This window comes from Trachypithecus francoisi, unplaced genomic scaffold (assembly GCF_009764315.1).
Source record: "Trachypithecus francoisi isolate TF-2019V2 unplaced genomic scaffold, Tfra_2.0 Lachesis_group5, whole genome shotgun sequence".
Classification (NCBI taxonomy): domain Eukaryota; kingdom Metazoa; phylum Chordata; class Mammalia; order Primates; family Cercopithecidae; genus Trachypithecus; species Trachypithecus francoisi.
Window position 1 is genome coordinate 92,896,710 of NW_022681470.1, and position 70,293 is coordinate 92,967,002.

The 70,293-nt window shown below is 48.8% G+C and overlaps 1 protein-coding gene and 1 non-coding gene across 4 annotated transcripts; one reads left to right on the forward strand and one right to left on the reverse strand.

Annotated features, from left to right (window-relative positions):
- Positions 1–2,058: 2,058 nt before the first annotated feature.
- Positions 2,059–46,772, forward strand: IQGAP3 (IQ motif containing GTPase activating protein 3). 3 transcript variants are annotated; one of them, XM_033200687.1, is made up of 38 exons: positions 2,059–2,148; positions 5,398–5,485; positions 8,302–8,458; positions 8,744–8,821; positions 10,162–10,238; positions 11,016–11,083; positions 11,174–11,287; positions 11,528–11,706; positions 12,174–12,252; positions 12,838–13,001; positions 13,816–13,903; positions 15,934–16,097; positions 18,214–18,371; positions 20,481–20,602; positions 20,707–20,870; positions 22,194–22,284; positions 23,783–23,950; positions 24,044–24,183; positions 24,288–24,458; positions 28,326–28,409; positions 28,571–28,642; positions 28,744–28,813; positions 31,860–32,068; positions 32,785–32,937; positions 33,238–33,401; positions 33,742–33,966; positions 35,132–35,272; positions 37,193–37,277; positions 37,677–37,909; positions 38,269–38,401; positions 38,535–38,637; positions 39,265–39,391; positions 41,117–41,204; positions 42,057–42,269; positions 43,284–43,450; positions 43,756–43,857; positions 44,311–44,419; positions 45,757–46,772. In XM_033200687.1, exons 1-38 carry the CDS (start codon positions 2,112–2,114, stop codon positions 45,868–45,870), a joined length of 4,899 nt encoding a protein of 1,632 aa, XP_033056578.1. In that variant the 5' UTR covers positions 2,059–2,111; the 3' UTR covers positions 45,871–46,772. The 3 variants fall into 3 exon arrangements, with proteins under 3 accessions (XP_033056578.1, XP_033056579.1, XP_033056580.1); XM_033200688.1 differs by having other exon boundaries at positions 24,047–24,183; XM_033200689.1 differs by lacking the exons at positions 43,756–43,857; positions 44,311–44,419 and having other exon boundaries at positions 45,757–45,930.
- LOC117077110 lies at positions 42,940–43,039 on the reverse strand. Its single transcript, XR_004434689.1, has one exon. It is a non-coding gene; the product is annotated as a small nucleolar RNA U13 (small nucleolar RNA).
- Positions 46,773–70,293: the final 23,521 nt, after the last annotated feature.

Consider the following 70,293-nt stretch of genomic DNA (forward strand, 5'->3'; position numbering starts at 1 on the left):
TACTTTTCCCAGTTTTGTCTCAGCCCTTGAGTCTCCTCTGTTCCTCTGAAGGCTTTAGGTATGGATTTCTGTTTTCTGTTCTTTCACATTCTCCTCTCCTACCTGCCCAAGCTATAAGCCTAGGCGGCTTGGTTGCTTGGATGGAGTGTGGGGAAAGGGTAAAAGGAGAAATACAAGATGGGGAAACCTATCAGATAATATTTTTTCAGCATAGTTGTTGGTGTATAATTATTTTTTATTAGTTCAGGCTCTTTTTTTTTTTTTTTTTTGAGATGGAGTCTTACTCTGTCGCCCAGGCTGGAGTGCAATGGCACAGTCTCAGCTCACTGCAACCTCTGCCTCCCAGGTTCAAGCAATTCTCCTGCCTCAGCCTCCCGAGTAGCTGGGATTACAGGCATACACCACCATGCCTGGCTAATATTTGTATTTTTACTAGAGATGGGGTTTTGCCATGTTGGCCTGCCTGGTCTCGAACTCCTGACCTCAGGTAATCCACCCGCCTTGGCCTCCCAAAGTGCTGGGATTACAGGCGTAAGCCACCACACCCAGCCTAGTTGAGGCTCTTATTATCTCTCTTCTGTGCTACTGCAGTAGCCTTCCAACTGGTCTTTGTCCCTAGCCTCACCCCCTTCCAATCCCCTGCTACAAGATGGCTCTTTTTAAAAGACAAATCTGACGGGCGCGGTGGCTCAAGCCTGTCATCCCAGCACTTTGGGAGGCCGAGACGGGCGGATCACGAGGTCAGGAGATCGAGACCATCCTGGCTAACACCGTGAAACCCCGTCTCTACTAAAAAATACAAAAAAACTAGCCGGGCGAGGTGGCGGGCGCCTGTAGTCACAGCTACTCCGGAGGCTGAGGCAGGAGAATGGCGTAAACCCGGGAGACGGAGCTTGTAGTGAGCTGAGATCCGGCCACTGCACTCCAGCCTGGGCGACAGAGCGAGACTCCGTCTCAAAAAAAAAAAAAAATAAAAGACAAATCTGGCTCTGACCTATGTCTAAAGTGTTCCTTGGCTGGTGACTGTTCACCAGACCCCATGCCAGGGCCCTAGCATGGTGCCCAAGGTGCTACCGGACCTGGCCCTGTGCCTCCAGGATCCCTTCTGGCCTCTCCCTGGCTGAGGTTTGTTCTCCTCTAAAACTGAACCGAGTATAAGTTCCCGAACTCGCCTTCTTGTTCTTGCACATGCTGTTTCCACTGATTGCACTGCCTCTCTTCTTCAATCTGATGAATTCTCTTTCACTTCTCAACCCAAATCAGCTGTCACCTCCACTAGGACGTCTTCCCTGTCATTCGCTGCTCTTTTTTTTTTTTTTTGAGATGGAGTCTCGCTCTGTCGCCCAGTCTGGAGTGCAGTGGCTGGATCTCAGCTCACTGCAAGCTCCGCCTCTCAGGTTTAGACCATTCTCCTGCCTCAGCCTCCCGAGTAGCTGGGACTACAGGCACCCGCCACCTCGCCCGGCTAGTTTTTTGTATTTTTTAGTAGAGACGGGGTTTCACCGTGTTAGCCAGGATGGTCTTGATCTCCTGACCTCGTGATCCGCCCGTCTCGGCCTCCCAAAGTGCTGGGATGACAGGCTTGAGCCACGGTGCCCGGCCTCGCTGCTCTTAATCACAGCAATGACCCCCTCCCTCTGTGCATCACAGACCTCTAATTTATTTGACTGTATGTCTATCACTTGTGTCAGAACAGCAAACTTTTTTAGAGCATTCACTGCGCTTATACATCTCTGCATTCGCATCACCTAGCTTAGTCATAGCGCCAAGTAGGCCCACAAGTTAGCCGGACTCGGGAACACATAGGAAGCAGAGTAGGGGTTAATGGGAATACTAGTTGGAGACAAAGGCAGGGGCAGCAGCTAGAGTAAGACTGTTTAGCAGAAAAGGAGCCTGGGAGGAACAAGGCGAGGAACTGCTGTAAGGGGAACGGTACTGCCCCGGCCTGGTGTGCCTCTTCTCCCAGCACGTGGGCGGCCCCGCTCCGCGGCCTGGAACTACAAATCCCAGGATTCTCAGCGGTGTGGACAGGAAGTGTCCTGTCCGGCCGTGGCGACGGTGACGGGCGGCGGCCCAACGGCGGGAGATTCAAACCTGGAAAAAGGAGGAACATGGAGAGGAGAGCAGCGGTCCCAGGGCGGGCAGCGTGTGAGTGCGGGAAGGGTCTGGGAAGGGTCTGGGAAGGGTCTCGCAGTGGTGCCGCTGGTCGGGGGCTTGGCTGTCCTGGGAGAGATTGGGGCGTGTGTCGGGCGTGGAGCCTGAGGGGCGAGGGCGGTGGGACTGCTCAGTGGGACGGGAGTCCTCAGCCCGGGCGCCGCGGGCCAGAGTGGAACTGTGAGCGGCGCATTGTCCCCCGAATAATGTGCTTTAAAGCTTACAAAGAATTTTCTCCCTATTTCCAAGTTCTGGGGTTCCGGAGTCGGGAGAATGTAGGTGGTCCTAATGGCTCCTTAAAATTCAGCAGTTACTGCTGGCTACCATACTTGTCCAGCGCTGCCACGAGACAAGATGCCTTAAGGGATCTGGGGGACTCTTGGGCTTTGAGATGCCGCTTTCAGACAATGCCTGTCAAACAGGGGGCTGAAATTACCCGGGCAGCTTGTTTGAAATGCAGATTCCTGGGTCCTGTCCCAGAGCTTCAGTTCCAGAAGGTCTGGTTTGGGGCCCATAATCTGCATTTATAACAAGCACTGCTGTGCTTCTTCCCTGACCCCAGGTGATTGTGAGGAAGGTAGTCCCTGGGCCACATTTTCAAAAACACTGTTTTAGAGAGAGACTGGAGTTGGAAGGACGGAAGGGGCAGAAAGGTTCTATCTGATTTTCTGAATGAAAGGCAAAACCTGCTCCTTCTTCCACCCCTCCCTTCCTCTCTATTAGGATTCAAAAAGCAAAGTCCATGTCCAGTCTTCTGTTAAAGGAAAACTAGTTCCAGACCTGAGAAGGACAGGAAAACCGTTTTTTGGTTTTTTATTTTTTTGAGACAGCGTGTGTATGTACAAAATCCCTCCCATCGCCCACAGTCCTCAGTTCATAACTCTGAGGTGATGTCATTCACTTACTGGTTTATTTTCCATGCTTAACAACCAACACTTGTTCCCTGTACACCCTGTTGGAGGAACTGATGGCTTTCCTGTGGTTGGCCAGTGTTTTCAAATATGTATTTGGAGGGGTGTGTGCGTGTGTGCTCGTGCATGTGTTTTAATTTACTTAACTGCTCATTCAAATAAGCCCTGCCCTTGCCTGAATCATTGCAGAATATGCAATATAAGGAAATAGGATAAAAACCGGGAATGACATAAAGTACTGAGTCGAAGACAGATTGGCCAAGCTCTGCCTTTTTTCAAGCCCTCTGAGTTTATTTTCTTACTGTGTGTGTAGTTTTCTCTTACTCTTTCTGTTTGATTTTGTATCGTGTTTCTCAAGGGAAATAGAGAGAGGGGAGAGAAAGGAGAAGGATTAAGGGAGGCTAAACTAAGGTAAATTATGATTGCTGTCTCACTTGAGGGATTTGCTATTCTTGGATTTGGAATCAGTACTCTGTATTTTATTTAGCTTGAAGATTCTTTTCCTCCTTGGGTGACCTATACCAAAAAGGATAGTGAAGGTACCTTTGTGATCTTTTAAAATTTTCTTTGTCCTTCCATTTAATCTCAAGTGAGTGGCATGTTTCCCTCTGTTGGACTGCCTTTCTCCATGTTCTGCCTATTTATTCCTTAAGATCTAGTTCATATCTAGAATCCTTTGCTTCCTCTGCTGCTTCCATAGATTTTATTCATGGGCCATAATCATACTTATCACATTAGATTAATTTATTTAGATGTTTTTCTCTTCTAATAATAATAATCTTTGGGCGCTGTGGTTTATGCCTGTAATCCCAGCACTTTGGGAGGCCAAGGTGGGAGGATCACTTGAGCCCAGGAGTTCAAGACCAGCCTGGGCAACATGGTGAGACCCAGTCTCAACAAAAAATACAAGAATTAGCCAGACATGGTGGTGCCCTGTTTCAAAAACAAACCCACCAGTAACTCTATTGTCCAGGCTGGAGTGCAGTGGCACGATCATGGTTCACTGCAGCCTAGGAGTCCTGGGCTCAGGTGATCCTCCCACCTCAGCCCTGCCCTGAGTAGCTGGGACTACAGGTGTGCACCATCACTCCAGGCTAATTTTTGCATTTTTTGTCGAGACGGGGTCTCAACATGTTGCCCAGGCTGGTCTCAAACTCCTGGGCTTAAGTGATCCACCTGCCTCAGCGTCCAGAAATGCTGGGATTATAGGCATGAGCCACCATGCAGGCCTTTATCTCTGCATTTCTTAAGAGTAGGGGGTCCGGGCGCGGTGGCTCAAGCCTGTAATCCCAGCACTTTGGGAGGCCGAGACGAGCGGATCACAAGGTCAGGAGATCGAGACCATCCTGGCTAACCCGGTGAAACCCCGTCTCTACTAAAAAATATAAAAAACTAGCCAGGCGAGGTGGCGGGCGCTTGTAGTCCCAGCTACTCGGGAGGCTGAGGCAGGAGAATGGCGTAAACCCGGGAGGCGGAGCTTGCAGTGAGCTGAGATCCAGCCACTGCACTCCAGCCTGGGCGACAGAGCGAGACTCCATCTCAAAAAAAAAAAAAAAAGAGTAGGAGTCTGCTAGTCCAGTGCCTGGCATAAAGGAGGTATTGATGAATGAATAAATGAGTGAATGATGAATCCTGGTTGGTTCTATTACCTAACCTCTGAGAGAATAACCAACAAGGATGACACAGGTCCAGTTCTTGGAGAACTCAGTCTAATTAGGGATAAGAAAAGGAGTTAAGTTTAAAGCCAAGGAAGGCTCTGGATGTCTCAGCTGGGAGGCACTGAGGGAAGTTCCATTAGTAGACTTGAGGAGGAAGAGGACAGGAAGATGGCTACAGAGGAAAGGGAAGTAATGCCTCCAGCACAGGAGGCTGCCTATTAAAGGGTATCCTGGGAAGAGAAGGAGGGACACATGGGAGGTGCTTCAGGTCTCTGAGCAGGGTTGCCTAAACAAGTCCGTTGAGAAGACGCTTGGGCCGGCCACGGTGGCTCATGCCTGTAATCTCAGCACTTTGGGTGGCGGAGGCAGGCGGATCATGAGGTCAGGAGATTGAGACCATCCTGGCTAACACGGTGAAACCCCGTCTCTACTAAAAATACAAAAAAGTAGCCGGGCCTGGTGGTGGACGCCTGTAGTCCCAGCTACTCAGGAGGCTGAGGCAGGAGAATGGCCTGAACCTGGGAGGCGGAGCTTGCAGTGAGCCGAGATCGCGCACTGCACTCCAGCCTGGGCAACAGAGTAAGACTCTGTCTCAAAAAAAAAAAAAAAGACACTTCAATGCTAAGACCCCTGTAATGCTGTCTTCATTGACCTTATCCTGTTTAATTCCTCAGATGAACGCCTCACAGCTGAGGAGATGGATGAGCAGAGGCGGCAGAACGTTGCCTATCAGTACTTGTGCCGGCTGGAGGAGGCCAAGCGGTGAGCAGAGTCCAGGAAGATGGACTCTTTTCTGCTCTCCCTTTCTACCACCCCACCCTAGGCATCTGCTCCCAAAGCAAATGCAACAGATGGAGAGTCTGTCCTGTGGGAAAGGGCGAGTTGAAATAACTTTTTAATTTTTTTTTTTGAAGCAAATCCCAGTCACATCCTTTTACCCCCTATAAACTGCAATATGTATCTCCAAAATATGTGGACGTTCGCTTATCCAACTAAATTATTTAAATCCTTGGAAGATCAATACCCAGCCCATTTTCAAATTTTCCTGCTCGTCTTAAAAAAAAAAAAAGAAATCTGTTTTTACAGTTATCTTATTAAAATAAGGATCCAAAAAGTTCACTAATTATATCTGCTTGTATGTCTTCTTTAATCCAGAGCAGCCCATCTCCTTTTTTCAGTTCATTATATTATTGACTTGCTGAAGAAAACCGGGTCATTTTTCCTAAAGACTATCCTACATTTTGTCTCTATTTCTTTTCTTTCTTTCCTTTTGTTTTTTAGAGATGATTGTCTACTTGCTTTCTTATGTCATTCAGCTTGTTCCTCTGTACCCTGTATTTCCTATAAATGAATGTTGGCTTAATTAGATTTAGGTTCAACATTTTTGACAAGCAACATGGCGAAATCCCATCTCTGCAAAAAATACAAATACTAGTCAAGCATGGTGGCATGTGCCCATAGTCCCAGCTACTTGGAGGGCTGAGGAAGGAGGATTGCTTGAATCTGGGAGGTCGAGGAGGCAAGTGAGCCAAGATTGCGCCACTGCACTCCATCCTGGGTGACAAAGTGAGACTGTGTCTCCAAAAACAAACAGGAAAGCCTGGATGGGCGCTGTGGCTCACGCCTGTAATCCCAGCACTTTGGGAGGCCGAGGCGGGCAAATCACCTGGGGCCAGGAGTTTGAGACCAGCCTGGCTGACATGGTGAAATCCTGTCTCTACAAAAAAATACAAAAAATTAGCTGGGCGCGGTGGTGCATGCCTGTAATCCCAGCTACTCAGGAGGCTGAGGCAGAAGAATCACTTGAACTTAGGAGGCAGAGGTTGCTGTGGGCCGAGATCGTGTCGCCGCACTCCAGCCTGAGTGAAAGAGTGAGACTCTGTCTCAAAAAAACAAAACAAAAAAAAACCATTTTTGACAAGAAGTCTTCATTAGTGTTGGTGGGTTTTTTTCCCCCCCCATTCAGATCCTTTTACCCCCTATATACTGTAATATATATATATAAAATATGTGATATTTAACATATATAAGATATGTGTTCCATATCACATCTTATAGAAAGTATACAATGTCTGCTTGTTTCACTTTTAGTGATGCTAAATCTGGGAGTTTAGGTGAAACCAACCTGATTTACACGCCATAAAATTTCCCATTAACTTTTCATCTAATGCCTTCATTCATTGTTGGTCTACATCAGAATTTATTATTTTATCAAGGGTGTAAAATGACTATTTTCTAGTTCTGTCATTTCTTCCATATTTACTAGCTGAAATCCTAAAGAACATTCCCTCATCATCTTAGGACTATTTGGTTACTCTAAAAGTCAATCTGTATAGGAAAAACAGGATACATACTTAATTTTTTTGCTTTTAATCAATAGGATACTTTTAATTTTCTTAAAGGAAGTCAATAGGATGGGCCAATCAGGAAAAATCAGGTGTCTAAGGCAGGGAAGACATGGAACAACGTATTAACTGGCTCTCTTTTTGGAAACAGGTACTTTCCAATTAGACCCCAATATGTAGGGAAGTTTAGAGATTCCATCTGAGAAGACTTTAATCTCTCCCTCATACAACCACCAGTAATAATAACACTTTACATTTATATTCAAAGTGTTTTCACATTCATTAGCTCATTTGATCCTGGCAGCTGCACACTGAAGGAAATACAGGTGGCATTATCCTCATTTTGAATATTGTGCAACTGAGGCTCACAGAGGTGAAGTAGGAGAGATGGTTGGAAAGCAGGCCTTCATACTCCAAGAGCTGTGGTCTTTCTGTTCCTTTGTGCTACTCCCCTTCCATCAGCCCCACTACCCTCATCATCATCAAAGCTGGGTTATGAGCCATGTAGATCATTCAGGCAGACATGACCTTTCTGCACCCAGGTTCTCGGAGAACAATCCAGAATGAAAGAAGTGAGCACATTCTGTTTGGTTTAACAGTTAAAGATGTAACTAGGGCCAGGTGCGGTGGCTCATGCCTGTAGTCCCAGCACTTTGGGAGGCCGAGGCGGGTGGATCACTTGAGGTCGGGAGTTTGAGACCAGTCCAACACGGAGAAACCCCGTCTCTACTAAAAATACAAAATTAGCCGGGTGTGGTGGCATGTGCCTGTAATCCCAACTACTCGGGAGGCTGAGGCAGGAGAATCACTTGAACCCAGGAGGTGGAGGTTGCAGTGAGCTGAGATCACGCCACTGCACTCCAGCCTGGGCAACAAGAGCAAGACGCCATCTCAAAAAAAAAAAAAAAGAAAGAAAAAAAGATGTAACTAGACTGAGTGAGAAGCTATGTAACAGTTAAGCCTCATTGAAGATGGACAGGTTCAGGATCTGTCAAGGAAGATTTGCTGGGTGGGTGGGGCTGAGGGTTGGCCAATCCAGATATTTGGGGCAGCCTGGGAGAAGGTGGGAACAGGCAGGCAATGGGCAGAGAGGGGAGCTGGAGGTAGGGCAGGAACAGGAAGCAGAGGAGGGTCAGGGGCCACTTAAAAGGAGGGAGAGAGGGAAGTTCCTGTTGTTCGAATAAATCACTGTGGTCTGCCAGAGTTTGTGAGAAGGTGCTCTCATGTTCGTAGCTGGATGGAGGCCTGCCTGAAGGAGGAGCTTCCTTCCCCGGTGGAGCTGGAGGAGAGCCTTCGCAATGGAGTGCTGCTGGCCAAGCTGGGCCACTGTTTTGCACCCTCCGTGGTTCCCTTGAAGAAGATCTATGATGTGGAGCAGCTGCGGTACCAGGTGGGAGGATTGGACTCCACCTTCTACCTACTTCCCCTCAAACGATCCCTTCTCCTCAAAGCTGTGAGGGTACAGTGACCATATAACTTATTGTCCAAATCTGGATAAAAGGGAGTGTTATTAATCTATGTTTTTCTGTGCTGGTAAGGATGGAAAATTCACAAGATGCGGTCCTCTGATTCCCCTCTGCCCATCTCTCCTGAATCTTTAAGTTGTAGTCTGGGCTCTACCCATAGAGAGTGCTGAGAACTGTGGAAATAGATTTTCTTTTTCCTTCCCTTTCAGGCAACTGGCTTACATTTCCGTCACACAGACAACATCAACTTTTGGCTGTCTGCAATAGCCCACATTGGTCTGCCTTCGGTAATACTGGGCCTGAAGATTGGTATTCATCTTTACTCCTTACCAGCCACCCCCTACAATCCCATGCTTTATCTCCCTGAACCCTTTAGCCCTATTTCCATGTGTCTTCTAAACTAATCTAAGAGAACAGTTCCTTGCAGCTGTGTGTCTTTGAATCAGGTTATCTTTTCTCTGCCTCCCCTTCCCTGTGAATGAAAGGAGGTGAAGTTTCCCTGGCCTGAGTGTCACAGTTCCCATTATGCAGTGAGAGGTGCAGGAGGGCCTGCTATGTCATGCTCGTATTGGCCAGCCCTGTCTCCACCAAATTTCACAGTGTGAAGCAAGGGTATACACATCCCTAGGTGGTAGACTTTGAGTTAGAAGCCTAGGTCCAAAACCCCAACTGGACACATGATTTCACTCTTTGAACCTCAATTTGTTATTTGTCTGTAAAATGGGGATAGTGAGCCCTGCCTTGTCTACCTTACAATGTTGTCAGGAGGATCACATGGTCTGTGTGAACTCCCTTTGTGAATTGTGAAGAGCTATACAAATGAAGGCATGATAATATTCTACAATGTATGGTTTTTTTCTGCTTTGTATTTCTTCACTGTAGAAAGGAACTATAATACAGGAAACAGCAGTAAAGAAAGACACTTTGATGGGCGGCAGAAGCAATAGATGTCATGTGTCTTCAGTGGGACTGGAATACTCTAAGTCTCTAAATTTGGTCTTTTATTGTGAATCTAAATGTAACCAAGATATATTGAGGTTAGGCCTCATTACAATTGTCAGGTGGCATTGAGAAGCCATACCTGGTGCCACTCGGTTCTTAGAAAGTCTCTCATTGATCAGAAGCCACTGGCTTGGAGACAGGGATAACAGCCTGACACTTTTGTGGTCCTTGGCAATATATGCCTCATGGGGCCCTCCATGGGAGTAGGCCAGCTCTCCAGCATACCACCTCTTTGGCAAGGGTCTGAGGTGAGGCATGCAGGCTCACTGTAGACATCTGGAAGACAGCTGGGGGCTTGTTTTTGTTGTTGTTGTTGTTGTTATTTTTGGAGGATATGGCTTATATTCTGTAGCCTTGATAGCCTTATCTGGTGTTTGGTTAATCCAGGGCACCCTAGGACTATGTGTCTGTGACTGAGTCTTGGCTTAGTATGCATCTCCAGTGCCTTTCTTTTATACCAGGCTGACTTGAAATGGTTGGGGGAGACTGACCTAGATACCCCAGGTAACAAGGGAGCGCACACCTCAGGTTGGAGAGGAAGACCCATGCCTCGGCACCCCCCCCCTCCATATTTGGTGCTGCTTAAAGGTTCCCAATGGCAGTAACTGACTGGTTTCTCTTCTAGACCTTCTTCCCAGAGACCACGGACATCTATGACAAAAAGAACATGCCCCGGGTAGTCTACTGCATCCATGCTCTCAGGTGAGAAACCTCAAATTTTATCATCCAGGTTCCTCTAGGTGGATGCAACCAACAATCAGCAGCAACAAACTCAGCGAGAAGGATGAAGGGTAGAGCACAGGGAGCCCTGCTCAGGAGAGTGAGCTTTCAGATTTTCAGAGTTGTGTTTAGATTTGTGTGCATGTCTGTGGCACATTTATGTATGGCCTGTGTGGGTGAAGGGGAAGGGCAAGCAGGGTACCAGAGGCAGGAAGGTAGCAGGGTAGGGCCTTCAGTGTGTAACTGGGCATAAAGGAATCAGAACAGGACCTATTGAGAGCAACATAGGCAAGCCACTTAGCGTGGATGGTGTAGGCTCTTTGATCCTGCTTCCAGCCAGCCATCAGCAACCAGTTGGCTAAATCACAGCAAGTGACTGACCGGTTCCTTGTGTTTCTCTTTCTGACTTCATTTCCCATGTCCCTTTGTGCCCCTGTGCCTTAGCTCAGCAGGTATCTGCTTGCTGTACCCTTCCTGTCCTCTGTCTCCGTTGAGTGACCTGCTACTGCAATGTGGCCTTATCTGTGAAGCCTTCCTAATCCCCTCAGACCCCCAACACCATCTTATTTACCTTCTGCAGCACTTTCCTTGGGCTGATTTATGGTCATATTTCTTTATGTGGGTTGGGGATAACTTGAGGGCAGGTGCTGAGTGGTCTTCATCTCTAGGTCCCCATAGTATCTCCTTCAAACCCATCGTGGGCAGAGTGTCAAAATGAATAGGCTCCAGTGCCTTCCAATGCCTTCCATTTTTTCCTAGTCTATTCCTCTTCCGGCTGGGATTGGCCCCTCAGATACATGATCTATATGGGAAAGTGAAATTCACAGGTAAGCCCAGCTCCTTCCCCTACCACCGCATCCTGGGCAGGGTCTTGGGGGTTCTGGACCTGATGAAGGGCACCTGTGGCATCATTGCAGCTGAGGAACTCAGCAACATGGCATCTGAACTGGCCAAATATGGCCTCCAGCTGCCTGCCTTCAGCAAGATCGGGGGTATCCTGGCCAATGAGCTATCGGTGGATGAGGCTGCAGGTAAGGACTAGGCTCTGCCCTGCCAGGAGTAGAGTCAGTGGGTATGGGAGGGCTCCAAGCCTCATAGCCATTGGATGGATTCTGGCCAGCTCTCATCCACAGATAGGGCCATAAGGCTACCTGGTTTGCCTGGCCCCTGAGGGTGGGAAAAAGGATGACGTTAGAGTGGCCTGCTACTGGTTGCGCTCCAGTCTGGGGTTCACTCTGGCCTCCTGACCTTGTTTCCATGCCCCCTCCCAGTCCATGCAGCTGTTCTTGCCATCAATGAAGCAGTGGAGCGAGGGGTGGTGGAGGACACCCTGGCTGCCTTGCAGAATCCCAGTGCTCTTCTGGAGAATCTCCGAGAGCCTCTGGCAGCCATCTACCAGGAGATGCTGGCCCAGGCCAAGATGGAGAAGGCAGCCAATGCCAGGAACCATGTAAGGAGTAGTCTTGGGTTGCAGGGACCGAAAAGTTGAGTGGCTGGAAAGTCTTGAGTGAAACCAGGACTCCTGTCTGTCATGTCTCTAGGATCCAAAATTGCTTCTTAGAGAAACCATAACTTGTCAGTGATTTTAGAGAACTAGGAAAGGAACTTGGAAGAATGATGAGAATTCAGAAAAGAAGACTGGAGAAGAGGTTCTTGGGGGATGATCTTCAGGGAAGCCTGAGAAGGGCACTGGAATGTAGAACAGAATGAGATTGGACTGGAGGTTCCAAAGGTTGGTTTGGCTTAAATGTGTCAGTGGAAGGTGTTTAGACCCCACAGTTTTCTGAATTCTGAGCAGACTGACCTTTGGCCTTGGGAAGATCCCCAGAAGAAGCAATAAGTGTAGCCAGGGAGGGAAGAGCAGGACAAGAAGATTGAATTGGTTTCGCAGATTCCCTCTCAATGGAGTTTTTGCAGGATGAAAGAGAAAGCCAGGACATCTATGACCACTACCTAACTCAGGCTGAAATCCAGGGCAATATCAACCATGTCAACGGTAAGAGAGAGCAGGCAGGAGTGGTTTGGGGGTGCCCTCAGGGTAAGCCCCTGCACTGGGAGGTTGGGGGATAGCTTTTCTCAAGCCAGAAAGCCCTGTGGTCTCACTTGGGCCAACTCTTGCCTCTGGGAAAGATCAGAGTCCAAGGAGTATGTGCACTGCTTTCTGGCCATCAGTGTCTAGAGAAGTAGTTTGTGTCCGGGAAGTTTCTTTCTGACTGGAGAACCACAGAGAGGAGCAGCTCTTGATGCTGGGGGGAAGTTGAACTGGGGTCCTTCGAGAGGAGCAGTGTGGATAATACATGAGGGAGGGGGATCTGGGTAGGAGCTGTGTGAAGGCTCAGGATGGGTAGGCATTTGCCTGTTTGGGTGAGGATATCCCTGGGGTTTGGGGTGGTGAAGTGAGAAGGCTGTGAAGACCAAGCTGAAGAATTTGGGCTGAACCAAATGGGCCCAGGAACCAAGGGGGAAAGGGTGGGGGTAACTCCAGGCAGGCAAGAAGAGGGCAGATTCCTGGGGCTGGACTAGGGGATTATGAGAGGTGGCTTTCTCACACTGTCTGTTATGGAGTCTCTTTTTTTTTCAGTCCATGGGGCTCTAGAAGTTGTTGATGACGCCCTGGAAAGACAGGGCCCTGAAGCCTTGCTCAAGGCCCTTCAAGACCCTGCCCTGGCCCTGCGAGGGGTGAGGAGAGACTTTGCTGTCTGGTACCTGGAGCAATTGAGCTCAGACAGAGAGCAGAAGGCACAGGTTAGCTTCTGTCTATTACCTACCACCCCCTCTATGTGACTGTAGAATGGGAGAGGGCCTCTTACTCAGGGATCACCACTGTTGGTCCTTTGTATTCTGTAAGTGCTGACTGCATGTTTAAATGGTTAAATCACCCCAAGGCCTAGTAGACCAGACTGATCAGCTTCTGTCCCTGAGAGTCCCCCAGACCAGGAGGAACCCAAGGACAGTCCCATAGGCAGTAATGTGCTCCCCCACTGCTGAACTGGTGCCTCCACTTAGCAATCTTGTTTTTAATGCAGTTGACTTTTCCGCCGACACTATTTGTGTTGTCTGTGTTGTTATTTTACATGCTTGCTGAGCAAGAAAGTTTAAAGATGAGTTAATAGGGCTGGGCACCATGGCTCACGCCTGTAATCCCAGCACTTTGGGGGGCTGATGCAGGTGGATCACTTGAGGTCAAGTCTTTGAGACCAGCTTGGTCAATATGGTAAACCTGTCTCTACTGAAAATACAAAAATTAGCCTGTGTAGTGGTGGGTGCCTGTAATCCCTGCTACTCGGGAGGCTGAGGCAGAGAATCACTTGAACCCAGGAGGCGGAGGTTGCAGTGATTCGAGATTGTGCCACTGCACTCCAGCCTGGGCGACAGAGCAAGACTCCGTCTCAAAAAAAAAAAAAAAAAGGTTAGTAAGGATGAGTGAGCCAGCCTAAAGGGGAGAGGTAGGATTGAGGTTAGGTGGCTGGGTAGACCTGGGAGCTCATGCTGGCAGCTTGTAAAGCATGGTCTTGGCCCCAGAAGGGCTCCATTCTACTGTATCTCTTCCCTCTCTTAGGAGCTGGGCCTGGTGGAGCTTCTGGAAAAGGAGGAAGTCCAGGCTGGTGTGGCTGCAGCCAACACAAAGGGTGACCAGGAACAAGCCAGTAAGTCATCTCCAGGTCTGAGGCCTGCTCTGTGCATATCTCTGGCTCTTAGAAGAGTATCCCACCTCTTTGATGGCTTCTGTGTTGGGCAGTGCACACTGCTGCTGCTTCCAGCCTGGCTAGGGACTTCTCCCCTCACATAATCTGCTGTATTCCTGCTGCCTGGGGGGACACTACAGATAAGTTCATTAAGAACTTAGAGATAATGACATGCCAATACTGCACTGGGTTGGTCTCCTGGGGCAGGCAGTTTTCTTCCAGGTAGTTTACCTATAATTTTGAGTTTCAACCTGCTTGAATTCCTTTGGCTTCTGAAATGTAGTAATTTTCCAGAATATGAGCAAGAAGCTCATCTTCTAACTCTGTTTCCCTTAAAAACATTATATACAAATTATAATTCTTTTTTGTTTGTTTTTGCTTTTGTTTGAGACAGAGGCTCACTCTACTGCCCAGACTGGAGTGTAGTGTGGCACAATCTCAGCTCACTGCAACCTCCACCTCCTGGGTTCAAATGATTCTCTTGCCTCAGCCTCCTGAGTAGCTGGATTGACAGGCATCTGCCACCACGGCAGGCTAATTTTTGTATTTTTAGTAGAGGTGGGGTTCTTTGTGTTGGCCAGCTGGGTCTCAAACTCATGGCCTCAACTGATCTGCCTACCTTGGCCTCCCAAAGTGCTGGAATTACAGGCATGAGTCACTGGGCCTGGCCACAAATATAATTATTTATTACAAGAATGCGAGTTTGTAATTGTCTTCCTCCAAGAGATCTATCTGCACTGCAAGTATGAAGAGAAACAGTGCTGAGGCAAAATGCAGTAGCCTGTGGACACTAGACCTATTACAGTTGCTTGCCTTAGTCTGAACTTGCTGTCAGGTTTAGAGGTTGCTCAGTAACCATTTACCTTCGTCTAACAGAGCTTTCCAACATTCACTAGGTTTCAGTAGCCCCCAGGCCATTCCTGACTGGCTGCTTTCCTAATCTGCTCAGTTCATTCCCGATTGCTGATTGCCGCTGCCAGAGTAATCTCTGAAGCACAGATCTGATCTTATCTCCCTTGTTGAACATCTTCAGACCTTCATGGGTTCCTGCATTATTTAGCCCACACTTTAGTCCTGTCTGTTTGTCCTGGCAGATAAGACCTTTCCAGAGTTCTTCGCCAGCTCTTCTGTTCACATTCCACCCAGTTCAGCCTAGCAAACTGTCTATTCTCCCCAGATTGCCCTCCAGCCTTTCCCATCACCCACCTCTGGTCCTTTGGGTTACATTTCTCCCGCATTCTCAGCTGTTGATAAGCAGGTGAAAACATTCTCCAGAGCTGTCTCCAAGGCTTCCTCCTCTGTGAAGTCTTCCTGCTCTCCCAGCCAGAATCCCTCCTCCCCTGCTCTGCCATAGCATTGTGTGGGGGTGGGGGGAGGTGGACTTCTAACATGTCATTGACAGCAGTGCACTGTAGGTACTTTGGTATCCTTAGCTCTTCCCAGTGGATTGTGCTCTCTTTGATGCCAGTGCCCCTATCTGCTTGGCATTTTATTAGCCACGGAGTTTGTAAACTCAGACTATGTTGAGGCACCACAGCCCCTTTTAAGCTTACTGCTGCCCTTTGCAGCAAACGGCTCCGCCTTGGAACTGGTTCCTTATTTCTCTGTGCTATCATCAAGCCTTGGTCCCTAGAGCCCCCTGACTAACCTCATCTTAGTTACGCTCCATAGCCACCTGTCAATCTTGTGCTCACCACCTTAGGAACTCACCCTCTGCCATGACAGCCACTCTGTGTTACATGCTGAGCTACTCAATTTCAAGGCCTGACAAATTGCTTCTTACAGAGCCTCTTCTTAAAGGGACCCAGCCCCTTTTCTTCCTGAACATTTAGAAAGGCATTTTAAACCTAGCAGAAAACCTCACAGGTTTTTGAGAGCAGTTACAAAGCAATTTCCCTACCAAGATGCCCCGGCAGAGCGTAGTTGGTCAGGAGAGTGGAGATGCCACTGAATGCCCAGCCTATACAACCTGTTGCTCTCCTCCCTTACAGTGCTCCATGCTGTGCAGCAGATCAACAAAGCCATCCGGAGGGGAGTGGTGGCTGACACTGTGAAGGAGCTGATGTGCCCTGAGGCCCAGCTGCCTCCAGTGTACCCTGTTGCGTCAGCTGTGTACCAGCAGGAGCTGGCAGTGCTCCAAAGGCAGCAGCAGGGGGTAAGCCCCAGAAATGTGGGTCTAGCTCTGCGGCCCCCAAGTAGCTGGAGGGATCAGGACAGGCAGCCCAGGCCACCCTCTTGTGAGTGCAATATGAGATGCTGGCACGAGATTAGGATGGGGAAAGAGCTATCATCCCTGCCTTACTGAGCATATTTTAATAGCCATTACCTTGAGCAAACACTGCTTTACATACTCACTTAATCCTTAAAAAGATCCTATGAGGGAGGCATTCTGTTTTAGAGATGGGGAAACTGAGATGCAGAGGTTAAGTCACTTGCCCAACACAGCTGTGAGTGCCAGTGCTGGGAGTGGATGCAGGGGCCCATGCTTTGAACCACTTCGCTGTCCCACCTCGTCCCAGTCCATACCTCTTCGCTGATAGTGAAGCGACAGGGCCCTCACTTAGGGACTTTCAGTCTGTCGGAGGAGTTAGAATACACTTGAGGGTCCAAAGAGAGACACAGGGAGGGAAGAGCAGATGACATAGGTGGAAGAAGTCTTCAGACCAAGGAAATGGAGGAAGCAGAGCTGGAAAAGCTTCCTGGAAGAGAATCAATAGAGAACTACACCCACAGCAGGTGTTTATAGAGCGTCTACTCCCAGCATGACTTGGATACAGGCACAGCCCTCAGGAAAGGCATAGTTCAACATAGGAATGACTATGTACAAGGAAGCATAAAATAAGTACTAAGAAGTAAAGCATTGTGACTAAAGTTGTGGACTTTTGAGCTGGGCTGCATGAGTTCAAATCTGGCTCTGCTAGTTCTTAGCTATGTGACATTGGGCAAGTTAATTACTTTCTCTGCTGCTCAATTTCTTTGAATATAAAATGTGAACAATAATATGTTTACTTCAGGCTATAGGATTAAATGAGGTAACATATTTGCTTAGAGAAGAACCTGGAAAGTAAGCTTTAGCTATTAATATTATTGTTGTTGATGTTCACAACATTCTGTTAGGAGAAGATAGGAAGGGGGCTGGACATGGGGGTTCACGCCTATAATACCGGCACTTTGGGAGGTCCAGGCAGGCAGATCACTTGAGACCAGGAGTTCAAGACCAGCCTGGCCAACATGGTGAAACCCCGTCTCTACTAAAAATACAAAAATTAGCCAGGTGTGGTGATGGCACATGCCTGTAATCCCAGCTACTTCAGAGGCTGAGGCTCAGAGATCTCTTGAACCTGGGAGAGCCAAGATTGCGTCACTGCACTCCAACCTGGGCCACAGAGCGAGACTCTATCGCAAAAGAAAAAGAGAAAATAGGAAGGGTGCTCTAGACAGAGGGCACAGCATAAGCAGATGTTTGAAAAGGAGAAGAAGGCAGGGCAGGGAAATGGGGCCAGGGCTTTTTGGGTGTGTGGTGCAGTGCAGTGTGGAGGCGAACACTCCATTTTCATCTCTGTATACCCAGAGCCTAGTACAGTTCAATTTTTTTAAATTTTATTTTAAGACAGGGTCTGACTCTGTCACCCAGGCTAGAGTGCACTGGCGTGATCTCGGCTCATTGCAACCTCCACCTCCTGGGTTTAAGCGATCCTCCTGCCTCAGTCTCCTGAGTAGCTGGGACAACAGGTACGCACCACCATGCTCAGCTAATTTTTGTATTTTTAGTAGAGACAAGATTTTGCCATGTAGGCCAGGCTGGTCTCAAACTCCTGAGCTCAAGCGATCTGCCCACCTTGGCCTCCAAAGTGCTAGGATTACAGACGTGAACCACTGCACCCGGCTAATACAGTTCTTGATGTGCAGTAGGGACCAATGGGAGCTGGTAGAGCTTACTTGTTAAGTGTGGGCTTTGAAATCAGGCAGCTCATTTTGACTTACATTATTGGTTGTGGGCTCATCTGTGAAATGGGGATATTAATGGTACTATGGTTCTATTGTCGGCTTATTATGAAAATTAAATGATAATGTATGTGAAGTACTTATAATTGAGCACATAGTAAGTATTCTCAAGCATTTCGTATGATGATTATTAGTGAATGAATCAGGCCACTGGGGTTTTGGGATAGAGACTCTGGGATATTTGAGAACCTTATGGGCAGGATGGTGAATAGGCCTTTAGACCTTTCACCTGCCCACTTAGGAATTGGCCCTCCCACCCATTGTAGGAGCTTGGCCAGGAGGAGCTCTTCGTGGCTGTGGAGATGCTCTCAGCTGTGGTCCTGATTAACCGGGCCCTGGAGGCCCAGGATGCCAGTGGCTTCTGGAGCAGCCTGGTGAACCCTGCCACAGGCCTGGCAGAGGTGGAAGGAGAAAATGGCCAGCGGTGAGAAAGGCTTAGCCACACGTTGGGAGTGAGGGATGGGGGAATGCAGCCAAGACTCAGCAGTCTTCTGTTGGAGACTTGCCTTGTGCATGATGTCCCATTCTTGGGCCCAGGCCCACCCTCTGGGTCTGTTCACAGTTCCTTCGCCTGTGTTTCTTCCTGGGAGTGGATGGGGTCACAGTCATTCCTCTTTTCTTCGTTGATTCATTCTTTCCTAGCAGATGTTTGAGTACTGACCCATGTGCCAGATATTACTCTAGGTGCTGGGGAAACACCAGTGAACAAAACACTTTCTCCTCTTGTCTAACTTACATGCTAGTAGAGGGAGACAGATGATTAGAAAAGAAGATGAGGTGGCCCGGAGCAGAGACTCATGCCTGTAATCCCAGCACTTTGGGAGGCCGAGACAGGAGGATCACCTGAGGTCGGGAGTTTGAGACCAGCCTGACCAACATGGAGAAACCCGATCTCTATTAAAAATACAAAATTAGCTGGGCGTGGTAGCACATGCCTGTAATCCTAGCTACTCTGGAAGCTGAGGTAGGAGAATCACTTGAACCCGGGAGGCAGAGGTTGTGTTGAGCCGAGATTGCACCATTGCACTCCAGCCTGGGCAACAGGAGCGACACTCCGTCTCAAAAAAAAAAAAAAAAAAAGAAAGAAGGAAAAGAAAAGAAGAAGAGGCATAGAGAAAAATAAAATAAAATAGGGCAAAGTGGGTAACGGGTAGAGACATAGTAGGGACAGTTTTTTTGTTTTACATAATGTAGTTATGCAAAGCCTCTTTGCTGAGGAGGTCATTTTGAAAGAGACCTAAAGGGCATAAATGATTGCCATGAGTCTATCTGGGGCAGAGGCCTTGAGAAAGCAATGTGCATGGTGTGTTCAAAGAACACCAGGAAGCCAGTGTAGTGGAGTGAAGCGAGGAAGAAAGAGGAGTGGGAGATGAAGACCAAGTAGCCAAGGCCTGACCATGTAGGACTCTGGTTTTTACTCTGAGTGAGGAAGGAAGCCATGGGAGGTTTTGAGCCAGGAGGGAGTTGATCTGACCTATTTCGTTTCTTTTTTTATTTTTAGAGACAGGGTCTTGCTCTGTCACCCAGGCTGGAGTGCAGAGGTGCAATCACAGCTCAGGGTCTTGCTCTGTCACCCAGGCTGGAGTGTAGTGATGCAATCACGGCTCACTGCATCCTTGAACTCCTGGCTCAAGTGATCCTCCCGACTCAGCCTCCCAAGTAGCTAGGACTATAGGCACATGCCACCATGCCTGGCTAATTTTTTAATTTTTTTGTAGAGATAGGATCTCTCTGTGTTGCCCAGGCTGATCTTGAACTCCTGGGCTCAAACTATCCTCCCATCTTGGCCTCCTAAAGTGTTGGGATTACAGTTGTGAGCCACCATGCCCAGCAATCTGATCTACTTAACAGGATCTTTCTGGCTGCTGTGTTGAGAATTGACTGCAGGGGTACAAGGGGAAAGCAGGGAGACCTGTTAGACAGCTATGGGAGTAATCTAGGCAAGAGATGATGGGGGCTTGGCCTTGAGTGGTAGTGGAGATGGGGAAAAGGAGTCAGATTTTGGATACATTTTGAAAGCAAACTGACAGGATTTGGTCATATAATAGACATGGGGTATAAGAGAGAATGGAATTAGGTATGACTCCAGGATTTGGGGCAAGATGGGAGAGATGGTGGGACACTCAGGTTAAGGAGGGGAATCAGTTCAGATGTGGGCTGTTGGGTTTGAGGTGCTTATTAGACATTCACTTGGAAATCACAAGATGCTGGCTGGGATAAATGAATGGGCTGGAGATGTGCTTTCAGGAGCATATGGTGTTAAAGTCATGGGTGAGATTGGGTGAGATCACCTACAGTGTGAGTATGGAGAGAGAAAAGGTCTGGAGACTGAAGACTGGGATGCTTCCATGTTTAGATGTCAGGGAGGAACCAGCAGGGGTGTCTCAGAAAGAACAGCCTGTGAGGCAAGAAGAGAACTAAAAGAGTGTGGTGTCCTGGAGGTCAAGTGAGGAAAATCGTTCAACTCTTTCCCCTGACTTCTGGCTGATGATTTACGTGCTACTCACCTCTCTGCCCTTCACCTCGCTGCCAGTTACTTCGATGCCCTGCTGAAATTGCGACAGGAGCGTGGGATGGGTGAGGACTTCCTGAGCTGGAATGACCTGCAGGCCACTGTGAGCCAGGTCAATGCACAGGCCCAAGAAGAGACTGACCGTGAGTATAGTCTGGAGCTGGGTGGAGATGGCCCAACTTAGGCAGTCCTGTCCCTTAGCCGTAAGTCTAGGAGCCCCCCACACACCTAGATCTCTGTTTCTTAGGGGTCCTTGCAATCAGCCTCATCAATGAGGCTCTGGACAAAGGCAGCCCTGAGAAGACTCTATCTGCCCTACTGCTTCCTGCAGCTGGCCTTGATGATGTCAACCTCCCTGTCGCCCCTCGGTACCATCTCCTCCTTGTGGCAGCCAAAAGGCAGAAGGCCCAGGTGAAGTTAGGGCTGCTCATCAGAGCAGGAAGAACATTCTCTGTGGGTTGCACTGTACCCAGTCTGGCAGAGCTCTATTCTGATGGACACAATGGCTTCTGGGTGGGGGTTGGGGGATGTTCCAATCTGGTAAAGAAGGATGGCTCCCATTGCCAGGGCAGTGGGCAGTTCATGGGAAGAGCACAGACCTGGGAGCCAGAGAACTAGGCTGGATTTCCCACTCTGACCCTTAGTGACCATGTGACCTTGAGCAAATCCCTTGATATCTCTGAGCTCTATTTACTCATCTGTAAAGTACTGCCTACCTGGTCCTACCCAGCTCCCAGAATGAGGGTGAAAATTAAATGAATTGACAAATGGGGCAGGATTTTGAACCTGAAACGCCCTGAGTATATTGCAGTAGAGAGTGGTTGAGAGCCCAGGCTTCTGGGCCAGACTACTGGAGCCTACGTCTTGGCAGCCTGACCCTGCACGTGTTACTTAACCTCTCTGTGCCTCTGTTTCATTACCTACAAGCTTGTGGCAGTAATGAGCGTGTCTCATAGTTATGGGGTGTAAGTGAGATAATATGACAGTAGTACTGGCTAACATTTATTGAGTCCTCACTCTGTGCCAAGCATCATTTTATGTGCTTTACAAGTATTAATGCATAAGAAAGTGCTTTAGAATACTGCCTGGCACATAGTACTCAATAAAATGTTAGTTTACAAAGTCTATTATTAATGAGGAGAGTTGGGAAGGAGTAGAATCTGGGGTTGTGTGAGGCAAGGAAGGGTTCAAGCCTTTATCAGTCTGACAGTGTGGCAGGCATGGGATTACTTAACCTGTGGCCTCATGTAATCTTCCCACTACCTTGTTGGGTAGAGGAGTGTGGAGCAAGAAAAGGAAAGAGAAGGTAAAAGTTATGGTCAGAATCAGCCTGAGAAGGTGCAATGAGGCCTGGGGGAGTGGGGCGTGGGGGCAGGTAGGTGGAGCCTCCAGTGTGGGCTATCCCTGGACATGACTGAGGCACAAGAGCACGGAATTGAGCTGTTGAGAAGGTGGTGGATGCTGAGGGTTTGAGGAGCTATGCAGAGCCTCTGTGGTTCTTGAGGTGCTGTGGCCAAACCGAGTAGACTTAAAAGCCCAGTAGGAAAAGAGAGCCTTCTGAGCCTGGCTGCATGCCACATGTGCCCACACACAGGACATGGAGCTGAGTGGAGATCACTGTCCCTGTGGCTCCCGATGCCTGCCTGCGGTTTGGTTCCCTTAGGCATCTTGGCCTGGGAACCTAGAGAGATTAGCTTGGGGTCTCATCTTTTTTTTTCTCCCTCAATCCACCAGGTGACAGGGGATCCTGGAGCTGTGCTGTGGCTTGAGGAGATCCGCCAGGGAGTGGTCAGAGCCAACCAGGACACTAATACAGCTCAGAGAAGTAAATGGACTGAGCAGGGGACCCTGGGAGGGGAGGGATGGTGATGTGGGCTCAGCAGCAGCCCAGATAGTCAGGCGGCCTCCCTGGTCATCTCCGTCTTCCTTCAACCTCTGTGGTAAGGCAGGCCAGAGTTAGAGCAGGAGGGCTGCTGTTCGGACTGCAGGATGGATTTCCTGGCAGTCAGCAGGGCAGGAAATTCTCGGGAGGTGAGAATCCATAGTTCACCCGCTGCCTCCCTCTATGCCTTCCTGTGGACACTTTCCCTGTAATGTGGGCGTGTGAGATCACGCAGTAGTCAGAAATCCCATTTCTGCTGGTAACTTGAGTTTGGGTTCCAACAGTCAATCAGCTCTGGCTAGAAAATGTTTAGACTTGGAGTGAGAGAAGAGGAATTGGCAGGAGTTTGAGGAAAATAGGCAGACTCAGTGCAAGTAGACAGGGGTGTGCTGATGTGTGGTGCTGGTGGTGTTAGTTCTCAGTGGCTGTGGTCTCTCTGTCCATCTGTCTGTCTACTAGTGACTGGAAGGCAGATGCTACATCAGCCATTCCCACCTCTTAGGCTCTCTTCTCCTAAGAAACTGTCCCAGGGTCCTCTGCCCATATCCTGCCTTTATGCTTCTCTTTTGAGACAGGATCTCACTCTGTCACCCAGGCTAGAGGGCAGTGTACTGTGATCTCCATTCACTGCAACCTCTGAAGAAATCCTCCCACCTCAGACTCCTGAGTAGCTGGGAGTACAGGCATGCACTACCATACCTGGCTAATATTTTTTCTTTTTTCTTTTTTTGAGACAGAGTCTCGCTCTGTCACCAAGACTGGAGTGCAGTGGTGCAATCTTGGCTCACTGCAACCTCCACCTCCCAGGTTCAAGCGATTCTCGGGCCTCAGCCTCTTGAGTAGTTGGGATTATAGGCACCTACCACCACAGCTGGCTAATTTTTGTATTATTAGTAGAGACGGGGTTTCACTGTATTAGCCAGGCTGGTCTCGAACTCCTGACTTCAGGTGATCTGCCTGCCTTGGCCTCCCAAAGTGCTGGGATTACAGGCGTGAGCCACAGCACCTGGCCAATTTTTGTACTTTTTTAATAGAGATGGGGGTTTGCCATGTTGGCCAGGCTAGTCTCAAACTCCTGGGCTCAAGTGATCTGCCTGCCTCAGCCTCCCAAAGTGTTGAGATTACAGGCATGAGCCACTGCTCTGGGCCTTTATGCTTCTGTTCAAGCTGATTTTCCTTTTATCAAGCCCCAACTCAGCCTAGACCCACGCTGCCTCCCTCGGAGTGCTTCCTTGACTGCTGCTGCCTTTCCCTCCAAGCACAGTTGCATGTGCTGCTTTTCATGTATGTGTCTCTGTCCATCCTGGGATGTTCCCATCTACTCCTTCAGAAGGGTGATTTTGTGTCCTCTTTCACGGAATCTGTCCCTAGTGGACAGGCTAAGGCCCATGGGAGGGACTTGGGCGAAGGATTGACTGCTGTCTCCTGATGCCCCTGTCAGTGGCTCTTGGTGTGGCCGCCATCAATCAAGCCATCAAAGAGGGCAAGGCAGCCCAGACTGAGCGGGTGTTGAGGAACCCCGCAGTGGCCCTTCGAGGGGTAGTTCCCAACTGTGCCAACGGCTATCAGAGAGCCCTGGAAGGTGCCATGGCAAAGAAACAGCGTCCAGGTAATGGCCCCAACCTGACCCTCCTCTTCTCTGCCTGCCCCAGCCACCTCTTGCCTGCTCTGAACCTTTTCTGCTTGCTTGGTTTCTGCTTAGCAGACTCAGCTTTCTGGGTTCAACATGATATGAACGATGGCACTGCCTACTACTTCCATCTGCAGACCTTCCAGGGGACCTGGGAGCAACCCTCTGGCTGCCGCTTCCACACCTCTCACCTGACCCGGGAGGAGATCCAGGTTGGCAGAGCTCCTGCAAGGGTGGGGGATCTTGGATGGGAATGCCCTGGAGAAGAGGCTCCCACTCCCCAAAAGACCACAGCATCTCTCTCCTGCCTCCACAGTCAGCTGTCACCAAGGTCACTGCTGCCTATGACCGCCAACAGCTCTGGAAAGCCAACACTGGCTTTGTCGTCCAGCTCCAGGCCCGCCTCCGTGGCTTCCTAGTTCGACAGAAGTTTGCTGAGCATTCCCACTTTCTGAGGACCTGGCTCCCAGCAGTCATCCAGATCCAGGTGGCAGGCTCTGGCTTTCTCAGTCTTCAGGGCCTGCGCTTATCTGGGCTCCAGGGTATCCACCCTGCTTCCTTTTTACTGACATGGGAATGATCTTTCAGCCTCTGAATAGTAGTGGTTAAAAGCGTAGGTTCTGAAGCCAGACCACGTACGTTTGAATCCCAGCTCTGTCACCTCTTAGCTGTGTGACCCTGGCAAGTTACTTACCCTCTCTCCCTCAGTTTCCTCACTGGTCCCTCAGTCTTTTCATCTGAAAAATAGGGCTAATGAAAGCACCTACCTTATAGAGTTGTTATGAGGATTAAGTTGGGTAATATCTCAAGTGTCGGCCGGGCGCGGTGGCTCAAGCCTGTAATCCCAGCACTTTGGGAGGCCGAGACGGGCGGATCACGAGGTCAGGAGATCGAGACCATCCTGGCTAACACGGTGAAACCCCGTCTCTACTAAAAAATACAAAAAACTAGCCGGGCGAGGTGGCGGGTGCCTGTAGTCCCAGCTACTCGGGAGGCTGAGGCAGGAGAATGGCGTAAACCCGGGAGGCGGAGCTTGCAGTGAGCTGAGATCCGGCCACTGCACTTCAGCCTGGGCGACAGAGCGAGACTCCGTCTCAACAAAAAAAAAAAAAAAAAAAAAAAAAATATATATATATATATCTCAAGTGTTTATAAATTGTGCCTGGGAGGTAGGTAAGAACATGGTAGAAGTTACCATGCTATTTATGTCATCATCATCACTATCCAGAGAGTGAGAGCTGCTTTTTAGCTTCCCCAAGGGAAGAGTGAAATAAGATTTAGCTGGGTGCAGTGGCTAACACCTATGATTCCAGCCAGTCAGAAAGCTGAGGTGGGAGGATTGCATGAGGCCAGGAGTTTGAGGCTGAAATGAGCTATAATGGCACCACTGCATTCCAGCCTGGGCAACAGAGAGAGCAGAGTGAGACCCTGTCTCTAAAAGTGTGTGTGTGTGTGTGTGTGTGTGTGTGTGTGTATTTGTTTAGTAAGACATCAAGGCTTAGACACCAGTAGGGCTCAAAGAAGTGGTGGTTAAACAGAAAAGGGGTGAAATATCCTTTAGGAAGAGAACAGTCTTCTACCTTTCCTCTCCAACCAGCCCTTCCCATTTTTATTCTTCCAACCCGTGGATGGTCCAGTGTGGCCTCTGAGACTGACCTGTAAGTAACTGAGATGTGAGGCTGGTAAGGAAGATAGCCAGAGGCACTGTGCAAGCCAGGAATCATGGCAGTTGAGCAGATACCTTCCCAGGCAGATGTGATCTGGAGGGCCTCATGGGGGTGCTGGCAATGTAAAGATGCTTTCATAAACTTTTTGAATGCCAAGAGCATGCCACTTGGCACTAGGCAAGGGTGGGAGATGGGTGCGAGGCCTAAGGGTGAGTAATCACATCTCTACCCTCACAGAAATTGGAGTACACTTGATGTTAGACATTGTGATAGGAAGGACACAAAGATAACACCAGAGGACTCCAAGGGAGACAGATGTGCAGACCAGGACTGGCAAATGGCCCTTGATTAGACTGACAGTGGTGGGGGGTAATTGAGAGCTCAGGCTTTGGGGTCAGAAGGTGGAGTTTGCCTCCTGGTCCTACCACTTCTGAGTCATATGACATTGGGCACCTTATGCCCTCTCTAGCACTCAGTCTTCTCATTCATAATGATGGTGCTCACCTTATATGTTGATTGGGAAGATTCAGTAGGAAAATTACATGTAGCACTTAGTGTGGTAAGTGCTCCATTGATGGGAGCCATTATGAGATTTTGTTTTCGGGGCATTGGTCCCAGAACTCAATACAGAACTTTAGTGATCTGTATTTAGTGGTCTGAATCATAGGGATTTCTCCATCCTAAGCCCAGTCTGGAATTTCACACTAAGGCGATGAAAAACCACACCGACAGTGAGAAAGAAGATGGAGTCAGAGGGAACATTTGTCACTAGTACCAGAGCTGTGTGGGCTGTGGCCTGGGTTCTGGGAGACGGAGAAAGAGAGAGGTAGCCCAGAGCCTTGAGCCTCTTGCCAGGGGAAAGGAAAATCCAAAATGAGGCTGCCTGGATGTGCTGAGACTTTATCTCCTAAGAGCTCTGACCCACCCTGGCCAGAACCCCAGCCAGGGTCCTGAATTCTGACCAATTCAGAGGCCTTAAGGAGCCTGGTGGAGGTTGTGTAGTGGGAAAGGGCAGAGAGCAGACCACTCTGCCTTTTCCCACAGCAACTTTCCAGGCAGTACCTGGAGGAGGAAAGGAAAGAGTCCTGAGGGCAGGCATGGAAATGGGGCTTCCTGACCTCTAGGCTCCAACATGGACAGCTGGCATCATGGACCAAGCTATCCTCTTTTACATCCTTTCCCAACAGAAGGGCCATGTAAGCCTTGAGGGAAAGCTGGCAGAACTGGCTTTAGGAAGGGCTGGGGGCAACTGAATGAAAGGGGTTGCTCCCAAGTTTTACCAAACTGAGATAATGTCAGTGGTAGTGTATCTCCCAGGGCCTGTGCACTGGGAGATGCTGAACATGGGGACTAAAAGACAGGAAGGGCCAAGCATGGTGGTTCATGCCTGTAACCTCAGCGCTTTGGGAGGCCGAGGTGGGAGGATCACTTGAGCCGAGGAGTTCAAGACTGACCTGAGCAGTATAGTAAGACCCTATCTCTACAAAACATAAAAAATTAATCAGGCATAGTGACACATGCCTGTGATTCCAGCTACTTAGGAGGCTGAGGTGGGAGGATCACTTGAGCCTAGGAGGTGGAGGCTGTAGTAAGCCATGACGGCACCACTGCACTCCAGCCTTTGAGACCCTGTCTCAAAGGAAAAAAAAAAAAAGATGGGAAGGATTTCAGTGGGTAGAGATAGGGCTGGGAACAAGGGTGGGTATAAAAGGTTTGGGGACAGAAAACCATAAGGCATATTTAGAAGAAAGTGAAAAGTGATGCATCTAGGATCCTTAAGAAGGTGGGGACCAGTGGAAAGTCAAATAGGGAGTGTGGGGTCAGATGGTTGAAAACTTCTGGAAATAGGCTGGGAGAAGAGGTACTTTAGGAAAATTAATCCCACACAAGCTTGGAGTGAAAGGGAAAAGGCTCCTAGGAAGGAGACCAGAATGGAAGAGGGCCTTGAGATTTTAGAGACCAAAGGAGGCATGATTTGTGCAGATGTCAGTTGGACCCTTTGCAGCAGATCAGCTAGGGGAGAGGCCATTGGCCTGACAGCTGAATTACTGGGGACCTTGGTGGGAAGATTTGCTGAGAGCTAGAGTCAGGAGCTGGATTGTGTTGTAAAGAGAATGTGAGTTATGAGAGCATTAGTGACCTGCTGCCCAGGTGGCCCCTGGCAGAGATGGTGAGCACACGGCTCTGTACCTGTACACACTTCCCATCCACACAACCACATTCATTTCCAGACTGCTCTCTGCCCACTTTCTGTGCACATGAGGGAGGGTGGAGTGTGTGATAGGGTGTGGGTGGTCTGCATATGGGTGTATGAGTGTATTTTAGGCTGATATGGGACATACTTTGGTGAAGTTGGTGAGTAGGTGTATGCTTTATTATCTTTTAGGACTGTATCTTATAGTTGAGTTTCTGTGAAGAGGTATTGGTTAGACGTGGGTGGGTGTGGGTATGTGGGTGTTTGTTCTGGGACCAGGGAGTATGGCAGAGGGCATTGTTGGCTATGTGCAGCCATTTGGTCTTCACCATGAAGTTGGAAGTTATTTGAGAACAGGACCACTTTCCCCTTCTCCCTCTGTTTAACTGCCCACTTCCGTTCCCTGGAGAGCCCAGGACAAGGATTTTCTTAAAAGCCTCTCTGGCCAAAGGAGACCTACTTGAGTTACTGCCCTTTCTCTCCTGATTTGCAGGCTCATTGGCGGGGTTATAGGCAACGGAAGATTTACCTGGAGCGGTTGCAGTATTTTAAGGCAAACCTGGATGCCATAATCAAGGTAGCTACAGTGGTTTTGGCAGGCTTCTTTCTCTCGAAAGATGCTCTGAGAACAATCTTGCAGTATTGTCACCTCCTTGTGATCTCTGGATTTGGCTGAATTGGCCTGGGACTGAGGGTGGGCCCTAAGCTGGAGCTGAGGCAGTGTGTTTCTTCTCCCAGATCCAGGCCTGGGCCCGGATGTGGGCAACTCGGAGGCAATACCTGAGGCGTCTGCACTACTTCCAGAAGAACGTGAGTGTCACCTTGCTCCCCCTGCCCACATACCCAACCTTTACCCATGAGACTAGAGCAAGGACAGCCAGCAACCCTTTTCCCATCTGTGTTCGTGGCAGGTTAAGTCCATTGTAAAGATCCAGGCATTTTTCCGAGCCAGGAAAGCCCAGGATGACTACAGGATATTAGGTGAGCTGCCTGATCCACCCTCCCCAGCTGATGGGAGGGAGAGCACCCCACAGAGCCAGGCAGGTCTAGACATCCTTCTGGGACTGCACAGCAGGTAAGGGGAACGTAGTCACAAGTTGTCTGTGCAGGAACGTGGAGCAGGGGTTGTAACAAAAGCCCACCTGCTTATCCCAATCACAGATAGCCTTGTCACAGTGAAAGTTCTAATCAGGCTGTTTTTGTACCAAGCTTAGATTATCTACCTATTGCTACCACCAAAGCAAAAAGAAAAGGATCTTGCTTCTTTCCTTCAAGTTCCAACTTCTCCCCTCCAGACCTCTGTGGCCCAGCACAAACAAGGCCTGGTGAGGCACACAGAGTCCATTCTGTGGTGTGGGGAATGTGAGAAGCACCCAAGGGAGTGCCATCTTCCTGCTCCATATTCCCCATTAGTTGAGTGCTCATTTAAAGCTTTAAAGAGGTCCGTCCTGGCCCTTGTTCTACAAGTTCAGAAGCCCAGCAAATGGCATCCCCTTCCTTTTTGTGAAATTGACAAGTAGTCCATTTCCACATTCACCTCTAGCCCCTGAGTTCCTGAAGCAGTAGACCCCTTTCCTTCCTGGCCTTGAGGCTGCACTCTTGGGCTTCTGGTGAAATGTCCTGTTCAGGAATCCTCTCCTTCACCTCCTCAGTCCTTCTTCACCCCTGACCTGCCCACAGGGACTTTGCCTGTCCCTTCTCTAGTCATGCACACTCAGGCCGTCTGCTCCTGTCAACAAGCTTCTTTCTCTCCTTCCCTCTCCCCAACCTAGCCCATTCTATTTTGTCTCTGTGGCTACACTAATACCATTGTCCTGGCCATTCTTTGTCTTCTTTTTCTTCTCTTCAGTTTATGGTTTTTCTGGAAGAATTTGTTTTTCCCTAGTGCTGTCTCCTGACTTCACTGGCCCCCAAACTTTACTCAGAGCTCTACCATTTACTAGCTGTGTGGCCCTCAGCAAGTTACTTAACTTCTTTTTTTTTTTTTTTTTAATTGATTATTTATTTATTTATTTGGGACAGAGTCTCACTCTGTCACCCTGGCTGGAGTGCAGTGACACGATCATGGCTCACTGCAGCCTCAACCTTCCAGGCTCAAACGATCCTCCCACCTCAGCCTCCTGAGTAGCTGGGACTGGAGGCATACACTGCCACAACTGGCTAACTCTTGATTTTTTGTAGAGATGGGGGTCTCCCCATTTTGCCCAGACTGGTCTCAAATTCCTGGGCTCAAGTGATCCACTCGCCTTGGCTGCCCAAAGTTCTGGGATTACAGTCGTGAGCCACCACACCTGGCCAATTAACTTCCTTCTTGCCCACTTTTCTCCTTTATAAACTGGACATAATGCTAATACCTGTCTTGTAGGGTTGTTTTGAGGAGTTAATATGCTGTATTTCATCGAATCCAAGATGCCATTAATTGTCTTGGATTCTACCTTTCTTCACTCCTCAAAGATTTGTCCCCAGGCCAGGCATGGTGGTGGCTCACACCTGTAATCCCAGCACTTTGGGAGGCTGAGGCAGGAGGATCACCTGAGGTCAGGAGTTTAAGACCAGTGTGGCCAACATGGTGAAACCCTGTCTCTACTAAAAATACAAAAATTAGCCAGATGTGGTGACAGACGCCTGTAATCCCAGCTACTTGGGAGGCTGAGGCAGGAGAATCTCTTGAGCCCGGGAAGCAGAGGTTGCAAGGAGCTGAGATCATGCCACTGAATTCCAACCTGGGCAACAGAGAGAGAGACTGTCAAAAAAAAAAAAAAAATTTTGTTCCCCTATTGTAGCCAGATTAATCCATTAAACCTGTACATGTGATCATGTCACTTACCTCCTTAAGAGTTATCATGATGCCCTGTTGCCTTGAGGGTAAAGTCCAATCTCCTAACCACAGCTTTGGGACTCTGTGATCCAGCCTTTCCTTGCACCTCTAACCTTACTGACCTGCCCCTCACCACCTACACCTTCTGCACTGTGTTCTAGATATAGTGGACTTCGAGCACTCTCCACATTCACCCTCTCCACCTCCTTTTCACCGACATCAGGGGTGTCTCACCTCCTCCTTGCAGTGTTTCTTCACTCCCCAGTGGGGTTGGGCAACCCACTTTTGTTTTCCCAAAGATCCCCATGTTTGCTCTTCTCAAAGCGCTAACCACATTGCAGTGAATTGTGGTTTATTTGTCTAGTTTCCCTACTAGACTGCCTTTAGGGACAGGAACTAGTTTTATTCATCTTCCAAATCTGACTCCTTCATTTATTATTAACTGTGTAACGTAGGACAAGTTGCTTACCTTCTCTGAGTCTCAGAGTTATCACTGGTAAGAGAGGATAGTTATAGTGTACTGACCTCACAGGTGGTCTTAAGTGTGTAAAGCACTTAGAACAGCTTCTGTCTCATAGTAAACATTCTGTGTATTAGTTGTTTTGTTGTTATTTCCAATAAATTAGCTCAGAGGCTTCTTTCATTTTTGCTCAAATACCAATTCCAAAGGTGATTCAAGGAGAATCACCAGCTAGCTCTGACCTCCCCTATATTATAAAGCCCACTGTCCATCCTATCTACTTGTCCTTCCTGGTGTGTACAGACACTCTGACAGAGGAGCACTGTGAGGGCAAGCAGGGCTGAGTGGTGGCTGGCAGGTAGGAGGAGGAGCAGGTTGGCCCAGCAGAAGTGAGTGATAAATTGCGGTAGACAAGGGAGGTCTGGGAGGATAATCAGAGGGAGCTGTGGCTCTGGCTTTGGTGTCAGAGGTCCCTGGGATAGGCCCAGGCTGGGGTGAATCAGAGGTAGGGGAAAAGCAGCTATTATGTCATCTCCAGTTATAAGACGGGGGCTCAGGGACAGGCCTGGCTAGGAGGCTACCCACTGCCCTCCAAGTGCAAGCAGAACCAGTTAAAAGAGGACTGGGGTTGGGGACCTGCTGATTCCAAGCAGAAAGGGGACTGGGGTGGGCTAACTCTGGGGCAGGGACTGGCGAGGAGGCCTCTGATGAGGCATGCCTAATCCTGATGCCTCCTCCCTTCCTCCCAGTGCATGCACCCCACCCTCCTCTCAGTGTGGTCCGCAGATTTGCCCATCTCTTGAATCAAAGCCAGCAGGACTTCTTGGCTGAGGCAGAGCTGCTGAAGCTCCAGGAAGAGGTAGTTAGGAAGATCCGATCCAATCAGCAGCTGGAGCAGGACCTCAACATCATGGACATCAAGATTGGCCTGCTGGTGAAGAACCGGATCACTCTGCAGGTGTGGGGCCCACCAGTCCTCCCTTTTCCCAGATCTGTCTACCTCTAGAGATGTGATGCTGACCATTCTCTATTTGCTAATCAATTTTTTCAAAATGGTGTGGATTTTATCACCTGACTCAGTTCCTTGTTCCAGTGGCCATCTGCCATTCTAATAAATCATTTCGGGGGACCCATGACAGAGTAGAAAGAGTATGAGACCTAAAATCAGAATGCCTGGCTCTGCTGATTCCTAGGGATGGGGCTGTGGGTGCTCATTTCACTTCTAAGTCTGTTTTCTCATTAGCAAACTGGGAATAATGAGAATGTCCACCTCTCCAGGCCAAATATAGAGATAGATATGAAAGCTCTTTAAATCATAATTTACTATACAAATATGCAGTGACAGGGTAATAGTGATATAGTGATAGCTCCACCTCAAATGTGTGTAGCAGTCTAATAAGAAGTGATAGCAAAAGCCAAATAGACACAATTCCTCAGCCTGGCAACCCAATTCTCTTTGGGGACTCACTCCCATGACAGGAGAGGAACCAGATGGAGTCTCAGGGCACTAGGAGTGGCCCTTCCTCACCCTAGAACTGCTTCTCTCCCCCAGCTTATGCCTGTTCGTTGAACAGCAGAAAGCCCTGGCTCTTCAAGGCACTGACTCTAGACCACATGTTCTGTGCCCTGGGATGGCCTAGGCTGGTTGTATCACCCATTCCTCCACCCCTGCAGGAAGTGGTCTCCCACTGCAAGAAGCTGACCAAGAGGAATAAGGAACAGCTGTCCGATATGATGGTTCTGGACAAGCAGAAGGGATTAAAGTCACTGAGCAAAGAGAAACGGCAGAAACTAGAAGCATACCAACACCTCTTCTACCTGCTCCAGGTTAGCAGAGGACTTTCCAAGGAGAAGTCTCTCCCATCTCCTGAGGGTCTGAGACTTCAAGGCCTTCTTGTCTGTGCCTTTGACACCATGCAAGGTGTCCTTTCCCATAATCTTAATTCCTTATCCCCAGGAAAAGAGACTACCTCTTCCCCTGTTTGTCTGGAATGTCACTAGCACCTGGAGAAAGGGTGGTAGTGCTTTCTTCATTCCAGATTTCCATCGGGGGAAAACCTTTCTTTATCCTATCACTGGTCCTCGAAGTACATGGTCAGCCATTCCTGTCTCCCCTCTTGCTTGCAGACTCAGCCCATCTACCTGGCCAAGCTGATCTTTCAGATGCCACAGAACAAAACCACCAAGTTCATGGAGGCAGTGATTTTCAGCCTGTACAACTATGCCTCCAGCCGCCGAGAGGCCTATCTCCTGCTCCAGCTGTTCAAGACAGCACTCCAGGAGGAAATCAAGTAGGCTCTCCAGACACAAAGGAATGGGGAGAGAATGGGTTAAGAGATGCCCCTGTTGGCTTCTTCACAAAGTGACAGCTTGTTGAGGCTTAAGGGTAGAGATGGAATCAGAAGACCTCTCTTCTCTGCCTCCTGTAGAGAAACTGTAAAACATCTGGGATAGCACGGTGGGAGGATATGGGCTGACATGCTAATACAAAGAATGAGAGAGATATCAAGACATTCCTTAAGAGCGGGGACACCAGGGCAGGCTTTGAGAGCCAAAATCTCAAAAAGGAAAAGTAACGGTTTGTCCTACACAGAGGCAGAAGACTAGCTTCAATGACCTCTTAAACCACAGGTCAAAGGTGGAGCAGCCCCAGGACGTGGTGACAGGCAACCCAACAGTAGTGAGGCTGGTGGTGAGATTCTACCGCAATGGGCGGGGACAGAGTGCCCTGCAGGAGATCCTGGGCAAGGTTATCCAGGACATGCTAGAGGACAAAGTGCTCAGTGTCCACACAGACCCTGTCCACCTCTATAAGAATTGGATCAACCAGACTGAGGCCCAGACAGGGCAGCGCAGGTGAGCACATGGGCAGAGGGAGAGCTCTTTTTGATCAGCTGTGTCTCCACCCTACTGGGGAAGCTTGGGTGTACTTTGAAGGTGGCATATAAATGGGCATGCTGATTTATGCAAATATGATGCCAGCTTTTTAGGCATGAATAAGGTAGTCTTTTAGACCCCCTCTGATAATTAACATGAAACTAATGTAAATGACTCCAGACCTGGTGGGCTTAACATAAAATGAGTACAGATGAATATGCAAATGTGCTTAATTGCTATGTTGGTGCTTGCAAATGATGTGTCAAATTTGCTGGTAGTAGGGCCAGGCCCAGTGGCTGTAATCCCAGCACTTTGGGGGCTCAAGGTGGGCGGATCACCTGAGGTCAGGAGTTTGAGACCAGCCTGGCCAACATGGTGAAACCCCATCTCTACTAAAAATACAAAAATTAGCCTTGTGTTGTGGCGTACTCTTGTAGTCCCAGCTACTCGGGAGGCTGAGGCAAGAGAATCACTTGAACCTGGGAGGCAGAGATTGCGGTGAGCTGAGATCGTGCCACTGCACTCCAGCTCTGGGCAATAGAGTGAGACTCTGTCCCCCCTACCAAAAAAAAAATTGCTGGGGGTTAGGATATGGGCTCCTATTTATAGGGGTATAGATGAATATTTCTATTTATAGATGAATAGGCAAATGAGATAGTGGGAGAAATAGGTTGCCCTTATCGCCTGGGGTCATTGCTCAGGTCTCTAGGTGCTAGGGAAACATAGCCGCGGAGGCGAGCAGGCAATCCTGGTGGCTGTTCTGGATGGCACAGGAGGCTTTAGGTGAGGAAACTATAAGGCTCTGGCCCAGCCTCTCCATTATTCCAAACTCCCAAAGACTATTTGCAGCGCAGCCGCCTGCTTGTCATCTGTTCCACTTAGAAGTGTCCATAGATTCCAGGTCCTCTGTTCCTTCCTACATTCTTCCAGCTTCCCTGTAGATACTCCAACTCTTCTTCACCTCCCGATTGCATTTCTCCAGTCCTTTCTCTCATTCTGGCCCTTTCACCTTTAGCAGGCTGAGCTGTCCTTAGCACATCTGTATGAGATCTTGTTGTTAGACAAGAGTTTAAGGAATAGGGCCTTGGGGAAGGAGGCCATTGGAGGGGGCTCCTGCTTATACCTTGTCTCTCTCTGCTCATAGCCATCTCCCGTATGATGTCACCCCGGAGCAGGCCTTGAGCCACCCCGAGGTCCAGAGACAACTGGACATCGCCCTACGCAACCTCCTCGCCATGACTGATAAGTTCCTTGTAGCCATTACTTCATCTGTGGACCAAATTCCGTATGTGCAACAGCCCCACCCCAGCCTACACATGGGATTTTGAGAGGGCCAGGCCACCATGGGGAGCAGAGCAGGGTGATAGTCCTGCAGGGAGGAAGGCAGGGAGGGAGATAGAGCCAGGGGTACTCAGAGGGGTTCCTGGAGAGATGTGGGGAATGCGCCAAGCTCCTGCTAGACAGCTGAGCTGAAAGATGGCGTGTAGGTCTGCGTGTGGCCCGGTAAGATGTCAGTGAAACCAGAGGAGGGACCCTAAAATGATCTCAGGGACACTTGATTACCTAAGAGCAAATGAGGAGAAAATGGGACTCTTCAGTTCCTAATATCAAAAATAAATATGTTAAGCCCATAAAACACTTTATAGTTCTCTCTTTTCTTAAAATTTAGTCAATACATTTGGTTTTCTACATTTATTTTTTGACATAATAATTGTACATGTTCATAGGGTACAGTGTGATGTTTTGATACATCTGTACATTGTGCAATGAATGATGAAATCAAGGTAATTAGCATATCTATTACCTCAAACATTTATTTGTGGTGAGAACATTCAAAATCGTCTCTTCTAGCTATTTTGAGATATACAATACATTATTATCAACTATAGTCACCTCCTGTGCAATAGAGCACCATAATTTATTCTTTCTACCTGACTATAACTTTGTACCCATTGACCAACCTCTCCCCATCTTCTCTCCCCCTCTCCACCCTCCCCAGGCTCTGGTAACCACCATTCTACTCTCTACTCCTGTGAAATCACCTTTTTTAGATTCCACATATGAGTGAGATCACGCAGTATTTGTCCTTCTGTGTTTGGCTTATGTCACTGAACACGAACCTCTAGGTTCATCTATGTTGTCGAAAATGGGAGGATTTCATTCTTTTGTTTGTTTTTCTTTATTTTTTATTATTTTTGAGACAGGGTCTCACTCTGTTGCCCAGGCTGGAGTGCCCAGGGCAAGATGAGGATGCTGAAAGGGGGAACCCACAGAGTTTATAACCCTGCTCCCCAAACCTGGAGAGCTGGATTAAGAGTTTACAATTAGGAGTAAGAAAAGATTGTTCTAGGCTTAAGAAAGGAAAGTACACAATGAGCTGTAAACTTCTGTCTCTGGTACCCTAGGAGTGGAAATTGCTTTTAAACGAATTTAATTACATTTGTAGGTGGCACATCCATAATAGGAATAATAATGATAATGAAGTCTAGCACATTTGAATAGTACTCTACCATTATGCATTACTCTCGCAGACATAATTTCACTTGATCCTCAAAAAACCCTGTGAGAAGAGAGGGCAAGAGTGATCATTCCCATTTTCTAGACCAGGGGACAGACTTACAAAGGGGAAGGAAATAGCCTAAGATAATATCTCTGGTTGGCGGTGGAGTCCAAACTGGAACTTCTCCTCCTGGCTACTTGATCTCCTCGGGACCCTGCCTCTAGCCCAGACTAGGCCACTCACAGGTGCTCTGTGACAGCTGACAAGGTTGACTACCTCGGAGCCACCTAGACTGTCCTAGGACAGGGTTTTGGCTGTGAGTGTCAAATACCCAAGCTTTAGGTTAACAGTGCCTCTGGGGGATGGGGGATGACTATGGTGATCTGGGGTGCTCTGTAGGGGAGATCAGAGAGTCTCAAAGAAGAGGTTCTCAAGCCAGGTTGGAGGTTGTATGAGACATGTAGTAGATAATAGGCCCCTGGTCCTGACTACTGACACAAGGCAGGAGGAATGGACAAGGCCCAGAGATGTTCAGAGGAAGGCAGCAGGGAGGTGGCTATGTATAGTGGAGGGACAGTGCTTGAGCTCCACTCTGGAGTAGCTGAGCCTGGGGGAGGAGAGATAGCCATGCACTCAAGCTCTTATATCTGGCAGAGAGAGATGGGCAGAGGCACAGGCACAGTGCACCTGTTTCTTTGTCCCCAGGTATGGGATGCGATATGTGGCCAAAGTCCTGAAGGCAACTCTGGCAGAGAAATTCCCTGACGCCACAGACAGTGAGGTGTATAAGGCAAGTGTTATCTTCCCACCCCCACCTTCCAATCCCTCCTTTGCTTTGCTGGTACCTGTGATCCTCAGACTGAGACAAAAACACAAAAAATCCTATGCCATAAAAATCCAAGGAGGGAAATATGCTGCCCCTTATAAATGGAGCCTGGCTTACGCTGGGGCATGAGCTAACAGAGTGGGCAACACTGGCTTCTTGTCAGGAGAGCTGGGTTCAAGTCCAAGCTCTTGCTCAGGTTTGCTGTGTGGCCTTGAGAAAGTTGCCTGCCTGCTCTGGGCCTGTTTTCTTTGAAGTGAGGGGGTTGGCCCAGGTATCCCTTCCAGCCAAGCAAGCTGGGAATGTGGGGCTGCACCAGTCAAGGTGGCCCCTGGACACTTCTGGGAGAGTCTCCTCTGCCCTCAGGTGGTCGGGAACCTCCTGTACTACCGCTTCCTGAACCCAGCTGTGGTGGCTCCTGACGCCTTCGACATTGTGGCCATGGCAGCTGGTGGCACCCTGGCTGCCCCCCAGCGCCATGCCCTGGGGGCTGTGGCTCAGCTCCTACAGCACGCTGCGGCTGGCAAGGCCTTCTCTGGGCAGAGCCAGCACCTGCGGGTCCTGAATGACTATCTGGAGGAAACACACCTCAAGTTCAGGTCTTGGGTCCCTTTCCTCTCTGTCCCCTTTCTTCCCTCTTCTCATCTTTGACATCCCACTTCTCCCCTCCAGAATCCATGAGGACAAGAGGCATAAATAGAAGGGAAGAGCATAATGAGTGGGGTGGAGGATAGGTTGTTGGAAGGACTCCCCAGTGGAGAGAAAAGGAGACTATTAAGAGAGATTGGCTTGAGGGGTCACTGGGACGGAGGTAGGGCAGGACAGAGGGCAGAAGCTGAGACTGGAGAGTCCAAATTGGCCTGAGCAATCACTGGAGAAGGCTGGGGAAATGATGGGGACAGAAGATGTGTGGGGTGCTGGCCCTCCCCGCTCTCTCACATGCCCTCCCTTTGGACAGGAAGTTCATCCACAGAGCCTGCCAGGTGCCAGAGCCAGAGGAGCGTTTTGCAGTGGACGAGTACTCAGACATGGTGGCTGTGGCCAAACCTGTGGTGTACATTACCGTGGGGGAGCTGGTCAACACGCACAGGGTGAGGGGCTGAGATCTGGAGAGTGTTGACTAGGTGGGCAGGGGTTTGGTAGCCTGTGATGGGGTAGTGGGCTGGCCCCAGGGAGAAGACCTGGCTCAGACCCTGCATTTCCTTTTCTTCCTCTGTCCTGCAGCTGTTGCTGGAGCACCAGGACTGCATTGCCTCTGATCACCAAGACCCCCTGCATGAGCTCTTGGAGGACCTTGGGGAGCTGCCCACCATCCCTGATCTTATTGGTGTGTGCCCTCCTTGGCAGCCGGGGCCAGCTAAGGGGCCTGTGGGGGGGAGGGACAGGCAGGCAGACAGGCCATGTGAGCACGCCCATGCAGTCTAGGTCTTGTGCCAGGCGGCTAGTTCCATACTCTCCCTCTAGTCCTGACATGGGCACAGGGACACAGATTGATGTGGAGAAGGTAGACGGACAGTAGAGGGACCCGCGATCATCAGGTAAATGGCCAATTAAATGATGTGAAAGAGGCACAGGGATAAGGGTCTCATTAGATTTCTCTGAGAAGGAGGCAGTTTCCAGGCCATGGAATAGGAGGAAGCCAACTTACTGGGAGGAAGGATAGAATGAAGATGGTGATTAGAGAGAGTCAGGAGCTGCAGGCTGGGGGAGGCATGGCTCCTCTACCCTCAGGGCACCTAGGGCTGAGGGTGTGGGGGTGGCACAGCCCCAGTAACACGAGGGTATGCTCTGTGGGTAACAGCCCTTCCATCGGTGCTAAGGGTTGGGGGCACAGGGTGGTTCTGCAGGCCAGTGTGGGAAGATGGGCATGTAGAGCAGCCGATTTAACATGACCCGATCGGTGCGTGCATGCGTGTGTATGCCTATCTCCCTCTCATTCCTCACCACACCTCAGGGGAGAGCATTGCTGCAGATGGGCACACGGACCTGAGCAAGCTAGAAGTGTCCCTGACACTGACCAACAAGTTTGAAGGACTGGAGGCAGACACTGATGACTCCAACACCCGTAGCCTGCTTCTGAGGTGGGTGACACCAGCCTCTGCCCCTGCCTACCTGAGCTCCCCAGCCCTGAGGCCAGTAAAATGGCCTTACTTTGAGGCGCCCATTTCACTTTCTTCCTGGGCTCCCTTATCCTTCAGGAAGTTCTCCCTGAAGCCTACCTTTATTCCCCTTGCTGCAGCCTTGGCTGTTTTCTGTCTGATATCCTCAGCTTTTTGCTCTGTGTTGTACTGAAAGTAAAGGAATGGTGAAGATATTGGCAACAGCAGATGTTTGCATATTGTGCTGTTTACCAAATGGCTTTTTTATTTTTTCAAGTAGAGACAGAATTTCGCCATGTTGCCCAAGCTGGCCTCAAACTCCTGGCCTCAAAGCCATCCACCTGTCTCAGCCTCCCAAAGTGCTAGGATTATAGGCTTGACCCACAGCGCCTGGCCCAAATGCTTTTTTATATGTTATCGTTTATTCTTAGAAACAAGCTATGAGGTAGATGGTGGCTTCTCCTCTTCATAGTTGAGGAAGGACTCAGTAGTTATGTGATTTATCCAAAGTTCCATAGCCAGTGGGTTGTAGAGCTCATGTTCTAATTCCACTTTTTTTTTTTTTTTTTTGGATACAGAGTCTCACTCTGTCACCCAGGCTGAAGTGCAGTGACGCAGACTCAGCTCACTGCAACCTCCACCTTCTGGGTTCAAGCGATTCTCCTGCCTCAGCCTCCCAAGTAGCTGGGACTACAGGTGCTTGCCACCAAGCCCGGCCAATTTTTGTATTTTTAGTAGAGATGGGGTTTCACCATGTTGGCCAGCCTGGTTTTGAACTCCTGACCTCAGGTGATCTGCCTGCCTTGGGCTCCCAAAGTGCTGGAATTACAGGTGTGAGCCACCACGCCCAGCCTAATTCCACATTCTTGTTGAGTGTGATGGCCAGGAGATGGGCATGGGGCTTTTCTTCCCCAGTTCTACAAAAGTGAGGGAGGATCCCCAGTAGGGGTGGGCTGGTCATCTGGGCAGAAGTGGAGCCAAAGTGCCAGCTCAAACTCCCTGCCAACAAGGCAACCCCCCTTCCACCCACTCATGCACTCAATAAACAAGCTAGCTGACCAGGCGCAGTGGCTCACATCTATAATCCCAGCACTTTGGGAGGCCGAGGCAGGTGGATCACCTGAGGTCGGGAGTTCGAGACCAGCCTGGCCAACATGGTGGAAACCGTGTCTCTACTAAAAATAAAAAAATTAACCGGGCATGGTGTCGAGCACCTGTAATCCCAGCCACTTGGGAGGCTGAGGCAGGAGAATCACTTGAACCTCGGAGGTGGAGGTTGCAGTGAGCTGAGATCATGCCATTGCACTCCAACCTGGTGACAGGAGTGAAACTCAAAAAAAAAAAAAAAAAAGTGAGCTGAGTATCGTCTTTGTCCTGCCCATCAAAGGGCTGAGAGCAGGGTCGGGCTAGGGCTGAACACAGCACCACACCACCAAGAGGGCGGTGGATGTCAGATGCATTGAGAGCTAAGGAGAAGGGATGGCTGGGCGGGAAGGACATGTGTGCTCAGCTGAAGGACTCAAAGGAAGGTAGTTTGTAGGGAAGGTATCCTAGTCTACGACATCCCCTATCCCTCGCTCTCTCTCCTTACCTCCTAGCCGCCATGCTATAGAGCATGGTCCACTTACTCTTAGACCTCTGGCCAGTCCCATGTCCAGGCCCTTCCCCTGCCCCTTACCTCTCCTCTGTCACTGCCTCCTTGTGCAGCACCAAGCAGCTGTTGGCCGATATCATACAGTTCCATCCTGGGGACACCCTCAAGGAGATCCTGTCCCTCTCGGCTTCCAGAGAGCAGGTGGGTAGCTGTACCAGCCCACAGGTTCTGTCTCATTCATCCCCGCCTCACCCCAACTGCACCGCTGCTGCTTCCCTCCTCTGAACCTCACCCACAGTCGGCCAGAAGCAGACACCTATGCTCACCAGTAATGAAAACTGTGGTGGCCTACAGGGTGAGGGACACAACTTTAGCCTTGGGAAGCCTCAGGCTATAGAGTCATGGGGCCCCACCCCTCTCCCCACTGCACACACTGAAACAAGCACCAACACTAGGGCTATGGGGGGCGCTGAGAGGCAGTCTGGGAAGGCACCCCTGGAAGGCCTGTACTCAGAAGAGTGGTCTGCTAGAATGCCTGGAGGCAGGAGAAGGTAGTAGGCAGGTGGGGGGCCAGGGGCATGTTGGGCCTGCTGGAGCAAAGACTGAACCAGGGTCTTCCCAGAGAAAAGGTGGGGATGGCCAGTAGAGGTATGTCCCAAAATGGAACAGACAGGGAAATGCCCCCAAACATCCTGTGCCATCAGAAAGATCCATTGTTGGGAAGTCACAGCTAGTGTCTGTCCGGAATCCTTTATGCCGTGACCTGGGTTTGGGTCTTCTTTGAGCCACTCTTCCCTATGGTGATCTATGAGGTGTTCTATGAGGCCCTCCCATGTGTGACACCATGTGTTACGATGTTACACCTTGATATTCTTCATAAGCTATGCCCTGCCCCAGCCATACCCTGCAGAGGCTGGGCTCTGGGGCACTTTCTTAATGATACCCAGAAAAATCTCAGGCCTCCTTTTGTTGCTGGTGCCCATGGAGCCTTCCCTGGTGTGGGAGCAGACTGGTAGGGCCTGGTAGACCCCTCCAGCATCCCTGTGTCCCCAGGAAGCAGCCCACAAGCAGCTGATGAGCCGACGCCAGGCCTGTGCAGCCCAGATACCGGAGCCACTGCGACGACACCGCTCACTGACAGCTCACTCCCTCCTGCCACTGGCAGAGAAGCAGCGGCGTGTCCTGCGGAACCTGCGCCAACTTGAAGCCCTGGGGTTGGTCAGCGCCAGAAATGGCTACCAGGGGCTAGTGGACGAGCTGGCCAAGGTAACAACCTGGGCCTGGGCTCCGTATGCCTTTGTGTATGTGTGTGTGTGCGTGTGCATGTACATGTTAATTCATAATGTTGGTGGGCCCCTCCTGATGAGTGCCCACCCAAAGTTGTCACCAGCCAGAGGAAGGCTGAGGGTCCGTTTTGAAGGAAATATCTTTTTTTTTTTTTTTTTTTTTGAGACAAAGTCTCACTCTATCATCCAGGCTAGAGAGCAGTGGTGTGATCTTGGCTCACCGCAACCTTCACCTTCTGGGTTTAAGCAATTCTCCTGCCTCAGCCTCCCAAGTAGCTGGGATTACAGGTGTGCAGTGCCACACCTGGCTAATTTTTGTATTTTTAGTAAGAGACATGGTTTCGCCATGTTGACCTGGCTGGTTTCAAACTCCTGACCTCAGGTTCCACCCACCTTGGCCTCCCAAAATGCTGGGATTACAGGCATGAGCCACTGCACCTGGCCAAATTTTTGTATTTTTAGTAGAGACAGGGTTTCACCATGTTGGCCAGGCTGTTCTCAAACTCCTGACCTCAAGTAATCTGCCTGCCTTAGGCTCTCACAAAGTGCTGGGATTACAGGTGTGAATCACCACACCTGGCCTGAAGGAAAGATCTTGAAATTACTCAGGGAGGAGGGTGTTCTTGCAACTCTTTTTTTTTTTTTTTCCACATTAGCTGGGTAATGTGCCCAGGTCAGAAGGTTTGAGAGAAGCGTATCTAATACATGAGCATGAAAACCCAATCCTCAGCTTATGACCTACAAAAGTATCCTTGCAACTTTCTTTTACCAAAAAACAAAGGCCTTGAAACCAGTTAGTCCTCAATGGACAGAGGCCCTGAGGACATGCGTTAAGGATTTGGAATACCATCCTTGACATTTTCCTTCTAGGAAAACAGCCCTGAAGCCTGTTCTTCCGAAGAGCCTCAGTGTGTAGCTCTTGGGCTTGTGTCAGGCCCTAAGTCTCTCCTGCCAGGAAGGACCACTCATCCCTCCCTCTGTTCCCCAACCCCAGGACATCCGCAACCAGCACAGACACAGGCACAGGCGGAAGGCGGAGCTGGTGAAGCTGCAGGCCACATTACAGGGCCTGAGCACTAAGACCACCTTCTATGAGGAGCAGGGTGACTACTACAGCCAGTACATCCGGGCCTGCCTGGACCACTTGGCCCCCGACTCCAAGTAGGTGCTGCTTTCTCGTACTTGGATGGTTATGTGTGACTTCTCACCCCTGCCCATGTCACCTTTGCCCCACTATCTCCCAGCTGTGAAAGGGGAATCTCACCCAGCACAGCACGGTCCCTTCGTAAGTCTGGTCTTTGAGCCTCACTTACAAAGTCTTGGGCTCAAGTGCAGCCCTCCTCCTCTGTCTTCCATCAGTGAGAAGTCTTTCTTGGGGTCTCATTTCCTTTCCAGCCACAAAAAACAAGTTTCTTTGGTGGTAAAGTGTTTGTTGGATGAATTCTCTGGGGCCTTCTTTTAATCAGGAGTTCTGGGAAGGGGAAGAAGCAGCCTTCTCGTCATTACACTGCTGCTCAGCTCCTGGAAAAGGGTGTCTTGGTGGAAATTGAAGATCTTCCCGCCTCTCAGTATGTGTCTTTGGAGGGCAGGATGTCAGCCCCTTCCTGTCCTCTAACTTGGGGGTGGTGCTGTGGGCTGGGCACCGGGTAGAAGAGAAGGAGAAGCATGGTCCCGGTCTTGAAGGAGCTGCTAGAATGATGGTGGAGACAGAGCATGCCCAGACAGAAAGTGAAGGGCCGTGGACATGGTCTTGCACAGTTCTAGATGCCCTGAGGCAGAGGGTACTGGGAAAGCTTTCCAGAGGTGAGAACAGCTGGGTAGGGCGGGGCAGATAAAGAGATGGTGTGGGGAGCAGAAGTAAAACTAGGAAAAGACAGCGAGCTGGACCCTCTGGGAATGAGAGAGGGAAAGCTGGCTCTGGATGACACCGCTGCCCAGGATGAGGAGCAGTAGGTGCAAGAATGTGGCTGTAGCCCTGGAAAGAGACAGTGGGTTCCTGTTTTGAATCCTGTTCCTGACAGCTTCAGAAACGTCATCTTTGACATCACCCCGGGAGATGAGGCAGGAAAGTTTGAAGTAAATGCCAAGTTCCTGGGTGTGGACATGGAGCGATTTCAGCTTCACTATCAGGTGAGGGGACAGTCCCATGAGCCTGCAGGACACCTGCTGGGCTTTAGGTGCTGGCCTGAAGAGAGCAACTGGCCTAACTTCCCTAGTCCTCAGATGACACCAGCTCAGTTTTTCACCCAATCAGTATCGTCTGTTCCTGAAGAGAAGGGTGGGGGTCTTTGCAGCCCCAGCCCCCCTTTCCCCATGCCCTGACACAGACCCCACTGGCAAGCATCAGGGAGAGTGGAGTGGGCTGCTGGTGTCAGAAGCAGGATTAATATTTGAAGCCCTATCACATGTCAGGGACTTTACATGTTACCTCCTTTAATCCTCTCCACAGCTCTGAAGTATTATCCCTATTTTACAGGCTCTAGGCTAAAAGGTTAAGAAGCTGGCCTAAGTCATAGGCCAGTGTTCAGGAAAGGAGTGAAGCAGTGGTGTTTTTGGGTTTTGTTGTTGCTTTTTTGGTTTTTTTGTTTGTTTGTCTGAGACGAAATCTCACTCCATCACCCAGGCTGGAGTGCAATGGCACGATCTCGGCTCACTGCAACCTCTGCCTCCCAGGTTCAAGCGATTATCCTGCCTCAGCTCCTGAGTAGCTGGGGTTACAGGTGCACACCACCACTCCTGACTAACTTTTTCTGTGTTTTTAGTACAGACGGGGTTTCACCATGTTGGTCAGGCTGGTCTCGAACTGCTGACCTTGTGATCCGCCCACCTCGGCCTCCCAAAGTGCTGGGATTACAGGCATGAGCCACTGTGCCCGGCCAAGCAGTAGTTTTAAATCCAAATCTTTTTGCTTTGCTGTTTTGCCTTTTGAGTAAGAAAAATGATTTTGGCCAGGTGCAGTGGCTCACGCCTGTAGTTCCAGAACTTTGGAAGGCCGAGGCGGGCGGACCACAAGGTCAGCAGTTCGAGACCAGCCTAGCCAATATAGTGAAACCCCGTCTCTACTAAACGTACAAAAATTAGCCTGGTGTGATGGCACCTGATTGTAATCCCAGCTACTCAGGAGGCTGAAGCAGGAGAATCACATGAACCTGGGAGGCAGAGATTGCAATGAGCCGAGAGCATGCCACTGCACTCTAGCCTGGGAGACAGAGTGAGACTGTGTCTCAAAAAAATAAATAAATAAAATAAGGAAAACAATTTCAAGCCCTGGTTCTGCTTGAGCTGACATTTGATCAAGTCACTGTACCTCTCTTGCCTCAGTATCCTCATTTGTGAAGTGAGATTTCAATGCCCTACTTCAGTGGCCAGTGCCACTGGTGACTGCATGATGTGAGTGTTTTGTACATCATCTGACTGGACCACATTCAGAAGCCCTTAAACTCCCCTCCCTGCCTCTTCCCTCCTAGGACCTCCTGCAGCTCCAGTATGAGGGTGTGGCTGTCATGAAACTCTTCAACAAGGCCAAAGTCAACGTCAACCTTCTCATCTTCCTCCTCAACAAGAAGTTTTTGCGGAAGTGACAGAAGCAAAGGGTGCTACCCAAGCCCCTCTTACCTCGCTGGATGCTTTCTTTAACACTAACTCACCACTGCGCTTCCTTGCAGACACGCAGACCTAGGGACTGGGCAAGGCCCAGGGATTCTCACCTCTTCCCCAGCTGGGAGGAGCTTGTTTGCCTGGCCACAAACAGTGTATCTTCTAATTGGCTAAAGTGGGCCTTGCCCAGAGTCCAGCTGTGTGGCTTTTATCATGTATGATAAACCCCTGGCTTTCCTGCCGGATGGTAGAACATGGACCTTGGCCTGGGAAGGCCATTATTCTTGTGTCTGCTACTGCCCTCCCACGGTCACCCCAATATTACAAGCACTGCCCCAGCGACTTGATTTCACCTCTGTGTTCCTTCTCTTTGCACTCGCACAAAGCCAGGGCTGGGCTCCCCATCCCTACCTCCCACTGCATCAGCAGTGGGTGTTCCTGCCCTGCCTGAGTCTAGGCAGCTCTGCTGCTGTGATCTGCACACCCTTCAACCCAGGCAGGGACTGGGGGGATGCAGTGTGTGTTAGTGCCCACGTGGCATTGCGGCACTGTTGCCCCCCATGGCAGCATGGGCAAGTTGACCTTCCATTAGCCTCAAGTCTTGTTTTCTTGTTTGTGGTCTGTTTAATATGTGGGTCACTAGGGTATTTATTCTCTCTCCCATCCTTACACACTGGATCATTGTGCAGCCTTAATCAGGGTTTTAATGCTTTCTTTTTTTTTTTTTTTTTTTAGCTCAAAGAGAGTTCTCATTTTCCCTATTCAAACTAATATCCATGCCATGTTTTATACCTTGGATTTAAAGTCACCTTAGGTTGGGGCAACAGAGTTCTCACTCATGTTTAAGATCTTGTTATTTCAGCTTCATAAGATCAAAGAGGAGTCTTTCCCTTTTCTCTTTTTTTTTTTTTTTTTTTTTTTTGAGACGGAGTCTCGCTCTGTCGCCCGGGCTGGAGTGCAGTGGCTGGATCTCAGCTCACTGAAAGCTCTGCCTCCCGGGTTTACGCCATTCTCCTGCCTCAGCCTCCCGAGTAGCTGGGACTACAGGCGCCCGCCACCTCGCCCGGCTGGCTTTTTTTGTATTTTTTAGTAGAGACAGGGTTTCACCGTGTTAGCCAGGATGGTCTCGAACTCCTGACCTCGTGATCCGCCCGTCTCGGCCTCCCAAAGTGCTGGGATTACAGGCTTGAGCCACCGCGCCCGGCCTCCCTTTTCTCTTTTACCCTCAGGATTCTCATGCCTTACAGCTGACTCTTCCAGGCAATTTCCATAGATCTTCTGTCCTGCCTCTGCCGCAGTCTCTGTTGTCCCCACATCTACCCAACTTCCTGTACTGTTGCCCTTCTGATGTTAATAAAAGCAGCTGTTACTCCCGCATCTGTTGTTAACCCTTATTTCATTTTCTGTGGAGCTGGTCTTTTAGTTCTGGAACACATCTTCCCTGAGAGAACTGGGGAATCCTTCCTGCAGCCTCCCCCAGCCCTCTGCCTGCCTCCGGTGTGGGCCCACTCTGCCCGCCTGAGCTCGTAAAAGCTTAATGAGATGTGGCATTTATTCTCTCTTCCCTCCCCCGGGGGACAGAGAGGAGGAAGGAATGCTTAGGTTTCGATTCTGTTTTTATCGGCCACTCTGAAGACTAAAGCTGAGAAGGGAAGCCACTCTAACTTCGACCCCACCCATTTTACACACAGTTCCAGCAGGTTCTTTTCCTGAGCTTTGGGTGGTGATATCAAAGGTGCTTAAGCCATAACTCCTTAGGTATTGTAGATTCTACACTCTGATCAAGATCTCCTTTCCGAGGGGAAAGCTCCCTCCTTTCTCCTTGCTTTCAGAAAGTGGGGAGGGAAGTCTGCTGGGGAGGGGACAGTAGAGACAGACACCTGCCCTGACATCTGAACTCCCAGGCAGCTCCTGTTGGGGACACACCTTTGCCTGGTGCAGTCTGCCTCCTTCTACTCCGTTCCATTCTGTCACTCAGGATCTGTCTTGCTGTCACATCCAATCTCAGTCACAGCCTCTCCCCCTCTTAACGTGTCACAGCAAAGACTTCAAGTACTGCCTTGCTCTGGGTGACAGTGACATTTACCAGTAGATCCAAGTTTCTACATGTGATCAGTCATCATTAAAAATCTCATACTCACCAAATGGCTGCAATGCTCCCCCACAATCACATGATCTCAGCCACATATACCACATATAGAAATGTCACAATAGCTACTGTTACTGAGAGTCTATTGTGGGCTGGGATATTTACATACATTTACTCCTCACAACAACCCTACAAAGGTTGTTGTGGTCTCCATCTTGGTTTAACATGATGAAACTGAGGTTCAGAGTTGGATCTGACAGCTACCCAAGGCTACTCAGCTAGAAAGGAGCAGAACGGGGCTTTAAACTCAGGCCCACCAGATATACATTCCCCAGCATTTTTTCTCTTCTCTGAGAGAAACATTTTTATTTCCTTCAACCTCCCCTTTCACGACACTCTCAAGCTCCCTGCACACTCCACTCTGCTGTGTGTCCCTGATAAGCTTGAGCTCATTAATGTCCTTGCTAACCTTCAATGCCCAATCTGAGATACAGTCTCTTAGCTCCTATGGATGGGATTATATGCCAGTGTAACCTCTTCAGAGGACAATTTGGGAATATAAAAAATATAAGTGCTTTTTAGACAAGGTGGCATGAAAAAAATTAAGTGCAGGGTGCCAGGATAATTCAACAGAGAAAGTAGTCTTTTCAACAAATGGTGTCAGGACAACTGGAAATCCACATGCAAAAGGAGGCAGTCGAACCCCTACCCCACACCATATACAAAAATAAACTCAAAATGAACCACAAACCTAACTGTAGGAGATGAAACTATAAAACTCTTTTTAAAAAGGCCAGGCATGGTGGCTCACACCTGTAATCCCAGCACTTTGGGAGGCCAAGATGGGAGGATTGCTTGAGTCCAGGGAGTTAAAGACCAGCCTGGGCAACATAGTGAGATTCCCATCTCTAAAAAATATAGGTATTTTAGGCCAGGCATGGTGGCTCACGCCTGTAATCCCAGCACTTTAGGAGGCCGAGCTGGGTGGATCACCTGAGATTGGGAGTTCGAGACCAGCCTGGCCAACATGGAGAAATCCCATCTCTACTAAAAATACAAAAATTAGCTAGGCATGGTGGCACACACCTGTAATCCCAGCTACTTGGGAGGCTAAGACAGGAGAATCGCTTGAACTCGGAGGTGGAGGTTACAGTGAGCCGAGATCACACCACTGCTCTTCAACCTGGGTGACAGAGCAAGACTCCATCTCAAAAAACAAAATAAAAATAAAACTTAGAAGAAAAAAATTTTAAAACCCACAGAGTGGGAGAAAATATTTGCTAATCGTATATGTGATAAGGGATTTAGAACTCATAACAGGCTGGGCGCGGTGGCTCAAGACTGTAATCCCAGCACTTTGGGAGGCTGAGACGGGCGGATCACGAGGTCACAAGATCAAGACCGTCTTGGCTAACACGGTGAAACCCCGTCTCTACTAAAAAATACAAAAAATTAGCCAGGCGAGGTGGCGGGCGCCTGTAGTCCCAGCTACTCGGGAGGCTGAGGCAGGAGAATGGCATGAACCCGGGAGGCAGAGCTTGCAGTGAGCTGAGATCCAGCCACTGCACTCCAGCCTGGGTGACAGAGTGAGACTCCGTCTCAAAAAAAAAAAAAAAAAAAAAGAACTCATAACAATAAAAAGACAACCTAATTAAGAAATTGGCAAAGGATTTGAATACACATTTCTCCCAAAAGAACATATACAAATGGCCTTTTTTCTTTTGAAATGAAGTCTCACCCTGTCACCCACACTGGAGTGCAGTGGCGTGATCATGGCTCACTGAAGCCTTGATCTCCTGAGGCTCAGGTGATCTCCTACCTCAGCCTCCCACATAGCTGGGACTACAGGCATTCGCCACAATGTCCAGCTAACTTTTGTATTTTTTATAGAGACAAAGTATTTGCCATGCTGCCCAGGCTGGTCTTGAACTCCTGGGCTCAAGTGATCTGCCCTCGTTGGCCTCCCAAAGTGCTGGGATTACAGGCCAGGGCCACTGTGCCTGGCCATCACTAGCCATTAGAGAAATGCAAATCAAAACCACTATGAGATCCCATTTTACTCCCATTAGGATGGCTAAAATAAAGCAGACACAATAATCAGTGTTGGTGAGGATGTGGAGAAATAACTCTCATGCATTGGTGGAAGGGTTAAAATAGTGGAACCACTTTGATAAACAATTTGGCAACTCCTCAAAATGTTAAACATAGAGTTATCATGTGACCTAACAATTCCTCTCCTAGGTGTACATCTAACAAAATTGAAAGTGTATGTCCACACAAATATCTGCACATGAATATCTATAGCAGCACTATTCATAATAGCCAAAAAATGGAAGCAATCCAAATGGCCATCAACTGATGAGTGGATAAACAAAAGTGTTATCTCCACACAGTGGAATATTATTCACCTATCAAAAGGAATGAAGTACTGACACATGCTACAACATGGATGAATTTGAAAATGTGCTGCTAAGTGAAAGAAGCCAGACACAAAATGCCACATACTGTATACTTTTATTTATGTGAAATGCCCAGAATAGTCAGATCCATAGGAACAGAAAGTAGATCAGTGATTGCAAAGGCCTGGGAAAAGGGAAGAACACAGAGTGACTGCTAATGGGTATGGGCTTGCTTTTAGGAGTGATAAAAATGTTCTGTAATGAGGCCGGGCGCGGTGGCTCAAGCCTGTAATCCCAGCACTTTGGGAGGCCGAGACGGGTGGATCACGAGGTCAGGAGATCGAGACCATCATGGCCTACACGGTGAAACCCCGTCTCTACTAAAACATACAAAAAACTAGCCGGGCGAGATGGCGGGCACCTGTAGTCCCAGCTACTCGGGAGGCTGAGGCAGGAGAATGGCGTAAACCCGGGAGGCGAAGCTTGCAGTGAGCTGAGATCCGGCCACTGCACTCCAGCCTGGGCGACAAAGCGAGACTCCGTCTCAAAAAAAAAAAAAATGTTCTGTAATGAGTGGTGATAGCTGCACAACTCTGAGTATAATAAAATATCACACAATTATATACTTTAAAAGGGTGAATTGTATGGTCTGTGAATTATAGTTCAATAAAGCTTGTTTTTCCTTAAAATAAGTGCACATACCCAGCAAGGACTTTTTCCTGCGGATATACTTGGATACGTGGGCAAAGAGCTCTGGAGGATTTGTTGCAGTATTGTTTGTATTGGCAATAAACTCAGTAGGGCAGCCCTGCAATGGAACATTATGCAGCGAATAAAAATTATCAGCTGGAAGCTGGGTATGGTGGATCATGCCTGTAATCCCAGCACTTGGGAGGCCAAGGCCAGAGGATCACTTGAACCCAGGAGTTCAAGACCAGCCCGGGAAGGCCAGGCATGGTGACTTACACCTGTAATCTCAGCACTTTGGGAGGCCAAGGCGGCCGGATCACCTGAGGTCAGGAGTTCGAGATTAGGCTGGCCAACATGGTGAAACCCTGTCTCTACTGAAAATACAAGAAAATTAGCCAGGCGTGATGGTATGCACCTGTGATCCCAGCTACCCGGGAGGCTGAGGCAGGAGAATCACTTGAACCTGTGAGGTGGAGGTTGCAGTGGGCCGAAGTCACGCCACTGCACTCCAGCCTGGGTGACAGAGCTAAAAAAAAAAAGGCCGGGCATGGTGGCTCATGCCTGTAATCCAAGCACTTTGGGAGGCTGAGGCAGGAGATCACCTGAGGTTGGGAGTTCCAGACCAGCCTGACCAACATGGAGAAACCCCGTCTCTACTAAAAATACAAAATTAGCCAGGTGTGGTGGTGCATGCCTGTAATCCCAGCTACTCAAGAGGCTGAGGCAGGAGAATCGCTTGAACCCAGGAGGCAGAGGTTGCAGTGAGCCAAGATTGCGCCATTGCACTCCAGCCTGGGTGAAAAGAGCGAAACTCTGTCTCAAAAAACATTAATTAATTAATTAATCTAATAAAAAAAAAAAAGACCAGCCTGGGCAACACAGTGAGACCCTGTCTCTTAAAAAAAAAACGAGGTGGATCTGTGTGTGCCAATGTAGAAAGCTGTCATTTTGGACTGATACACAAGAAACTTGGCGGTGGTCACCTTTGGAGAGTAGAGATGAGGAGAAGGCCCTTCTTGTACTATTATTACAATAAGCTTATATTGCTCTTTTTTTTTTTTTTTTAATTTAGAGATGGGATCTCCCTCTGTTGCCCAGATGTGAGCAACAGGACAGAGAGGCAGGCTGCTTGTTCTGGAGCAGTGCTTCTAAAAGTGAGCACCACAAACTGTTACTGGTCCACAACTGGATAAATGCAATAATTGAGAGCAAACATTTAGAAGCTTACAGGAACTGCCAGTAATTTTTCATCTGAATGTAATAATTTTAAAAATTGAGGCTTGTATTTTATAGGTCTTTTTCATTTCAGTTTTCTAGGAATTGTTTTTCTTGCATTTCACAAAAATATCAGTCCATAAAAGACTGGAAATTTTAAAAAATGCATCCTTCACTACAGACAGTTTGAGAACTGTTCTAGAGGGCATACTTTAATAATGAGATATAAGAATGCATTTGCTCTGTTGAACCAAACTAGAGAGATTTATATAGCACTATAATTTGTCAATTTACATTAAAAAATAAAGAGACTTGAGTTGAGAATAGCTGAGATCATATTGTATATGCAATTTTAGATTCTGCTTTATTCACTTAGCCATGAAAAATATTTTCCTCTGTCTTTAAAATTTCTTCAAAAATATTATTAATGCCTATAATATAGCCCATATGTATTTAACATTCCTACAATGTTGAATTGTTTTCCATTTTCACCAGTATAAATAATTATGTAATGGATATCTTTGTAGACAAAATATTTGTTACATTTTTTTCTTTCTTTTTTTTAGACAGGGTCTCACTCTGTTGCCCGGGTTGGAGGGAGTGGCGCCATCACGGCTCACTGCCACCTCCAATTCCTGGGCTCAAGGCATCTTCCCACCTCAGCCTACTGAGTAGCTGGGACTACAGGCATGTACCACTATGCCCAGCTTATGTTTTATTTTTTGTAAAGAGGGGGTGTTGCCCAAGCTGGTCTCAAACTCCTGGGCTCAAGTGATCCTCCCACCTCAGCCTCCCAAAGTGCTGGGATTACAGGCGTGAGCCACTGCACCCGGTCCTTTGTTACATTTCTAATTAACTCCTTAGAATAGAATACTAGAACAGAAGTTAGTTCAAAGAGTATATACTTTTAAAAAATATATAGGTTTTTTTCCTAATTATAATACATATTTTTGTGGGAAATTTAGAAAATATAAAAAAACACAAAAGGTAAAAATAATCCATGATACCATAACAAGTGGTGACCACTTGTAACATTTTGATATATTTTCTTCCAATCATATTTGTAATTAGAGCCACACTATGTATCTTCTTTTGTAACCTGCTTTTTCCATTTATCATTATAAACATTCTCCCATATTACATGGGATATAACTTAATCTACTTAATCCATCCACTATAAAATAACTAGATTGTTTAAGTTTTAGTATATAAAATAATGCTGTATTGCCCGGGCGTGGTGGCTCAAGCCTGTAATTCCAGCACTTTGGGAGGCCAAGACAGGCAGATCACTTGAGGCCAGGAATTTGAGACCACCCTGGCCAACGTGGGGAAATCCCGTCTCTACTAAAACTACAAAAATTAGCTATGCCCAGTAACAAGCACCTGTAGTCCCAGCTACTAGGAAGGCTGAGGCAGGAGAATTGCTTGAACCTGGGAGGTGGAGGCTGCAGTGAGCCAATATCGCGCCACTGCACTCCAGCCTGGGGACCAAGCGAGACTGTGTCTCAAAAAAATAAAATAAATAAAATAAAATAAAATAATGCTGTATTGGACTACATGTCTAGATGAGAAGTTGCTTGGTCAGAGTGCATTTTATAAAGGATCTTTTTACATGAGGCCTAATATCCTGCAGAAAATCTACACCAATTCACAGAAAGAAAGAAGGGACAGAAAGTGAGGGAAAATGGTCTATGCTACTGGGCCTAGTAGTTCAGGGTCAAGAAAGAAGCCCAGACTGACTCTGCTGCAAATCAACACAAATCTCTCTCTGCTGGGGCTTATGAAACCTCTCAGTTATCTTTCTACCAGTGTAGGTAAGAGGGCCTCATTCTCTGCAAGAAGCATGGACATTTAAAAAATATGTGCTGTCAAACACAATTTGGTAACCTGAACTGGATCCTGGCACAGAAGAAAAAGGGACATTAATAGAAAACTGGTGAAATTAAATAAATTCTGGAGTTTATTTAACAGTAATATGTTCATAGTGGTTTCGTAGTCTGAGAAACATACCACAGCAATGTAAGATGTTAACCTTAGGGTAGACTCAGTAAGGAACTCACTGTACTATCTTTGCAACTTTTCCACAAATCTAAAATTAGTACAAAATTTAAAGTTTTATTTTAAAAAATGTATTGCACCAATATAGAATCCCACTAAAAGTATGTGGAAGTGTTAGTGTAACCACACCCTTGCTAGCAGCAAATATTTTTTTAAAAATTTAATCCTTCAACAAATATTTATTAAGTGTCCTCTGTGTGCCAGACACTGCCCTAGGTACTTGGGATATATCATTGAACAAAGCAGACATAAATCAATGACCTAGTGGAGCTGACGTTGCAGCAGAGAAACACAAATCCTTTAGTATTTTATAAGAAATAAATGCCTTGTGACTGGGCACGGTGGCTCACACCTGTAATCCCAGCACTTTGGGAAGCCAAGGTGAAAAGATCACTTAAGATCAGGAGTTCGAGACCAGCCAGACCAACATGGTGAAACCCCATCTCTACTAAAAATACAAAAATTATCGGGGCGTGGTGGTGCGCACCTGTAATTCTAGCTACTCCAGAGGCTGAGGCAGGAGGATCACTTGAACCTGGGAGGCGGAGGTTGCCATGAGCCAAGATTATGCCACTACACTCCTGCCTGGGTGACAGAGCAAGACTCTGTCTCAAAAAAAAAAAAAAAAGAAAGAAAGAAAGAAAGAAGTGCCTTGGAAAAAGGAAAAACAGGGTAAGGGACATCAAGGGTGGAGGAGAGGAGTAAGGGATGGGTTGCGATTTTAAACAGGGTGACCAGGAGAGGCTTCCTTGAGAAGGCAACATCTCAGCAATGACTTGAAGGAGCTAAAAGATGAACTATCTGGAGACAAGGTCTAAAAAGTAAGGTGGAAGGACAGATCTGATATAACCTTGTAGGCTATAACAAAGTGTGACAGATACCACCAAACACTCACCAAAAACTCCATTTATTCTGCTACATTTCCCAATCCCCTTGCAGTTAGGCAGAACTATATGACTAGCTTAGGCCAATGAAAGGTGACTGAAGTACAATGTACCATTTCCATGCTTAGGCAATAAAAATCCCATATGAGTCCAGGCACAGTGGCTCACACGTGTAATCCCAACACTTTGGAAGGCCGAGGTGGGAGGATCGCTTGAGCCCAGGAGTTTGAGGCCAGCCAGAGCAACATAGCAAGACCCCATCACATGTTTTTTTTGTTTGTTTGTTTTTTGAGACAGGGTTTCAGTTGGTTGCCCAAGCTAGAGTGCAGTGGCATGATCAGAACTCACTACAGCCTCAACCTCCTGGGTCCAAGCAAGCAATCCGCCCACCTCAGCCTCCCAAGTAGCTAGGACCATAAGCGTGTGTCGCCACATTCCGCTGATTTTTTTTTTTTTTTTTTTTTTTTGGTAAGACAGGATCTCCCTATATTGGTCAGGCTGGGCTCAAACTCCTGGACTCAAGGGATCCCCCAACCTCGGCCTCCTAAAGTGCTGGGATTACAGGCATGAGCCACCACACCTGGACCTATCTTTTTTTTTTTTTTTTTAAGAAAAATAAAAACCGGCCAGGCGCGGTGGCTCAAGCCTGTAATCCCAGTACTTTGGGAGGCCGAGACGGGCGGATCACGAGGTCAGGAGATCGAGACCATCCTGGCTAACACGGTGAAACCCCGTCTCTACTAAAAATACAAAAAACTAGCCGGGCGAGGTGGCGGCGCCTGTAGTCCCAGCTACTCGGAAGGCTGAGGCAGGAGAATGGCGTGAACCCAGGAGGCGGAGCTTGCAGTGAGCTGAGATCTGACCACTGCACTCCAGCCTGGGTGACAAAGCGAGACTCCGTCCCCCCAAAAAAAGAAAAGAAAAATAAAAACTTTAGAAGTATAAAAAAGCTGGGTGCGGTGGCTCACACCTGTAATCTCAGCACTCTGGGAGGCCGAGGCATATGGATCACCTGAGGTCTGGAGTTTGAGACCAGCCTGGCCAACATGGTGAAACCCCATCTCTACTAAAAACACAAAAAATTAGCCAGGCATGGTCGTGGGCGCCTATAATCCCAGCTACTTGGGAGGCTGAGGAAGAAGAATCATTTGAACCCGGAGGGTGGAGTTTGCAGTGAGCCAAGATTGCGCCACTGAACTCCAGCCTGGGCAACAAGAGTGAAACTCCATCTCAAAAAAAAGAAAAGGAAATAAAAAGTATAAAAATCCCATATGTGATTCTCTGATCTTTCTTTCCCAGATATGGTATCTGTGTTCCAGATGGTGCAGCTAGAAGATGGTAGAGCCTCTACCAGCTTGGGTCCCTGAGTGACTATGTGGAGCAGAGCCTCCTCTACTAACCTGAGTGTGATATGTTATGAGCTATCACCAGCTGGTAGCAACCTGGAAAGAAAGACAGTCACTATCTGCCACTGAGATGTATTATGTTAACCTACTGAGACTTCAGGGAATGGTTACCACTACAGCATAACTTAACCCATCTGGCCTGATACAGAAGGGCTTGACTTTTTTACTCTGTGTTAACTGAGTCAATTGTTACTTTGAAGAAGGGGAAGCATCATTGATTAGTTTTTATTTATTTGATAATTAGTGAATGCAGAAGGTTTTCTTTTCTTTTTTTTTTTTTTTTTTTTTGAGATGAAGTATTACTCTGTTCCCCAGGCTGGAGGGCAGTGGCACGATCTCGGCTCACTGCAACCTCTGCCTCCCAGGTTCAAGCAATTCTTCTGCCTCAGCCTCCCAATTAGCTGCGACTACAGGCACATGCCACCACGCCCGGCTAATTTTTGTATTTTTAGTAGAGCCACGTTTCACCATGTTGGCCAGGCTGGTCCCAAACTCCTGATCTCAAAGGATCCACGATCCACCCACCTCGGTCTACCAAACTGCTGGGATTACAGGCATGAGCCACCGCCCCCAGCCCAGCAGGTTTTATTTTCTAAGATGTCCATAACAAAGTCTCTGCTCCTTCATGCTCTTCTTATAGGGGCATTATCCCTCATACCATTGAGAGGGAGCATCCACAGCCTCTCCCTTTGAATCTGGGAAGGCCTCTAACTACAGTGAAAGTGAGATTATGTGACTTACGGCTTCCACCTGGTCCTAAGGGCCATTTGCTCTGGGAACCCTACTGCCATGCTGTGAGGAAGTTGAGGCCACATGGAGAAGTCCACATCTATATGATGTTCCTGTTGACCTTCCCAGCTGAGGTCCTAGCTGACAACCAGACCTATGAGGAAGCCTTTGAGATGACTCCAGCTGCTGTCTGCAACCACATAAGAGACCTGTCAAGCGACAACTGCCTAGTTCAGCCCAGTAGAGCCCAGGACCATAATAATAATGAAAGAATGTTGTTTTAAGCCTCTAAGTTTTAAGGTGGTCTGTTACATAGCAATAGATAAATGGAAGAGTGGAGCTGAACATTTGCCACTGTCTTAATCTAATATAGTCAAGTGTTTTTGCACCAATAAGCCACCTTCTTGCTAAGTCTGCCTTTTCTCTTTCCAGACAAAAGTGCTAACCAGGACAGGGCAATGTATGGAGCTACCAGTGATATCTCTCCAAGCTGACTCAGATTTATTAACAAGATTTTCTGGGTATAACTGTTCCATTAACACACAGTAGGCATTCACTGACTATTTGTTAAATGAATGAGTAATGTTGTCCATGTTCCTGCATCTTTTAAAAAAGATAATATAATCAACCTAATGAAATGCTTTCATAAAATTCAGATGCATTATGCAACACTCCTCAGCAATACCAATCTATTAAACCCTTTTATTATAAAAAGCCTACAGCAAATTTTTCTTTCCTGAGTTCCCTTTTCATTAAACAAATAAAATAATGTATATATCATCTCAATGTAAAAGATTCAAGTCATACATACAAAAGTAAGGTAAAATATATCTGCATCTTCCCCAGAAATAAACCTTGTTGATAATTTGGTACAGATCCTTCCAGGCCTTCTTTCTATACATTTGCCCTCATATATATGTTCACATTGTGGCAGAATGTATTTTCCAAATATGGCCACAACATTTCCCATTCCATGGGCTCTTCCAAAACCCTGAGGTTTGGAGCCTCCACATGAGGTGGAAGGCTCTGTCCTCTACCCTAGAACGTGAGCAGGACTCTGTGACTGCCTCCACTAATGTATGACAGCGATGCTCGCTGATACCCAAGGCTAGGTCATAAAAAGCAATATTGATTCCCCTTAGCTCTCTATCTCAGGATAATGCCTTCGGAGCCCCAGTCCTCCTTGTAAGAAGGCTGGCTACCCTGAAGCCCCTGTGCTGGAGAGACCACAAGGACCACGAGGAGAGACCAAAGACAGAAAGAGACTGTAGCTTTTCTGGACGCCACCTGCTTAAGTGTTCCCAGCCTTGGTGGCAGACATGTGAAGAGACCCCTGATTCAAACCTTGTCACACTGCAACAGCGTGAGACCCTGAGGGAAAATCACCTGGTGGAACCCAGTCAATCCCCAAAAACAAAAGCAGTCATTGCTGTTTTAAGTCACTGAGTATAGATAGTTGATGAATACACACATACCTATACATGCTTATTTACATAAATAGACTATTCTATAGATTGCACTGATAATTACTTTTTTCTTTTCTTTATCTTTTTTTTTTTTTCTGAGACAGAGTCTGGCCCTGTCACCCAGGCTGGAGTGCAGTGGCACGAACTCGGCTCACTGTAAGCTCCGCCTCCCAGGTTCATGCCATTCTCTTGTCTCAGACTCCCAAGTAGCTGGGACTACAGGCGCCCGCCACCACGCCTGGCTAATTTTTTGTATTTCTTAGTAGAGATGGGGTTTCACGGTGTTAGCCAGGATGGTCTCGATCTCCTGACCTCGTGATCCGCCTGCCTAGGCCTCCCAAAGTGCTGAGATTACAGGTGTGAGCCACCGTACCTGGCCTTTTTTTCTTTTTTGAGATGGAGTTTCACTCTTATTGCCCAGGTTGGAGTGCAGCGGCGTGATCTCAGCTCACCGCAATCTCTGCCTTCCGGGTCCAAGCAAGTCTCCTGCATCAGCCTCCTGACTAGCTGGGATTACAGGCACCTGCCACCATGCCCAGCTAATTTTGTGTGTGTGTGTGTGTGTGTGTGTGTGTGTGTATTTTTAGTAGAGATAGGGTTTCACGATGTTGGTCAGGCTGGTCTCAAACTCCTGACCTCAGGTGATCCGCCCGCCTCAGCCTCCCAATGTGCTGGGATTACAGGCGTGAACCAGCACACCCGGCCCTAATTTTGTATTTTTAGTAGAGATGGGGTTTCTCCATGTTAGTTGGGCTGGTCTTGAACTCCCGACCTCAGGTAATCCACCTGACTCGACCTCCCAAAGTGCTGAGATTACAGGCGTGAGCCACCACGCCTGGCAGCTGCTTCCACCTCTCTCTTTCTCTCTTCTTTCTTTCTTTCTTTCTCTTTCTTTCTTTCTTTCTTTCTTTCTTTCTTTCTTTCTTTTTCTTTTCTTTTTTTTTTTTTTTTGACAGTGTCTCACTCTGTCACCCAGACTGGAGTGCAGTGGTGTGATCTCGGCTTACTGCAACCTCCGCCTTCCTGGTTCAAGCGATTCTTGTGTCTCAGCCACCCAAGTAGCTGGAATTATGGGCACCCGCCACCACGCTCAACTAATTTTTGTACTTTTAGTAGAGATGGGGTTTCATCATGTTGGCCAGGCTGGTCTTGAAATCCTGACTTCAGGTGATCTGCCCGCCTTGGCCTCCCAAAGTGCTGGGATTACAGGTGTGAACCACCACGCCTGGCCTGAGACTTGCTTTTTTTACTAAACAATTTGTCTCTGGGACCACTCTGTCAGTGGGCCCAGATCCAGTTCATACCTCATAAGGCTGTGCAGCATTCCATAGCACAGATGTTCCACAACACGGCACAGACGAGTTTCAAACATCTTTGGCTGTGGCCCGGCTCTTCAAAGGAAAGCTTAGTTGGAAGCCCACTGTGTAAAACAAGTGAACGAAGCCACGGGGCAAAGGAGGCAGAACCCCGCCCTGAACAGTGCCCTCCAATCCTCTCCTGGAGGAAGAGGTTCCTGAAGGAACTCTTAGCTTTCCATGGCACCTTTACAATCACTCACCTATTTATAGGGTTCAAGAACAGGTTACGGGCTGGGCACAGTGGCTCACGCCTGTAATCCCAGCCCTTTGGGAGGCGAGTGGGCGGATCACAAGCTCAGGAGGTCGGGACTAGCCTGGTCAACATGGTGAAACCTCGTCTCTACTAAAAATACAAAAATTAGCCAGGCATAGTGATGCACCCCTGTAATTCCAGTTACTCACGAGGCTGAAGCAGCACAATCGCTTGAACCCGGGAGGCAGAGATTGCAGTGAGCTGAGATCGCGCCATTGCACTCCAGCCTAGGCGACAGAGCAAGACTGTCTCAAAAAACAAACAAACAAACAAACAAACAAAACGAGCAGGTTATGGCAGTGCATCTCGGTCTTGAATGTACATTTGAATCACCTATGCCTCTTGTTAAAGTGCAAACTGTGATTCACAGGTCTGGAGTGGAGTGGGATCCTCTGACATCCTGACAATCTCCCGGGTGATGCCCATTTAGCCAGGGATTAATTAGTGAACCCCATCTAGCTCCTGATCGTCCCTCTTTTTTTCTCTAGTCTTCCACAACAGTCGTGGGAATGAAATCCCAGAGTTTTGAAAATATCTTTCCCTCTTCTTAAAGATTAGAACCTCCTATTTTCATCTATAGTATTTTTACACCTTTTCTATTCTCCAAAATTCTTCACACACCAGGGACAATGCCACCACAACCATCTGGGCAAGTACCGTCGGTGCCTCTGGTGAACTTCACAGGGTGGAGATAGGAAGTCACTGAACGAACGGGGCTGTAGATTTGTTTCTCACATTTTCAGAACTCCAATTCTCTTATTTCCACTTTAAACATCTGTCTTAGGAGAGAAACGAGAAGAAAATAGGAGTTGGGAGTTCTATTCACTCTGTCATCTGCCACTGTTACTCTACCTGCTCCAGCAGAGGTCCCTTTTTTGGCTTTTCTTGATACTCTTGCTTCAAAAATGACTCCCCTTCCCTGGTTCCCTCCTCCCACCCATCACCCCCCACCCCCTCGAGAGAGAGAAAGGGCCTTTTGCTATCCTTTACCTGTTCTACAAACCTCTGCCAGGCTTTGGGCTTCCTGATACTATACCAACAGATGTGGACCCTCTTGAATTTGTTCTTGGTTACCTCTTCCTCCTTCTGTAGAGGACGGAAGGAGAGGTGCCATCCATTGCTGCAAGGCAACGAAGTACATTGCACATAGTTTACATGATCTATTGTAATTTTGGCAGCACTTCATGAACATTGCTGTCACATAATCATTGAGAAAACTGAGACTCAGAAAGGGTGAGTGACTCACCCAAGGTCACACAGCTGGAAATGACTGAGCTGAGATTGGATCTCAGGTCTGTTTGACCCAATCTTCTCTCCCCACCTTCTCCAAATCTGAGCAATTGAGAGGTCCCTGGGTGACTGGATCTTTCAGTGCCCTTTCTGTCTTATTAGCACTTTATTTATTTATTTATTTATTTATTTATTGAGATGGAGTTTCACTCTTGTTGCCAAGACTGGAGTGCAATGGCGCGATCTTGGCTCACCGCAACCTCCGCCTCTCGGATTCAAGCGATTCTCCTGCCTCAGCCTCCCGAGTAGCTGGGACTACAGGCATGCGCCACCATGCCTGGCTAATTTTGTATTTTTAGTACAGATGGGGTTTCTCCATGTTGGTTAGGCTGGTCTCAAACTCCTGACCTCAGGTGATCTGCCCACCTTGGCCTCCCAAAGTGGAGGGTTACAGGCATGGGCCACCACGCCCAGCCTTCATGAACACTTTCAACATTGAATTTGTGAGGGCATTATCCTAACAGTACTCTATGGGTTGAAATCCCAAAGCCACTCACTTTGTGCTGTATGAACATGAACATCCTCCTTCAGTTTCACCATCTGTAAAATAAGGCTGATCGTTCTTTGTCAGATGTCAAAGTATTATGGGCTATTGTCTGATGATGAAAATAGTGCACACAATGCCTTTCAGAGTGCCTGGCATAAAGCAGGAATGAAAGCAAAACAAGCCTGTACTCTTCTTGTCCTCAACTTGGCATCTTTCTCGTGGGCCTCACGTTGCCCCGTGTCTTCTCGGCAATGCAGCCTCTGGGGTGTGTGAGATGGAAGACTCAAAACTTCCTAGCCCTTAGTGAGAGAGGGAGGGGGCTGAAGCACATCCTGTTCCCTGCGGAATTTGGGGACCGTGCCAGGATGGACAGCAAGAAGCTATTCACCAGTATGTGCAGCATGTGTGAGTGTAGCGTCTGATGGGAGAACAGGAGCCTGCCAAGATACCAGAGAGGAGACAGGCACTGTGGAGGAGGGGCTGGGTGTCCACCACCACGGAACACACCCCTCATCACTTCCCCAGCACCCTGGCTGGCAGGTCATGAGTGCTTGATCCATGCTTGCTGAATGAAGGTGCCTCTTCTGGATAGGGGTTGAGGCAATGCAGGAAGTGACAGAAAAAGGGAGGCAATGGCCCTCTGTCAACCCTGAGCTGCTCCTCACATTTACAGGCCCACAGGCCTGTTAGAGATGCAGTGAGGCAGGTGACAGGGTCAATCGACAAGTCTTTCCCTCTTGATCATTACCTCATTCAAACTCCAGTCCACCAAAAAATAATAATAATAATAATAATAAAAGAGAAGAAAAATAATGGCAAATAGTGCAGCACTTCAGCTTTGAGGACATTGAGACTTCCAGCAGATGGCTGATGGGTGCAGGGCCCCTGTTGCCCCGCCACCTCCCTTCTGTGTAGGCTTCTCAGTAGCCTCTGTGACTGGGAGGCTGGCCCAGGGTCCAACTGGCTTCCCTTCCCATTCTGTCACCTCCCTACCAAGTTTCCTCCCTCAGGTCTTTGCACTTCCACAGAAGTTCCTACCTTTTAGCAGACGGGCAAGTCCTCGACCTTCCTCCAAGATTGGTGTGAAAGATGCTCACCCTTGTCTTTCATGTCCTAGCCCTTGCCCTCTCCAACTCTCAGTCCATGGAATGTCACACAGGTTCGCATGCACAATCGCAGCCTCCCAGAGGATTGTGAGCTAACTCAACAGGCTTCCTGAGCGATGGGTCCATACCTCTGTAACTGTCTTGGGGAGGCTGGGAGAGGGAGCCTTGAGCTTGGTCAACCCTTTACTGTCTCCCTGCCTCCCCCATACCGTTGGTGACAGGGTCTTCTCCTAGGACCTCCAGGTGCACAGCCTCTCATTGCTTAGCGATGGCGTACCTCTTCCCCATAGCTCAGCAACCTCCCACAGCAGCTCAAAGAGCAGCCGTGAAAAGGAGAGCTGAGCTGGACCTTGCAGGAGCTGCCACTGCTGCTGACGGAGATGTGTGGGAACAAACCCCAAAATAGGCCTGAGTGTGAAACCCAAGGCTCTTTTTAAATACTCAGGTCCCACACTGACTCTTGGAAAGCCCTGCCATGCTCCCCTGTCCCCGGCTTCTGCCACGATGCTGCCTTCCCCCGCCACACTGGGCCTCTTACTCCACTTCTGTGCTCTTGGCTGTCTGCCCCTCTGTCTGCCCTGGGTCTGTGGGTCTGCTCCTGGGGTCTCTCCCTCTCTTGGGACTTAAGTGTCACTTTTGCTGCCCCTTGTCCTTCTGTCCATCCTATAACTCCTGTCCATGTGTGGGTCTCTGGGTCTCTGTGGCTGCCACAGCCTCTCTTGCCCTCCTTCCTGCTCAAGCTGTGTAACTGCCAGTCTCTCCCTCGCTAGCAAGAATCCCCTCATTCCCAACCCCATGGGCTGCTCACTGTGATAACCCCACATTGCCAGAGCCACCATGACTATAATCCTCTGTTACTACCTTTTTAGGAAAGGCCTGTGGTAGGAGGGGTCACAGAAGTGGCCCTCAGGGAGACCTGCCTTTCTCACTTAGCTGCCCTGTGCTTCTGTTTCAGTGGAAACTGACATTGGACTTCAGCATAGTCCAATTAGAAGAGGACCAGGCCCGGCTGGGCACGGTGGCTCACACTTGTAATCCCAGCACTTTGGGAGGCCGAGATGGGTGGATCATGAGGTCAGGAGATCAAGACCGTCCTGGCTAACACGGTGAAACCCCATCCCTACTAAAAATACAAAAAAATTAGCCGGGCATGGTGGCAGGCGCCTGTAGTCCCAGCTACTCGAGAGTCTGAGGCAGGAGAATGGTGTGAACTTGGGAGGCGGAGCTTGCAGTGAGCCGAGATAGCGCCACTGCACTCCAGCCTGGGTGACAGAAAAAAAGAAGAGGACCAGGCCCAGGAAAGAAAAGAAGGACTGCCTTACCTCCATCCCTTCAGCTACCATGTCAGAGTTCCCAAGAGAAGCTCCTGAAGAGGCTCAGCACCCATGACAGCCAAGAACTGCCCCACCCAGAACAGTGTTCTCCACCCCCAGCTGATGGTGATGCCACCCAAGGGCCTGGTGCCATCTCCGGGTCTCTGTGTTCACCAAACTAGTCCTCTGCCATCCCATCTCCCTCCACTGCTGATGCTTGGGTCTAACAATATCATCTACGGGTTAAGAATCCTGAACTAGGGAGTAGGTTGGCAAAGGGACAGCTGACAATAAGTATGGCCAGAGTCAAGTGGGGTGGGGTGGAGGACAGTTCCCAGGAAGGATAGGGGCTGGAGGGGTGCTGAAGTGAGAGCACGAGGGAGCTTTGGGAGGGAGGCCTGGGTTCTGCCTTCTAGCAGAGGAAGCAGCCAAACAGCAGAAGGAACTTTCAGGCGGAGGCTGGACCAAGTGACCTCACCCAAACACTGTGGTCTGCTGCTATTGCAACCTGGCGAGTCTCCCAGCTCTCCTGGGTCCCCAAGTAGGAGAGCTTTTTATAGTTCACTCCCCAACTTAGGTTTGAATAATTAAACAAGATGGACAGAAATAGCAGCCGGACAGTGAAGGCAGGTTATTTTGGGGTTTTCTGGAACACAGTGCTCCTGGGTGTCACCCCACCCCTGCAGGGGGGCGGAGCTAACATCAAGGCTGATGGGAGATTCCCACCCACACCCCCAGGGTTCCTTGTGTTGAGGAGGTTGCTCTCAGCCAGAGGAGGGTCTCACCACTTCTTCCTCCTCCTCAAGGAAAGAGAGGGCTCTCACTGCCTTCTGATCATAGCTGTTCCCCTGGCAGGAAGTCCCTCCTGTTGTCTGTCAGGCCTTCTACTTCAGAGATGGTGACAGATATTGAAAATCAGATCAATAAGCAGCTGCAAGACAGGCTGAACAAGGACAAGGTGGCTACTGCTCCTCTGGCCAAGGAACTGGAACCAGGTGATAGGAGGTCTTGTCCCCCCTCCACTATAATCACTGGGGAGCTGTGGAGGGAATGAAGGTGGGGGTGGGGAGTAGGAGCCAGAGCTAGGGACAGGAGAGGAACTGGCTGGGGGTCAGGAGTAAGATGAGGCTCCAGAGAAGAAAAGCTCAAACGTGGGTTAGTGTTTGGACGAAAAGCTCCCCTTTTCCAGCTCTCTTTTAGTGTCCTCTGTCCTTGACAGAAGCCCAGCCTGGGTTTCTTGGGACAGGGTTTCAGTAGCTAAACTGGGGATGAGGAGAGGTCAGAAGCCGCCTTCCCCACCCAGGTCTTCATCGCAGACCAATCCTTTGTGGCTTGTTTGCATAATACAGTACTTTTGGTTCAACTGTAGAGATTAACCTCAACTCTACCTTGAGGTTCTACCACAGAGCCTTAAAACCTGGGGCACAGAAGGGGCACAACAGGTGGTAAGGGGGTATTTATAACGTTTTCTTCCTTTGGATAACAACTTCAGATTTGAGTTTGGAGGTCAAATTTCAGGGAATACTGAAATTGTTCACGTATTCATTTAATTTTTAAAATTTTTATTTAAGAGATGATGCCTCGCTGTGGCCGGGTGCAGTGGCTCATGCCTGTAATCCCAGCACTTTGGGAGACTGAGGTGGGTGGATCACAAGGTCAGGAGTTCAAGACCAGTCTGGCCCATATGGTGAAACCCCATCACAACTAAAAAGATAAAAATTAGCCAGGCATGGTGGCACTCACCTTTAGTCCCAGCTACTCAGGAGGCTGAGGCAGGAGAATCGCTTGAACCCAGGAGGGGAGACGAGGTAGCAGTGAGCCGAAATTGTGCCACTGCACTCCAGCCATCCAGCCAGGGCAACAGAGTGAGACTCCATCTGAAAAAAAAAAAAAAAAAAGAGACGTTTATTCATTCAAAAAACTTTTTTTTCCTCCTTGAGACGGAGTCTCGCTCTGTCGCCAGGCTAGAGTCCTGTGGCACGATCTCGGCTCACTGCAACCTCCGCTTCCCCAGTTCAAGCGATTCCCCTGCCTCAGCCTCCCGAGTAGTTGGGACTAGCACGTGCCACCACACCTGGCTAATTTTTTTGTATTTTAGTAGAGATGGGGTTTCACCATGTTGGCCAGGATGGTCTTGATCTCCTGACCTTGTGATCTGCTCACCTCAGCCTCCCAAAGTTCTAGAATTACAGGTGTGAGCCAACACACCCGGCCTTTTTTTTTTTTTTTTAAATAGAGACAACGTCTCACTATGTTGACCAAGCTGGTCTTGAACACCTGGCCTCAAACTCCTGACCTCAAGTGATCCTCCCATCTTGGCTTCCCAAAGTGTAGGGATTACAAATGTGAGCCACTGCGCCTGGCCGAAAACGTTTTTAAAGCACCAATTATAAGCCTTTATCCCCCAGCTTGATGCTGGGGAATAAATCAGGATGGCAAGGTCCTTGTTCTCAAGAAGCTCACACTTTAGTGGGAGAGAGGGCCATGTTAAAACCTACCCCCCACAATTATTGAATGCTTACTATGCAACAGGTACCATACTAGAACTTCACAGAAATTGATGCATTTAATTCAAACAGCAAGTCTAGCTCTAAGTAGCATTAACCCCATAGGACAGTTATTACAACTAAGATGAAGAGACTTGTCTAAGGTCACTCCACTAGTAAACAGTATTAATGGAATTGTAACCCAAGTTTATATTATTCCTAGTTCTGTGCTCTTAACCACTGCTCTCATGGTCTCTTAATGCATGGAAGGAAGCGACAGGTTTATTAATTGCTGTGAGCGTTCAAAAGACAGTGCAATTGTCTTTAGCTGGGCGTGTTTGTGCTATGCATGCTGGGTGGAGCAATCAAGGAAAGCCGCCTAAAGGAGGTGGTTTTGCACTGGACTCAATGGATCAGTTCATTCATTCTACAAATACTGTGCATCCATGGATTCAACCAACCTTGGATGGTGAATACTCAGAAAAAAAATTGCATCTGTACTGAACATGAACAGACTTTTTTTCTTGTCATTATGTCCTTAAACAATACCGTATAACAACTATTTTCATAACATTTACATTGTATTAGATACTAAGTTATCTAGAGATGATTTAAAGTGTATCAGAGGTGGTGCATAGGTCACATGCAAATATTACATTATATCACAGATTCAGCAGATTTTGCTATGGGAAGTGTCCTGGAACCAGTACCCCATCAGGTACCGAGGAAGGACTGGACTTAAATTGAGTCCCTACTACATGCTGCTTTCTAGATGCTGGCGACACAGAAGTGAAAGAAGTCCTTGTGCTTATGGACATGCGGGGCAAGGATAAGGGAAAGGCTAAAATTACAACTGGGCGAGTCTCAAATGCCAAGCCTCCACTTTCACAGTGGTTCTGCTCTCCTGCTCCTGGGTTTCTCTCTCATGAGCAAATACACCCTCCTACTCTGGGAAGTCCTTCTTAACGTCTACCCTGCATTTCTTTTTTCTTGTTTTTTTTTTTTTTTTTTTTTTTTTTTTTGAGACGGAGTCTCGCTCTGTCGCCCAGGCTGGAGTGCAGTGGTGCCATCTGAGCTCACTGCAAGCTCCAACCTCCTTGGTTCATGCCATTCTCCTGCCTTAGCCTCCCGAGTAGCTGGGACTACAGGTGCCTGCCACCACACCGCGCTAATTTCTTTTTGTATTTTTAGTAGAGATGGGGTTTCATTGTGTTAGCCAGGATGGTCTCCATCTCCTGACCTTGTAATCTGCCCGCCTCAGCCTCCCAAAGTGCTGGAATTACAGGCATGAGCCACTGTGCCCAGCCTTTTTTGTTTTTGTTTTTTTAACACGCAGTCTCCCTCTGTCGCCCGGGCTGGAGTGCAGTGGCCGGATCTCAGCTCACTGCAAGCTCCGCCTCCCGGGTTCACGCCATTCTCCTGCCTCAGCCTCCTGAGTAGCTGGGACTACAGGCGCCCGCCACCGCGCCAGGCTAATTTTTTGTATTTTTAGTAGAGACGGGGTTTCACTGTGGTCGCGATCTCCTGACCTTGTGATCCGCCCGCCTCGGCCTCCCAAAGTGCTGGGATTACGGGCGTGAGCCACCGCGCCCGGCCTTTTTTCTTGTTTTTGAGACGGAGTCTCGCTCTGTCGCCCAGGCTGGAGCGCAGTGGCGTAATCTTGGCTCACTGCAACCTCCGCCTCCCGGGTTCAAGCGCTCCTTCTGCCTCATCCTCCCGAGTATCTAGGACTACAGGCGCGCGCCACCACGCCAGGCTAATTTTTGTATTTTCAGTAGAGATGGGGTTTCACCATATTGGTCAGGCTGGTCTCGAACTCCTGACCTCGTGATCCGCCCACCTCGGCCTCCCAAAGTGCTGGGATTGCAGGCGTGAGCCACTGCGCCCGGCTCTACCCTGCATTTCTTTCTGCTCCAAGACATTTCCCCACACCCCATTTCGTTCCTCCCAGGCCAAGTCTCATAGCCAAAACCTGGCAGGCCGTGAGCGTCTGGCCCTTTAAGTCTACCTTCTTCCCCCCACGTGCCGTCTGGTTGGGCTGGCGACGCTGACGCACGCGTGACGTCAATGGCAGCTGGTGGAGTCTGGGCACGAGGAGCGAAGTTGGGATGGGGGTGGGGGGGGCGAGAGAGAAGGCGGTTAATTTGCATTTAAAGGGGCCACTCCCTGGTTAGCGATCAGGGCTCTAAAGAAATGTGTATTCGGCAAACTTTCTGTCCTGGGTTATGGGGCAAGAAAAAGGCGTGGTACAGCTGAAATAGGCGGCGACTGGAGTTTGCGATGACAATTATGTCCTTCCGCGGAAAGGGGGAAATAGTCCGTCGGTGCCCTGGCTGGGAGCACGTGACCGGGAGGGGGCGGATGTGGGGGGGGCAAGAGAGAAGGAGGGAGGAGCTGGGGAGACGACTGTCAGGCTGTGTTTCAGCTGCCCCCACCCCCACATCCTGCCCACTCTCCTGCAGCTGCCACCACATCCTGCCCAGCCGGGGGCAGGGAGCTTCTGTGGGGGTGATGCACTGACCGAGGACCTGGCTTTGGCACCCCCTCCCTGCCCGCTTCAGCTCCAGGGTGGGCCGTCTGCCCTTTGCCCCAAGCACCCTGATCCTGAGCTTGGGGCACAACTCTGCCAGTACAGCCTGACACCTCTCTGCCTGACTGCCCTTTCCCCCCAACTCTGGCCAAACTTAAGTGGGACTTGTGCGGCGTGGTGGGACAGGCCAGACCACAGCCCCATCCTCAGGTTAGCACAGTTTTCAATGGACAAATGAGGTGTTCAATAAACGGTTTTATAATCTGAACTCAGATACATAGCTGCACACACATACGCACACACATACACAGATTCATGTTAACACATTTGCTGAGTGCATTCTATGCCAGGTCCTGCAAGGCCCAAAAGACTCAAAGTCGAGTTAGATTGCTGCCCTCAAGGGGCCCAGGATCTGGTGAGGAGTGTGTACAGAGGAGCCAGATACACAGAGCAGAGTGCACTATATAAGCAGGTGCAGAATAATACCCAAGTCCACACAGAGCATGTATATACAGAACTGCTGTACACCTGCTGATGGCCTTTCCTCTCACAAGTCAAGGTGGCAGATGTAGGGACTGCTGGGATCACTTGAAAACTGGGGGAAAAATGATCAGCTCAATGGAAGGGATGAGGTGGATGGACGTAGGG

Coding starts and splice junctions, on each gene's coding strand:
- IQGAP3 (XM_033200687.1), top strand. CDS start 2,112: ATGGAGAGGAGAGCAGCGGTCCCAGGGCGGGCAGCGT. Junction 22,285..23,782: donor CACTAATACAGCTCAGAGAA/GTAAATGGACTG, acceptor TGCCCCTGTCAG/TGGCTCTTGGTGTGGCCGCC. Junction 32,938..33,237: donor ACCTCTTCTACCTGCTCCAG/GTTAGCAGAGGA, acceptor TCTTGCTTGCAG/ACTCAGCCCATCTACCTGGC.